Raw genomic sequence first — 58,746 nt, 5'->3', positions numbered from 1 at the left:
GCTTGCAGTTTTTTTAATCTATTGATGAACTACTTAGTTACTGTTAGTTTCATAGAACGCCCGATAGCACCACGGGTATATTAGTTAGGGTTAGATTCTTTTGCCAGTAACAGAAAATCCCTAAATAATAGCTGACCAAAGAAAGAAAGAAAGAGGCAGACCACTCCAGATTAGTAGGTGGCAGGTTTGATAAGCAAGGGAACTTATATACAAGGCTTGTCTTGGGTAGTCTCAAGATGAGTAGATCTCTGCACCCACTTGTCAGAACCTTAAAAGTTTATATAGAGGTTTTAACTGTCACATATACCATCCAGTCTCAACACCTTACTCTCTCAAGGCTCCATCCTTGGAAAAGTTCCCACTGTGGGAACAGTAAGCAGAACGTACATCTCAGGGACAGGGGAGGCGGTGAGGAGTCTCCAATCGGCCAGGTCCAGCTTGTGGGTCATCCAGCAGTCTTACCCTCTTGATTACCTCCTCCAACAGTGTTTTAATGGGATAAGACTTGGGGGCCTTGTAGGCCTTGCAATAGGTAATAATCCCCTATATCACATCTTGATCCATGATGTCTGCTTAAAGTCTAGCTATTATCTCTACATTCCAGCCTGCAGGAAGAAGGAAGGGGAGGAAAAAAGGCATGCTCCCTTAAGTGGACCTTACTGGAAGTTGTGAGCACCTCTTTCATTTACATCTCACTATGAGATGGCCATTGCACACCTAGCTGCAAGAAAGGCTATGAAACATAGTATTTATTCTGAGCAGCCATGTGTTCAACTAAAAACTAGGAGTTCTAATATTTTGTGAGAAGGTGAAAGCAGATATGGGAGCACAATTAGCCACTGTCACAATGGGTGACTAAAAGGGTATGCAAAGTTCAGTATCATCCATCAACATTTTTCCTTTTTCTTAACAAACTCTTCCCGTTGGCCATCACATGATATTTAAAAGCACATCAGTCTGACCTCTCCAAAGAATCGTGCCAATTGTGTATGAGTCACAGGAAAACCCAACTAATATACTAGGTAAAACACAATGAATTGTGTAATTTCTCCTTACAAAGTTCTTTTCAGGGACACCAGTAAGGAATGATTTACAATGGAGATTTTGCCTAAAGACTCTTAAACTCCCTAAATGTTGCTTTCTAGATACTTAAATTCTGTGTGCATTATTTGGTGTGTTGTCAGAAAATACACAGCTAATAAAAAATATTTCCTCTATGCAAGAGGTTGGAGAGCCATCACTATGACATTAGCAGCTACAAGGAACACAAGCACGTTCCTGATCTATAATTTTCCTTTCACATACAATCCATTCTTGGGTAACCACAGTAAGTGGATTTTTAAAATTTTATTTAACAATATGGTTAACCTTGATTGAAAGCATTTAAAACTGCCTCCTTGTGTGCTTTGGTGAAGCTAAAACAAATTAAGAGTATATATACTTCCAGAAATATATTACAAAACCAAATAGAAATTATGTTTCAACAAGTATTAAATGGATTACTTACAAAGCATATATTATTGTTTCCTTATATCATTGTGATAAATGAGGGCTTTGTAATTCCAAGACAATCTGCTTGTAATTGGAAGCCAGTGGTCATTAGATGGCTATTACCATAGAATTCAGACTACAGAGGTCAAGAGTTAAAGGATGATAAATATGATCTGACATACTGCTTTTCATTTCATTTTCACATAAGTCCTCCATTTTCATCCAGACATAGCCATCAGTTACCATGACGTAAATAAAACACAGTGAATCTTACAAAATTTCACCATAAAAGGACCCAGTCTAGGTGCACATAATCTTTTTATGATGTCATGCACTGTATTGTGTTCCCCAAAAAATGTACATTATGTAAGGAATGTAAAACTCAAAGGCAAAGATTGTAAGTGTTGTGTAAAGTACTTGAATCCCACACTGTCAGTGCTTAATACACTTTAAATAGCAAAAAGTGAAGTTACAAATTCTTAAGTCTTATTCTGCCATCCTATAGGATGACAATGTTAATAATTAAGATTTTGATCCCATCTCCTGCGAATAAATGCTGTAAGAGTATTTTCTTGCTTCAGCTAGGTACACATAAAACATTTTCTTAGATGCCTGCCAAGTATCCTGTTAGCTGTTTTTCCCCTGTGATTCTGATCTATTACTTCTTTTAGTTTTTCATGGGAATTTGTGGTTGTGAGTGAATCCAGTGAGCCTGTGATCGTTTAACTTGGAATATGGGTTGAAAGTAGATTTTCATTTCGTGTGGGTAGGTATATTTGGTTTTCTTAATTTATCAGCCAAGGTATGTTCTTAACCTTTTAGTAACAGAGCTGACTTGCTGTAAACTTTTTTCTAAGCCAGAAAGAGTAGATATGTGACTCCTTAAACCAGCAGTTCTCAAACTTGTATGTGCAACAGAATCACCAGGAGGGCTTATTAAAGCACAGAACACTGGGCCCCACTCGCAGATTTTCTGGTCCTAGGGCTGACTCTTTGAGACCCACTGCCTTAAATAAAAGTGGGGCATTTTAAGTGGTCCTGTAAATAATTTGCCATTTAGCTTTTATTTTACCAATTTATGCTTCCTGTAAACAAAACCTAGATTAAACTGACAGTCTGTTCTGTTGAGGTTACACAAGGTCCTTAAAAAAACCTCAATTAAAAAAAAATACCCATTTTGGAAATGTTATTAATATCTAAAGATAAGCCCTAGGTTCCAAAACTAACTTCAGCTCCCCATAGCGGTCATCATTTTGTTACATTTGGAAACGCTTGTTCTAAAATAACCATTTGTGAGGCAATGACACTCTTTTTACCCAAAGGAAACAGAAATAACAACACAGGAAGCATTGGGCAGCCTTAGGCCAATTCTTTTTGGAAAGCACATTTAATTCACTGTTGCACAACTCGAACAGAGGAGGTGGTTAAGGAAGTCAGGAAGGCACGTTAAGTAATTTTGACCAGGAATACTTAACCAAGAGAAGTATCTTGAAACCATGGATGGTCTAGGAATATGTGAGAGGTAAAGAACTGACTTCTATGTGAACTTGTCAGGAATGTTCAAAGTTTCCCATTATTGTCCACAGACCCTGAGATTCATCATAAAATGTCTCCAAAAGAGCTGGGCACAAATAACCTCTTCAGGCTGTGTTGTCTGATGCTAAAATACTATTTACATGTTCACCCTGCAAGATGCCAAAACTGACTGGTATCTGCTATCTGGTGAACACAACTACAGGCTCTCCCCACATACAAACAGTACTGGTCTTCAAAGCCTATGAGCCTCATTGTAGAAGCTCAGACAAGATTCCCACTGATTTTTTTCATCCTTTAGATACATGTCTTGCCTCCTTTGATACAGTTTCTTCATATAAACCATCTTATCTAAAGAAAATATCCAACTCCTACTCTGATGGGGTCTTTTCTCAGCAGCCAAAGGTTACAGCTAGGTTCTAAACTTCTTGGATTCATGATCGTCCCTCCCCGCTTTATCTCTCTACTACATTACCATCCCCTGCAGGAAGGAGTAATCCATGAGCGAGACAGGGCTCTGTCAGCTGCCTCATTCCTAATTCCAAGGTTTATTTTCAATGTTAACACATGGATACAGAATACATACTTCAGCTAGTTCTTACGGGTCCCTCTTCCCTAACATGTGGATGTAACTGTGTGCAAAGTGAACAAAGAAATAACTAAGTGGAGCTTAGGTGCTACATCCAGAGATGTAACTGCTAACAAAAGCTGGAGAGGGGGTTTTGAAAGAGGATGATAGAAAGAAACCTTTTCATTGAGAAAGGTGACACGGGATGACATCTGCTTTTGCCAAAGCCAGGTCTCTAAGATCTCTCAACTGCAAAAACAAACAGTACCAACATCCCACAGAATCTTGATTGCAAGTTTGATGCCACATACAGTAAATCCCAGCATCACAGAGTGCTGATACTGAAAGAGACCTTTCTAGACTGGCTGGTACAAACACATCATTTTTCAAACTAGAAAATTTAGCCCCAGGGAGAAGAAAGTGACTTGTCTTAATTAAGGTTCAAGTTTCCTTAGCTGAAACACTGAGGCCAAGGCTTAGATTTTCTGATCATGAGAAGCCCTTCCCCTTTTGGGGGTGGGGGGGTGGGAAGGGGAATGAGGGTGGTTGTTAATGTTGAATGAATGTAAACACCAATGGAGCAACTGCTTTTGCTAGAAAAAAAGAGCAGCCCATTTTCCTCCTCCTCAGGAAAGGTCCAGCATGTCCATGTGTCCATACCCATAGGCTTCCAGATGAGAAGCCCTTCCAGATCCAGCAACTGGGCAGTGACTTGCTATAAATGATGCCAAGTGGGAGTCTCCATCCAGCCCAAGTCTCTGTGTGTTTTTTTTTAAATCTCCTTCTTCCTCATCATCAAATAAAATTACAAATATAAATGCAAATGTGTCTATATACATGCTCCTTTAGATTAAGCAAGTCTCATCATAGTTTCAGGTGCCCCAACAAGAAAAGTAAAACAAAATTGCACTTGTGGCCTCTCAGATTAAAGACTGAGTTAAAATGAGGTTGCCCAGCCCACAGGAAAATAGGCCACACATGCTGATACAACTGGCCCATCATTCCAGCCTGGCACTTAGGCCCAGCAGACTCAGAGACCCCTGGGAATGATCCCTTCACAAGACACCCACGAGGTAGATAAATGCAATCAGCCCCACGGGTGGATGGAGCACATAGGAGCACGGGGGTGGACATGTGGAGGTGCCCTGGACAAGGAGCAGAGGGCCCAAAGGGTGGGGCAGACCTCTGGCTCTAACCATAGCACTCCCCCTGGGACGAAAGCATTCGGTCATGAGAGAAATCCCCACCACGTAGCAGATGTCTACAGCAGTGAGAGCGTGGACTAGGAGGTAAAGAGGTGGTGCTGGTCTAAGGGCGACACGTTTCTTCTAGAGCTGCCAATGAGGCGAATCTGAAGGGTTATGATCACAAACTAGGGAACATGGGCACCCTCCTCCAGGCCATGCGTGGTGACCCCTGGGTGGCCCTGCCATCCTTGCTCCCAGTAGACTTAAGAATTACGTAGCAAGGACTTCTCTTAATAGAGAACCATGCTGGACTGAGCTGATAGCAAAGACAGGCAGCTCTGATGGTTCAGCTCTCGCCTGATTCCTCCTCCAGCCTGAGGGAAGGGAGAGGAGACAGAGGTATAGATGATAAAGGCTGCAAAGCCCAGCAGTTCCCACCAGAGCTGCTGAGAGTCAGGCCCCAGAACCACACACACAGGGTAAATCAAGGTCCCTTTCTCTGGAAAGAGAGACCTCGGCCCTACCCTTCTCTTCAAGAGAATGGCCCGAGAAGGAAAGCTGGCTTCCCACTGAGGTAATGAAGAATACCTGCTCAGCTGCGTAGGTCACCCTCAGGTTAAGCAGGAAGACTCCCTGAAGAGGGCGTCCTGAGGACAAAGGCTGAGGAGCTCCGCTTATCCGGGACACTTCACAAATTTTAAATTACACACTCCCTCACACACAGCACACTCACACGCACACACACACAGAGACCCACATTCTTCCAACCCACCCCACTCCAAGCCCCCAATCCCGCCCCACAGATATTGTCCCTGTAAACAGGACAGCTGAGACACCCACAATCCTGGGACAGTCTGACAGTGCTCTGAGGATGACTGTCATTAAGTTCCCCGGTAGGTGATGTTGGTGAAGGTGGATGTGGCCTCTTTATACAGTGGGTTGTTGGCCTGCGGAGAGAACAGAGAAGTGTCTTACAGCGAATTCCTCAATTCTTCCCTTCCCTCAGGGTTTACATGTCATTGGAGAAGTTAACCCAAGATCCCTGCTCTGGGGTATACCATCAGTGAATAGCTTAATGCTCCTTATACTCACACAGTTGCCCTTAAGGTAGGAATGGGTAGGAAATAAGAGGAGAGATCAGGTAGAAAGGCATCCTTCCACTACTCCTAAGGGGTTAACTTCAGCCCATCACTTTTGGTGATCCCAAATTTCAAGGTAACTTTTAGCCAATATCTTCTATCCTCCCTTTCTTCTGAGCTTTCTCTTTCACCCTTCTCCCATTTTTACTTCATTCTAATGGTGCTGGAGGGCGTGGGCAAGGAAGAGAAACGTAGCAGGAGGTGGTTGGAACAGACGACAGCCTTTGCTCAAATAATTCTTAACTTGTTTTCATCCATCCCTCAAACACTACCCACAAACTGTCATGTTAGCAGGAAGAAGAGTCTCACTAGGTTTCCCAAATTATTTTCTAACAAACAGTGACAAATCCCATTAGGTCTACCAGTCCTCAGTGGTAGCCTTAAGAAGCACAACGCATTCTCATGGACTTCAGAGGGCCAGGATTTCTACACTGTTTGAATAGAAACATCTCAGTTTCTTGGGATGTTTGAGTACACAGGCCTGAGATCACCATCAAATGGGAACAAACTTTCAGCCTAACCCTGGACATTTAAGGAGTCAAAGAGCCATTTGGAAGATCCAGAAAGAAGTTAAAATGTGGAAGACGAACCAAAGGAGAATAGAGTAAACTTATGCATATAGAAAGTTCTCAATAAATGCTTTTTTGATTCGATTCAATCAGGATAAACTACAGGGATCATGTTTTTAAGAGGCTGACCCAAAAAGTAATTCTTTTCATGACCTAATTCCCTCTCACAATCAGGGAAGCTGCTTCATTTCTTTGTACTCAGTTTCTTTATCTATTAAATGGGAATAATAATGTTATCCACCACATAGGGCTGTTAATGGGATGAAATAAGTTAATATGTAAAAGGCATTTAGAACAGTTCCTGGTACATGGTAAATCCTCAGTAAATGTTAGCTATTATTATTTTTTCTGTTTGTGTTTAATGCTTTGGATTTCCTCAGTATATAATGTATTACTTTATGTCCTCAACATAGGAGTCTTAAGTTTGCCCTGTCTCTTGGAGAATAAGTTTCCTTTTCATCTCTTCCAGTGTCCAGAGCAGAGCTGGGCCCTCTCTGAGCTCAGTCAGTACTCACTGATGTGGCCTGTGGTCACTGTGTGATACAGAGAGAATCCAGAAAGCGTAAGGACAACAGGACAGTTAGGCTGTCATCCAATCTCCAGAACAGAGGATACCTGGGAAACCATGGTGCTGGCTGAACCCTAAGCATCTACTACTTCCACTTCAGATTCAAACCAACAACTGAAGGAAACACCCAGCCCAGCCCAGAGTCTTACTGTGTCCCATTTGGCTCTGGCTCTCTCTTCTTCAAATTTAGCAAACTCCTTCCGGTCATGGATGGTGATGAGGAGCTTCCAGATGAATAGAGTAGCGAGGCCAATAAACAGAATGGCCCCCATTACTGAAAGCAGGACCACCAGGATGTCAGGGCCCTTGGGACACTCTGTCAGGAGAGAGCACAGAGCAGGGCAGTTGGGAATGGAGCAGGAATCACTTGAAATGGCTACAACAAATAAGATCTTCTGGACAAAGTCATAAAGCACTAGAAAGTTCTCTGAAGGAAACAGGACTTACAAAATAAGTCAATTAATTTTTAAAAGGAGTAGGGGAGCAATCTTCAGGGCAGCAATAATGTGTCCTGAGTGTTTTAAATCAGAGGTCATTAGCTGGTCATCCACGGGCAAAATCCAGCCTACTCAGTGTGAGTTCACATAGCTGTTTATTAAAAATTTGATTTCGTTGTCAACACAGAATAATCAGGAGATTATCCCCCTAAAATTTCAGATTCTTTTTCTTCTCTTAAAAAAAAAATCAAAAGATCTAGAAACACTGAACCTGTATTTTTATAGGGTTGCAAATGGCTAGGGCTGAGGAGTAGCTGTCCCTCTTAGATGGGACATGTTCTTCAGTGTGCCAGAGCAGCCATTGTGACTTGCCATTGATTCTGTGTGACTGTGGGCTCTGGAGCCAGACTCTGGATGTAAATCCTGACTTACCACTTACTTTGCTATGTGACCTTTGGGAAATTATTTAACCTTTTCAGGTATCTGTTTCCTGTTTCTTCATCTCTAAAAGTAATAGCACTAGGGGGGAGGGTGTAGCTCAGTAGTGCTAAGCATGCACTAGGTCCTGGGTTCAATCCCCAGTGCCTCCTTTAAAATAACTAAATAAATAGATATACCTAATTACCCCCCTAAATAAATAAATAAACAAATAAAAGTTATAGCACTGACTTCAAAAATTTGTTATGAAGAATAATTAAGAAATAATTAAGCTAAATATATTTAAAGATCTCAGATCACTCAATAAATATCAGCTACTGTTATTCCTGGTGTCCCTGTCATATGCAGCTGTTTTCCTTAATTTATTTATGTAGCTCCTGTAGGCCTTTGAGTGAGTTACCGTAGTTGAAATATTTACATCCCTGAGGTCTGGGAACCTAATGACCTTTTTGGCATACTTCGAGACTAGGAGGCCTGCCAACCAAGACAATATTTTGGGGTTTCTTCCAAAAATATTTAGTCATCTAAAATCCTAAGCCTATTGAGCGCTGACTTCCTGCTCAACCCCAGTCAACAACCAACGTAAACAGAGGTACGTCACCCCTCTGGAGGCCAAGCTGAGTGTGCTCTGAAGAGTTCTGCTTCCCATAAACCACAGAGCTCTGATGAGTAGCCTCGCTCCAGTAACTTCTCAGGTGTTATGTAATTAGGTGTCGGTATGCATGAGTACTGATGGATCTGGAGAGGAGTCACACCTGCTTTCCACACTGTCTCCCACCTTCTTCTCTAAACATACACACTCGCTCATCACATCCTACCCAAAAAAACCCATCACCACAACCCAAGCAGGCTATTTCCCACCCCACCAAATTACAACCTGTCTATAATTAAAGGAATGTTTGGAGAGAGGCTATGAGGTTCCAGCGTCCAAGTTCCCAGGACTGAAGGACCCCAGTTCTTCTGGGAAAAGCAGTTATGATTTCTCTGGAAGACTGAGGTAGGGCTGACCCTTAAACCTCAGAATGGAATCTCTTCAATTCTGCATGTCAGTACGGCAGGACAGGTAGACTACCAGGAGATCTTCAGGGGGAAAATTAAATCTGTTAATAGTCTGTTCTGAAAGGGGTGGATAGCAGGGTTCCTGGAAGAAGACACAGGCTCAGGTGGTCTCTAGAAAGCCCTCCCAGCCTCAGTGATGGGGACCCAGAGCGGGTGATGACCCAAAGTCAGGAAACACTGGGTCAGATTAGCAGATTTGACAAACGAAAGTACAGGAAGTCCGGTTAAACTTGAATTTCATATAAACCATAAGTAACTTTTTAGCATAAGTATGTACCACATATTGCATTTTATCAGGCACCCCTATCTGGAAGTGATGGGGGCCCAGCTCAGGGGAGCTCATTCCCAGAGGGCTGAACACCACTCGGCCAATGTCAAACTCCTTGGCAGTGCCCTCTTTACTGCCCTGCAGTGGCTCAGCCCCTCAAAGAGAGCATCTTCAAGAGCACGAGTTAGCAAACGAGAATAATCTCTTCCTGCACTCCAGGGCCCCAGATGCTATACTCTACACAAAGCCAGAGCTCCCTGAAAATGGTTGGGGGGTAGGGGTGAGAGGAGGGGCAGAACTTGGAATTCCAGGTCAACAAGATAGGAAATGTGGGTCTGGGGTCCCATCTCCTAATGCGTCAGAAGGGGTCTACTGGCAGTAAGCCTGAAAACATATTTGTACCACCCCAGTTATCATCATCCTTGTTCCCTACAACTCCAGGCAGTAGAGTCCAGCCTCAGGTACCAAGGCAAAGGATTCTGATGAGTGATAACATCAGGAGCGCCAGCAGGGATGTTGTAGAAAAGAGATGAAGTAACGTGAAACCCCAAAGCCCTTCTGAAAGGAGAGGGGACAAAGGTACGCATAGGGTGGGTTTGGAAAAACCCCTGAAATGTGTTACAACGGGTGGATGGGAGAGCGTGAGGAAGTCACAGCCTGGTTAATCCACATCGGCTACCCCACAGATAAACATGCTGTCTCTTCCCTCTCCACCTCCCCTCTGTCAGCGTTCCCTTGAGCCACAGAATAAAACTAAGGTGATGCCCTTTCTTTACCTCCCTTCTCCCTTATAAAAGGTGGGAGCTCTGGAAAGGCTGATGAACAATATCACAGATGGGGACCCCATGCCCTCTGCTACCCAGGGGACAGCAGCACCCTGGGTTACAGAGATGTAGCCCTTTTCCCACAGGCATCCCCTTCCTTCTCCAAGAAGCCAAAATTCTCCCAAAACATATTAAGATGTATATAAGTCTGACTGTCTCCTGGGAATAATCAGTCCTATTGATCCATTCAAAAACCACAGATTAAGTAGCTTCTCTGTAAATGGCTGAGCCAAGTATGAGGATATGACAACAGGTAACACAGATACCATTCCTGTGTTCATGGAACTTATGATCTACCGAGGGAGACAGGTGATTAAAGAAGCAATCTGACAGTGTGATGAAAGCCCGGCTGAAGGGGAGCACAGCTGCCATGAGAATCAAACAGGTGCATCAAAGCCAGTGAGCGAATGGAGGCGGGAGGAGGTCTGAGAAGGCTCAGCAGAGGCATTCAAACACTGGGGTGAAAATCACAATTACCAGGGGCACTAATGAAAAAAAAAAAAAAAAAGACGCATAGGCTGTGGAAGTACAACAGGGCTCAGGAATCTGAATTTTTTTTTTAACAGGGTAACATACAAAAGTTTGAGAACCACTGCCCTAAAGAGGAACCAGCAAACAATGGCCCCATGAGCTGCTACACACGGCTGGCCACCTGGTTTTATGAATAGAGCCAGGCCCCTTCATCTGCTGCTTTCCTGCTACTGTGTCAGAGTTAAGTAGCCGCAGCAGAGACCACATGGCCCACAAAGCCTAAAATATTTAACATCTGGCCTTTTTCAGAACAAGTTGGCTGGCACCTGGTCAAAAAAATGATTTGAAGAAATTCCTACAGCTGTAAAGAACATCAAGGGACAAGCTGATTTAGCCTCAGCCTTCAGAGACTATTCCTTCACTCCTGAAAGTTGCTGTCCACCCCTCCCACCCCCACAGCTACCACACCTTAGCCCTTGTCCCACTGCAGTGTCATCACTGCTTTACACGCTCTCCCCTCCATGGCCTGTGAGTGTCACACGGGTCTTATTTACCTCGCCCACTGCCCAGTATATAATAAGCACTCAAAAATGCTGTCTAATGATTCATATCTTAATCTGTTGTTTAAGGGGAAGAAAGGAGGTAAAGGGAATAAGATGGAAGCAAACTGACCACGCTGGATGGTGACAAACCTGTGGTGGGTCTGTGTATGACAGAATGAGCTCTCCTGCTTCCAGAGGGCCTCGAAAGCAAAGGCTAACTTTTCAGTGTTAAGGGCAGCCCTGGGCTGATGCCTCAAACCCTTCACTACGTCTCATGGTGAACCTGGTAAGGTCAACACCTCCAACCATCAGGCCTTCCTCCGAAGAAGCAAGCAGGTTGCTCTTGGAAACCGTTTAACTCTTCGTGGAGCAGATGCCTCATGTGGAAAAGTGCTAGAATTTAAATTCCTTACTTCCTAACATTATCACCTCAAAAAACGTCATGCTGTATTCTGTTTCTTGACAAGATACAGACCTACCTTCTTCCTCTCCTTACCCACCTTCTTATTTTTGTCTCCTCAACTAGCAAGTCACTTTCTTGCTGGTATTTATATTTTATACAGGCCCTAACTTACCACTTGGAAGGCTTAATCTGGCTGTTCTGTTTAAGAGGAGTGATGGGTGGAAGTTACTGCCTAACACAGTTCTCCCTCTCCCTGCGGGCAGGGTCAGGACCCTCAGGGTTCACTCACCTGGCTCTTCTACCACATACAGGATGGACTTCCCACTGGAGTCTTCATAGTACTGGAATCTGACGACACAGTCATCCTCATTCTTGTAGGTGCAATTCACAGCATCCTTTCCACTGTCCTCTGGGGGAGGAGGCAGGATGGAAGAATGAAAAATGGGCCAATTCCTGGAAGATGGGGCCACCCTCTAACCCCAGTCACTGGACTTCTGAGAAAGTACGTGACAGGAAACCCTATGCCTGATGTTAGGCAAGATGCCTAGATTTGAGATGGCTGTGTCATTTGAGCCAGGCAAGTGCCTGGCAATCGCCTACAGATAACCCTCACTACTGTCCTTTGTCTCCCACAGGTCCTCTTTGGTTCTTATTCCTTCCTCTGGAAGGGACATGACATAACAGTATCACATAATCTGATTCAAAGTCTGGCTCTATCACCTCCCAGCTGTGTGATTTTGGTAAGTCATTCGACCTCATCAAATCTCCCTTTCTTCTTCTATAGAAGAAAAACCCTCACTCACAGGGATGGTCGAGAATTAAACAGCATAAAGTAAACAGTACCTGACACACAGTGGCTGTTTCCTCCCCCCTCTTTCCTTTCTCTGCTTGCTCAGTGATTCTCAGTAGTTTGTTTACTCAGCCCTTATATTTCTTCCATTTCCGCTTCTGATCCAGTGTTCCTCTCAAGAGCTCTCTCTTCTTCTTTGACTCCCATCGTGTTTTATTGGCTTCATCCCTTCTAATTCTAAAACCTGTTATTCTGACAGTGGAACTATGGGTTACCTTCCTATGCCCTACACCAGCTTTCCCAGATGAGGTAAAACTGACACACAATGAGGTTAAGCAAACGTCCCAAGGTCACACAGCAGATATGTGATGCAGCAGGAGTAGAAGGTGAGTCTCAAAGCACATCCTACAGACTTTAACTCAATAAACCTTTGGTAAACCAGTGGTATCATAGTACAGTGGAAAGAAAGAGTAAGGATTTCAGGATATAGATCTAATCTTAACCCACCACTAAGTTGCTTGGGCAAGTTACTTAACTTTCCTGAGACTCAACTTCCTCAACCTCAAAATGAAGATAACAATAGTTATAAGTTCTACTTCACTAGGTTGTTGGGAGAAGAATAAGGTAATGAAAAGATACTTTTATAACTTGTGTAAGTTATAAAATTCCATACAAATAAGCATTTATGATTGTCATGGCAGAGGGTGGGGGTACTACTTATCAACTAACTTATAATACCCATCTGGTCTAGATGATAAAGATGTCTCCCATCTCAGCAGCCTCTTCCACCTAAGCTAATCATAGCAAGCCTGCTCTTCTCCAGAGGAAAAACTGCCTCTTCAAACTCAATACCCAAATCACTACCCTCACCCCAGCCCCACTTCTGATATTAGCCAAAGGGCCCAGAGGTCTGATTCTTTCCCATAACACCTCCACCCAGAAGCTGCCTGATTGGCTGTATCTTACTGTGGCTCTCACTGAAAATGTGTTTCCTGTCTTTAAGAGCGATCACTATCTCCAAAGAGATAGCCATCTCCCTGGCACCACCCAATGCCTAGCTGGCCCAGATTACCACATCAAATGTGCTGAGAGCATAGCAAAGATCATTTCCTTTTAAGTCAAGATGAAATACAAACCAGAATAATTGCAGGCAAGAGTTTTGCTCCCCACTGTATTTCTATCTGTCTTACTCCAGGAGGGGTTTCCAGAGAGCTAAAGGGGGCTTCAGGCTAATGATTCTGGCTCTCCACAAGGGTGAAGGTTTCCCTCTAAACCAGCAAAGCTGTATGCCTGGGCATTGCTTAACAGTCTTAGTTAAGCAAACTCAGTAAATGTTCACTAGCCAACTAAGCTAAGATTATCATGGGCAACTACTTCCCTACCCTGTGCCTCAGTTTCTTCATCTGTAAAATAAGGTGCATTGTCCTCCTTTCCTTGGGGTGGTAAAGTTAGTGTTGCCTGATTTATACATAATTATAAGTTATTTGTAGGATCTTGCTGAGCCTGTGAACTCTGGGGAGCAGAAGGGGGAGGAATTGCTAAACAAATTAGTGGAGATACAGGAAGACTCTCAGGGAAGCCAGCTTTTATTAAGTGCCTACTGTACATCTGGCCTGCACAACATGCCTTGAGGTAGGAATTACTCTTCCATTTTACAGATAAGAGTTGGATAGTTTCTGGGATTAAATCAGAAAAACTTAGAACCTGGGTGTGTGCAACTCTATGACACACCGAACTTACTAAGCTCCTTCACAGACTCAATGTCATCACGACAGTAGCGGCTGCAGGTATTCTCCTCGTATAGGGCTCCCCGGTTAAACTTCTTACACTCCACGCACTCCCTACAGAAGAAAAGACACAGGGATGAAGGCAAGGAAGGAACAAATCTAAGTGTGTTGCAGTCTGGCTCTGCCTGCCATACACCCAGAAAGCCGCTGAAAACATACAAACAAAAACATCTGTGAGATGATCCTTGGGGGCTCAGATAGTCACGTCTGGCATTCAGGGGTGGGATGGCCTTACTTACTCATAGGTAGGGCCCCAGGTACCTTCATTAAACTTCTTCATGTCCCATCTAAGACTCTGCCAGGAGGGTGAACCCTATGCCACTTCTGGGAGCATTCAAGTCAGAACCAGTCATGTAATTTGGAGACCCAGTGCAAAATGAAAATGTCAGGTCCCTCATTCAAAAATTAGTAGGAATTTCAAGAGGATGACAGCAGAGCATTAAACCAAGTGTGGGGCCCTTCCGAGCACAGGATCCTGTACAAACGTGCAGGCTGCATGCCCGGAACGCCGTAAGAGAAACGACAGGGCCACAGACTTGGGCTGACAGGGGCTTCCTCTGACTCTCAGATGAGTGAAGTTTGTAGTGGTGAACTTCTCCTGTTTTACATAGTCCTTCATAACGACAGCCCCACATCTCCCAGAGTCTGACCATCAGCACTGGAACATTCCCAAGGAGTTACCTGGTTGAGCCTTCCTCTCAACTCAGAGATTCAGGATCCAGCCTAAGAGATGAGTTTCTCCAACTGCAGTCCATCTGGTACTGCTCTGTGCCCTTCACGCTTGGCTCTCCCTCCAACTTTCCCCCAAGTTTGCAGTGGAAAGAGGAAATCTAGTCATTTGCTGGAACAGACTTCTCTCTCTAAAGCTTTGGTAAGAGACAGAACCTGCATAGTCTGGTGGACCCTCTCCCTTGACCCAGACACCCAACTCTCTCCAACTCACTTCCCTGCCCACTCACTTCTTAAAGGTGCAGGCATCAGGGCAGGTGGGACACTTCTCACAGGTGTCCCCGTAGGAGCCAGGCTGGATGCAGACGCAGCTGCCACATTCGCACTTGCCCCGCCCGCTGCACAGCAGCCCGTTGCTGGACATGCAGGTGTCGGTGCGCGTGGTACAGTTGCAGTAGTAGCCGGTCCAGTCAGAGTCACACAGGCAGTCCCCACAGTTGCACTGGCCGTGGCCTGAAAATACACAGCCCAAAGGGGGAGACCAGCAGGTGAAGCCCCCACCCCAGGATGGTAGCTCGACCTGCTTTCTGGCTTTACCTCTCCTCACCCTCCTCACATTTCTAACTTTAGCCCCGACACTGAGCTGTGCACCGTCTTCTACACTGTCCTCATATCCTCATGCTTGTCAGCATTGCTGTTCCCTCTGCCTAAATGCCCTTTCCTCCTGTAACCACTACCAAACTCCTATTCACCCTTTAAAGCTCAACTCAAATGATCCTTCCCCTCTGTCACTTTTTCTGACCTCCCCAGGCTGTTCTCCACATTGACTGCCCATGTGTTCTCCTAGCACTTATATATACCTCTATTCCAACCCTATGTTCAACCCATTTGCTTGCTTAACTGTTTCTCTTTCTAGACTGTGATCTCCCTGATGGGGGAGCACATACCATATTAATTTTTCCATCAATAGTGATTAGCATAACATCTGACACAGAGCAGGTATGCAATTAATGTTTGTTTATTTTTCCATTCATTCAGCAAATATTTACTGAGCTCATACCACATGCTGGGCACTGGAGACTCAGCAATGAACAAGACAGGCAACATTCCTACCATGGAGGGATAGTCAAATAGTTTACTCCCAGTTCCGGGAAAATACACACAATATTCACCAACACGTGCCCTGCTTGCACTGTCATAGTATTGCAAAGAGCCGTCAGCCCTAGGAGCAAAGATCTATGCACTTTCCTACATAGTATAGGAATGGGAGAGAGAGACTGGGGTAAGGGGTTAGACTGCTTAAATGCAGACATTAACCCTCAACACTATATTCTCCTAATATTCATTTAACAAGGCTTTAAAACTTGGCTCCTAAACTCTGCAGAAAGGTGACTCATTCTCCAGGACTCTGAATCAGGAAGAAGTGGATGAATAATAAAAATCTGACTGTTAATCAGAGGAAAGGCAGGAGCAAGGGGGAAGTAACCTGAATTGATCTGAAAACCATGCCACTTGGTGCCAAGGTGGTGGAGGAAAGGGTGTTCCATGGCCAGGCTCATAGCAACTAGCTGGCACCCACTGCTCCCCAGTGACCCCAGTGGGTCTGACTCATGTCTCTTGGCCACTGTGGGTCCCTCCAGATGGGCATCACCCACAACAGAACGGCTGATAACCAGCACCATTCTCTAGGACCCACACTGGCATTCAAAACTCGGACACACCTTCACTGTATTGGCAAGAAATGGCTGTTTCCCAAGAAGGATGGGAGACATAGCCTTATCTGTCCCAGCTGCCAAGTGTCTCTGGAGAGTTAGAGATACAGGGCTGGCAGAGGGTGGAGAAAGAAGAAAAACTGCATTTTGAGGTTGGGTTCCCTAGAAGTATAGCTTGTGGTGAGGATTCTCGTTCAAGTGACTTACTGAGGAAGTGGAAGGGAAGGAGGGAAGCAGGACAGGGCAGGAGGCAAAAGCTGGCAGGAACGTGGTCTCAGCCTGAGACTCCCTCCAGCCTGATCCCACGGTGAGCCCCAGGGGCATGAATGACACCACAGGAATCTTGAGGTAAAGGACTTGTGAAGGCACTGTCCATCAGTCATTGGCCAAGCTCCGAGGGTGAGACAGCTCCTGTCAGCTGAAAATAATTCTCCAGAGATGGGGCATCTGTGAGCTGGGGGCAGCAGCCCTAACAGCAGATGCAGGACGGGTGGCCCAGCTGGCAGAGCAGGACCACCACAGTGTCCACTACACCCAGCTTTTGGCCAGGGCTCCCAGACAGGGAAAAGCTGACACTACAGAGGCCTGGCAGCACTCGGAGGCCTCAGTCTCCTCAGAAACCCTTCCTTGTCCCATAGTGTTTCCTTTGTGAGGCTAAACAAAGTGATCTTTGAGAAGACGATCCGCAAGCTAGCCAGGGGGCGAGGCTGGGAGTGGAAGTGGCCAGCCAGAGCCAGGAGGCTGACTCCAAAGCCCTGACAGGGTGAGCCCTTAAAAGGAAGCCAGTGTGATAATGTCACAGGATTGGCACCCCTCCAGCAAAAGGGTGGCTGAGCCGGGATTCACAGGAAAGTCAGAGGTGGAGGGTGAGAAATGAAGAAAAAGCGTAAGAAAGAAAAGGGAGGTCGGGAAGAAGGAAGCAGCAGGGGAGGGGTGGGGAGGGGAGGGGAAGGAGTTTCAGGTCAGAGGGAAGGCAGTGACTCTCCCCATGTAGCTTGACCTTCTGGGCTGATGTATCGCTCTGCTGCTCCCCTTAAGGGGCCAGCCCTTCCTTTGACGTCCCACCTCTTCCATGAAGCCACCCAGCCGTCCCCTGTCCACAGTGGGTCTCCCTCTGGTGGACTCCTGTAACATTCCCTGAGGACACCACCTTTCTGGGATCTAGCACGTTCTGCCTCGCACTGTGAATTCTCCTTAGGGAAGTTCATGGAGGGCATAACTGTCTTATTCCTGCCTCTCTATCCCAGCACAATGCTACAGCACACAGCACAGGACCAGGCACAGATGGGTGCCTGATCAATTTATGTTCGTGGATGTGGTGAGTGGAAGAGTCCCTTGAGGACAAGGATGGACTCCCTGATGTCTGAGGGGTGCTGCTACTGTGAAATCACGAAAACCATGCCGCCAGTGGGGAGGAGAGGACAGGAAAGGCCAGGTGCTGAAGCGATGGACAAGTCATAGCACTCCTGCCTCATGAGCCCCTGTTTGAGGTAAAGAACAGACCAGGCCAGCAGCTCTGGGGATGGACCATGTCGAGCTGGGCTATAAGCTCTGGCCAGGTCAGGAATCACACATGACTCCTGTTCACCCATATGGACCAAGTGCCTGTGTCCCTGAGTATCTGTCACTGGAGAATGTGATGACAGCACCACAAGGTCCACACCTGAAGCCAGTGGGTGCCCCGCACCCTGAGAGGCTGCAGCACTGCCTGGGGTTCTCCTGTGTCATATGCTGGAGCACGCTGAGGACGAGCTGTTCTTTCACTGGTGGGAGGCAGGAACCAGGGCTGCTGACCCAGGCAGCTTTGTTTTGTGGCTTCAGTGGGGCCAGAGGCCAAAGGAAACACACTCTGGCCAGGATCCCTCCCACACCACCTCACACCAGAGCAGGAACAATCAGGCTATGGAGGAGCAGTGGGCCTCCCTCCCTTCCTGGTGTCCCCTCTACCCCTGCCATCGGCCACATGCATGCCTCTCCTAGGGTAACCCTCTTCTCAATCCCAACCTGCTCCTCCTGGGTCTCTTGCATCAAACTTAATTATTCCCTTTAGTGCTTTGAATGTGATGCAAATACTATTTCCTATTAAAATGAACTGAAATTCCTGCCTCACTCACTAATTCAAACTGCTGTGTGTGTGTGTGTGTGTGTGTGTGTGTGTGTGTGTGTGTCTGTTCATATCTGATCTCTCACCCGTAATCTCTCTGATACTGTTTTTCTCCCATCTCTCTCTCAAATTGTGTTGGCATGAGCAAAGGAAACAATGCTGCAGGTAATAAATAGGAGCCATTTTTATATGACTTGGACATGCCTTAGAATGACACAGATTTACCTTTCTAATCAAGCTTTTATAAAGGCTGATGTTAGAGTGAACCTCTGGGTGGATCAGCGCAGCTGGTTTAGAACCCCAATGCAAGTGAAGCCAATCTGGGTCATGGATTTGATCACCCCAGAAGCCAATTATAATCTCCGTTTGATTGGCCACAGTACACCCATAAACCAGTCCCAACCAGTCTACAAAGATCTTCAATCTATCTCTCACAACAGGGATCAAGCCACAGTGATTATAGCCCAGCAAAAATGCATCCCCAGTGCCCAGGGACAACTCAGACTGCCTAATTGCCTCTGGGAGGGTTGCCAGTGTGATGCAGACAAAGACGACATTAACCTCAGTTGGACTTCTAGCTGAGGAAGTACCCCAGGAGTAGTCTTTGGGGCAAGGAGAAACTGGCTTGAGATGATCAGTGGGCCTCAGGAATTTACTGAATTTTGAAATGAGGACAACAGCTCAGTTATCACTACCCTGTGTGTAGAAGGACTCAAAATCATAATCCCCAGTCTGCAGGCTGGGACTCTCTGTGGCAGTGCTATCCAATAATTATCTGTGCTGTCCAACAGGGCAGCCACTAGTGGAGAGACAAAGGAACTAATTTTTTTATTGCTTATTTAATTTGATTTAAATTTAAATTTACTTTCATTTTAATTAAACTTGATTAATTTAAATAGCCACCATATTAGACAGCAGAGAGCTAGAGTACAAAGAGTAACAGTATACCAACAGTGATAACAAAATAGCACCAACATTTAATAAGAGCTCACTGTTTTCCAGGGAGCGACTTCTTTCCCTCCAGGGCTGGAGTGTATTGGCTCATCAAATGTGCTCCAATATCTTGCATATCTACTACTATTTTCCACATTTTTTGTGATAGAAAATTAATCCATGTAAAGTAATTATTACTAACTTCACTACATATTCTGACATTATGTGTTTTCCAAATCTATGTATACTAAAAATGTAATCACCATCAAAAAGTGATTTTTTTTTTTAAACCTTAAAAAGGGGTTGGTCCATATCCTTGAAAAGATTAGGAGCCAGTGACTTAAAACACGAGCAGATGAAGGAAAAGAAAAAAACCATCTTCACTTTCCAGTTTCCCCACTCCTTCCCAGGCTCTTCTAGGAGAGAAACTCCTCCCCCCAGAAGCAGAAGCTTTTTTTCCCCTTGTGCCCTTGAGCAAGGACATAGGGAGGAGAGAGGAATCAAAGAAAACCTCATTTCTGTCTTCTGCCATTGGAGTGCCATCTACTCAGTTTTGCCCCTGGGCCCTCCTGTGCCCTCCTCAAGCAAGCCCTGACCTGCATGCGTTTCCAGAGGCAGCAGCAGATGTGTGAGGATGTGTGGGTACCAGGAGGGGAGGGGTGTGCAGCTTTACTCACCTGAGCACATCTCCCCCTTGTAGCGGACACAGGAGAAGTCATCACACTCACAGTACTTGCCCGTGATCTTGCCAAAGTCACTGCTGTGGCAGACACACTGGCCACAGAGACATTCGCCCCGCTGGCTGCAGATGGGCTGGCCCTCCAGGGGGCTGCACTCGTCCTGCTGGGAGGGGCGGTAGTCCTCTTCCGAGCACTCGCACTGGGACCCCAGCCAGCCAGGCCCGCAGCGGCACACCCCACACTCAAAGGTCCCGTTGCCGTGGTTGCAGCGGTGGCTGTAAGGCTCAGCCTGGGCTTGGCAGTCACAGTCGCAATCGAAGGTGACCGTGACAGTGAGGCTGTCTTTGAAACCCACAGGCTTGATGGTGAAGGACTTCTCCTTCTCCTGGGGACAGCCACGTACCTTGGCCTCAATGCTGAAGCTCACCTGTAAGATAAGTAAGATCGAATTCAGACACCGGTGGACCCTATTAACACTCCAGCCCTGGAGGGAAAGAAGTTGCTCCCTACCCTGCCCAAGGATACCCAAACTGGGTGTCCTATCTTCCAGCAACCTGGAGTTCCTCAGCCTTCCCACTACCAAGAGCCAGGGGATAGTTGGGCAGTTGTGCCTAAAACTGACACATGTATCTGGCTAGGTGTAGACATGGTCTACAGTCATGAGACAGTTTTTTCCTTTAATGCCAAATGTGAAATAAACCAGCTCAAACAGAACAGAACCAGTGATCTTGCATACACCCTGCCCTGGCCAACTAAGCTAACAGGACTGATTACATAATATTGTTGGGATACACAAAGCACTATTTTGCATCATACAATGCGACTCAGTGGCCAACCACAGGTTCAGGATCAACCACTCAATTTCCACATGACATTTCATCACCTGTGCAATCAAACACATTTCAGGCCAATATTTCTTACATAGGGTGTGTACACATGTGCCTAGAATATAGACAGAGGGATGGATAGATAGTGATAGATATATAGACACAGATGATATAAATACAGATGATACAGGTATAGATATCCCCCTCCTTTCTCCCACCCTCTTCATCATCCTCTCTCCCCTAAAGCAGAAGCAGAGAACCAGCCACTAAGGAAGGAAAGCCATAGAGGGAGTGAAGGGGCAAAATGGACATTTGCAGTCAGTCTGAAATTCCACGAGGGGGGGTTATTTTTGCCTATTTTGTTTGCTGTCAGATCTTCAGCAGGTAGAACAATGCTTAACCCAAAGTTGGTGCTCAAAAAGTATTTATAGATGACACTGCCATTTTACACTGTGGAGCAAAGAAAGGCATTACCTTAGGGGAGCCTGGAGACCAGCTGGGGGCTGAAGGTAAGAAATATTTTCATTTGCAATCAATTGTGCAAAAACAGGGGTAACCTAAATGCAAGTTTTAAAAATCTCTGACGGAGAAATTACTGGACAGACAGAGAAGTTTTAGGCAACATAAGCCTCAGAGGAAAAGGCTGGCAGCTCCATTACATCTAACTTGTGAGGACATTTAGGAAGAAGATACAGGGGAGGAAGGGGAGGGGTGCCCAAAGACACTTCGGAGCACAGGCCACGGTCAAAGCTGCAGCTTCAGCCCCTGCCCAGCCCACCTCACCGTGTCTCCAATCTTGAGTCCAACACAAGACTTAAGGCCTGGGATGACCTCGTTGTTGAGACACGTGGCATTGAAGGATAATGACAACTGTTCAGGGAGGTCACGCACTTCCAACTCCACTTTAGAACGGATTTTCTGAGCAGAAAAGGGCAAAAGAAGGTAAGAAAACGGGCAGAGAGGAAATGAGTAGGAGCCAATCCCATCTCGAGCAAAATCTACCAGGTGGTCCTGGACTCCCCTGCAGTGCCAGATGCTGAGGTTCACCTGGAAGCTGCCGAGCACCCCAGGAGCCTCCTTCCTGCTGTATTCCTGCCCAGGACCGGCTCTCTGTCTTTCTCCACTTGTGTCTAGGCGAGTCTGGGTAAAAACGAACCCAGGTAGGCCCTCCTGCAGGCCTCATGGACGTGCAAGACGCAAGTGCTAATAATACTGGTTGCCTTGGGTCCTAGCACTTTCTACGTAGTTATTAACCAACCCCACATTCCCATGGCTCAGCTCCCTCTTTTCTCTATGGCTGGAGCGTAGCTCTTCCTCACTCTCTACCCTGCCCCTCTCCAGTTTCAGGGTCCTGCTCCCCCTCACCATCAACTCCATCCTTTCTTTCCCTTCTACCTTCTCTAGACTCTTCCCCCATTCTCCCTAAGGCTCCCTAGTGTTCCTTTCTGAGCCATTTCTCTCTCAGAAGGCTGCACTCCTCCCAGTGCTGGGTATCACCTGGCATCTGGAAGGACAAGAGGAAGGCTGTGAAAGCTGCATGGTGGACTGGCAGCCAGGACTCCCAAATCGGAGCCCTCCTGGGAAATGCCTAAGTGGACTCTTGGCAGGCTTGTTCCCAATATAAGACACTTACCCCATAAGCATCAACAATGAGCTGGAGGACATTGCTGGAATTAGTAGACAGAACCCCCACTGTGGTCCCTGGGATGAGCTCACTGTAGTTCTAGAAAGGAAGACAAAGGTGTCCAGGGACGACTGATGACGGTGCTGGTCTACAAAAGCCCTCCCCAAATCAGATGACGGTCTTGAAATGGAAACTGAGGGAAGGATGGGATATTTTACTTGTCACTTCCAGGAATAAATCTAGCAGTTTTTCAGCCCTGAGCAAAATTATAGAGAACCTCTCATACTCCTCTTCCCACTGAATTACTCCCCTCCACCAATGCAAACATCAAACACCCATCCTGCTAGGTTCAAGGTTGAAGGAGAGAGGCTGCCAAGAGGAATCATTAGCTCCCGGGTCTTTCCCAGTTGGGGACCATGGCCAAAGCTAGTGTGGGCCAGTTCCCTGACACAGGCCCACCCATCACAGGCCCTACTCCCTCTCCAGGAAGCCCCAAAGGCATAGTCACCTGGTAGAGACTGACTACATTTTCAGTCACTGCAAAGATCAAATTGATGTTTTTCTGGGATAGCTTCTCAGTCATCAGCCCGAGAGAGGGATAATCCTGTGAAAAGGGAGACTGTGGAGGTTAGTTAAAAAGTCTATTTGCATACATCTCTGGGTTCTAAGCCTTAGATGATGGCTAACTCAGGCCATGGCCCAGACAGTGGTGGTACTTAAACCTTTTCACCCCATAATCAATGTGCAAACACAACACAAACCTAGTTGTGAACTCCAGAGACAGATGAAGGAGTACAGGCTGGTAGTGCCAAAACTAAGCACTTCTTTCTTCCTATTCAAATTTGAAATGTTCATACCAAGAAGCAGCTTCTTTTCTTTTTTTTTTTTATATATATACTTTTTTTGAGTTATAGTCATTTTACAATGTTGTGTCAAATTCCAGTGTAGAGCACAATTTTTCAGTTATACATGAATGTACATATATTTATTGTCACATTCTCTTTCGCTGTGATCCACCACAAAATCCTGTATATATTTCCCCGTGCTACACCGTACAATCTTGTTTATCTATTCTACATTTTAAAATCCCAGTCCCTTCCCACCCCCCGTCTGGGCCAGGTACTGCCAGGCCCTTTTGTTTTGAAGCTTCCTCCTGTTTTGCAGCTATTGAAAAATGCCTTAGGTTGGTGCTTGCAAGCCTCTACCATGTGGTCTTAACCTTCCTTTCTCTCTCCCTCTTCCACTTACCACTGACCTGGCCCACTGTCTTTCTCCCACCTGGAGTGGCCTTCTTTTTGGTAGTCCTCCTCCTTCCTTAGGGACCCAGCTTAGATCCCACCTTCTCCAGGAGGCCTTCCTTGACCATCCCAGTTCATAATGAGCTTTTCTCCTTTGAATACCTAAAGCCCTTATTGACTGTTCTGTCCAGTTAGCATTAATCATGCATCTTGTGCTACTGGTACCACATCTCTTCAGCTAAACTGAAAGCTCCCTAAGGGTAGAACCTTTCATAGTTTCTTTCTCTCCCTCGGCCCCTGTAAGGCCCTGCATAGACTGGGTGACAATGGTTACTGACTCACCCATTGCCTGGTAGTGCTCCACTTAGATATAGCTAACACCAAGGAACTCAAGCCACAATGGGGATGCTGGTAAACTGTGAACATGTCCCTGGGACCCTAGACCTTGCAGGGAGCTCATGAGATCACCCAGCTCAGGCCCCTGCCTTTACACAGGTGTATCTTTAAGCCACCTAGATGAGGTAGTTGCCATATGTCTTCAAGGGATGAAGAGTTCACACCTCCCCCTAGACACTCAGCATTCTGCAGGTCTGTACATTTTCCTTATGGCTTACTGCAGTTTCTCCTGTTTCAATACATACTCCTTTCCTCTTTTTGAATCTTCTGTGGGCATAGAAGTCTTCTTATGCAGAGTAGTGGTTACCAGAGGGGAAAGGACGGGGGGAGGGTGAAATGGGGAAAGGGGATCAACTGTATGGTGACAGGCGGAAACTAAATTTTTGGTGGTGAGCACACTGTAGTGTATACAGAAGTAGAAATACAACATTGTACACATTAAACTTACATAATTATAAACCAGTGTTAATAAAAAAAATTTTAAAAAGTCTTCTCATGTCTCAGCTAAGCCATCCCTTAGCCTTCTTCCATTCCAGCTAAATGATTCTCAGCCCTTTAACCTTTCCTCACAGGACTGGCTCTCCATGATTTGATGATCTTTGTCTCTTTTTCCTCTGTCTTCTTCCAATAACTACAAGTAAGCATGATATTCCAAAAAGGGGCTAATCTGTGCATAGCAGACAGGATGAACTGCTTTCCAGCCAGACCTACAAAAGTCCTTTGGGTCCAATCTGTAAGCCATGCTGCTTGCTGCTGGTGGTGCTGGAGGCAGTGGAGGAAGTGGTAGTACTGACCACAGCCAGGACCATCTCTAATGGTTGTGCTGGTTGTACCCTGGATGCGGGTGTCCAGTGGGTGAGAGAGGTGAAGGCAGGCTGGAGAGAGCCCTGCACCTTGCCCAGAGGAAGGGCTGCCATTTTCATATTCACACAAAGACTCTGCCTGTGTTAGGGCAATCCTGGCTACAGTGAAAAGGGAGCGCAGGTGGTACCAAGCATCTCACCATGGTAGTGGAGGCAGAGTAATGGTTGTCACTGCCAACGTGACACTGCCCATCGTTGGGCTGGACAATGCCTGCCAGCCTTCCATCCAGCGCTATGTGGGTCTTGGCATCAGTGGTAAACACCAGCAAGTGGGATGCCTCATTCCTCCAGCCAATCTTCTCCTGTTTGAAAAAAAAAAAAAAGGCAAAATAGAGACAGCAACTTTACCCATGTCACTGGCAGAAAACAAAGACCCAAGGAGCTCCCTACCTGAAGGGCTAACAAGTTGTCTTGGAGAAGGGCCTCAGTCCCAGTCCTTGAAACACAAGCTGGAGCTTTCTAACTCGGGGTTTCTGTTCTCTTAGGAAAACAGCCTCAGAGCTTATTAGTTCAAGCAGCTGAAAGATGTCTATTTCAACTCCAAATATAACTTTTTCAATGATAATCATGTGGCCCATCTAGAAACCCACCTGTATCCACAAAGCTGGGCTGGTCTAGAAGAAATCCCATCTGAACATCTGGCCACTTTGCCGAGGTTAAGTTAACCCAGCCTTGACTCTGATACACTTCCAGAGAAGGTGGGGAGATGCTCTCCTCAGAAAACACATGGAACCACTGAGGTTCAAAAAAACACCAGCTATGGCCAAGGAGTGGATACAACATTGCTCATACTGCACGAAGCTCTGCTTAGTTCCTATCTCTTATTTCACACAAAAATCCCCACAGTTGTACCACTTCCTTCTCCACTTTGAGCTGTGCCAGTATGGTTGGGATAGATCAAAATGGGGAAGGACGTGGCACTCCATACCCTCCAAACTCACATCACAGACTGTGGCCTGCATGATGGCATCAAAGCCACCCTCCGGGGCATCTCGGTTCCGTGACACACTCTGCTTCTTCACCTCCTCATTGAAGCGGGTCCACTGGTCCGTTAGCGTCAGCACGTGTTTGTAGCCAAACATGGGCAAACAGGTGGTCTTCATACTGGGGAAGGAAAGAGGTCATCTTAGCAGACACCTCACAGAAGAGGCTGCCAGGGGAGCAGGAGGGGAAAAGAGGGAGACAAATATGGCTGGCGGTATGCCAGGCCAGTTCTGCACTACAGTTACCCAGGTAGTTTAGACTCCAAACCCGCAAATCACCTAAGGCATCACATGACCTCACCTCCAGCTTGCCAGAGGATAAGAGTGAACTGTGGAAACAGACTGCCGGGGTTCAAATGCCAGCTCCTTCACTTACTTACTAGTCCTGGGGCCCTAGGCAAGCTTCCGTATGCCTAACTTATGAAAAAATGGGGACGTGATAGCACGTATCTCATAAGAGTTGTTGTGAGGCTTGAATGAGTTCCTGCGTGGAAGGCTCTTAGGCCAGAGTAAGGCTCTGGTTGCTGCTGCTACCACCTTATACTTAAACACTCCTCTGAAGTAACGTTAACACAATAACAAAGCAAAAGTTCATCAGTAACTTACTATCTCTGAATTCTCAATAAACCGATAGATCTGTGCCAAACAAGAGCATTTCCATCCACAGCCCAATGGCTTATTTGTTTGACTGATGACCGACACCTTTACTGTGGAACCTTACACTCAGGCAGAAGTTAAAAGGGCACATCATGTAACTTTCACACCTAAAAGGTAAATTCATACCTGGTCATGCTCAGGAATCATCATTTTAAATTATAATCCATGGATTTGCCGAGTCTCCACCAATTAAATAAATAAGCCATTCAGTTTGTAAGCCAAAGTCTCAACAGAGGGACACTTAGCAACTTAGACTATATTAGAGGGTCAATAAATACTACTCCTTTAGGGTTTAATTCTTTGCATTTTAATTCTTTGCATTTTAACTCCGCAGGACTCATACTCTTGATAATGAGGAGGAAAATAATGACAATAACAATGGAATCAATCCTTCTAAAATCATAATTCCTCTAGTTCACTCATCCATAAATTTTCTCTACTTTTGATCTCATTTCCCTCCCATTCTCTCTTGTCTACTACTTATTTGTGACCAAGACCAAGAAGCTGATGAAATCTTCTTTCTAGCTCTCCAAACAGCCTTGGACTCTATTAATAGAACACTCCAGATCAATGGGTTGGCCCACTTGCCAGACATGAAGATCAAGGTAGACAGTAGAGGAGAGATACGATTTGGCCAGAAGGCAGCCAATGAAGCTACTCTAGAGCTAGAAATAGGAAGCAACACTTGGACCTGCCTGGGGCAAAGGGGAGGGGTGCGTCCCTGGCTTCTAGAGGAGAGACTTACTCGTAGCAGGGGTTTTTGAGGGCCTCTGGTGGGGAGATGAACATGTATGGTGACACAGGCTTGTCCACAAAGGCCCCGAAGCCAATCCGCAGGTTACTGGTGAGCTTACGCATCTGGGAGGCCAGTTTGGTACCCAGGTTCTGGATGCTCCACAGATCATCCTTCATGGAATAAGACAGGTCCATCAAGTAGTAGATGTCCACAGGGTAATCCTCCACCTGCCGAACTTGGATGGAGAAGTTCTTCAAATCATCTGCAACACAGAAGGACATTAATTTTTCTCCTCTGCTCCTTCTAAGATTTAAGTAAATTTGGACACAGTTGGGATGAAGTAACTTCTTGATCAAACCAAACCTGAAAGCCCTGGTCCCTACTTCTCTCCTCTTGCAATTCTATTCCTTTTCCAATCTCTTGACCCTCCTATTTTTAACTTCTTTCCTCCCTTTCTAAAAATCCACCTTCTTTAAACCCCTATTGGTCTAATCTTATGGGTCTCAAGGCTCTTCCAGCCCAAGCCACAGATGTTTTGGCAGTTACTACACTTCACATTCTATAAAAGGCAGGAACTATGTCCCACCCTTCTCTGAATCCCACAGTACCCGACACACGCCTTGCATGTAAACGGTACTTTCTCAAATACTTGATTTAATTGGAAAGTCAAAACAAATGCTTCAAAAAGCCTCTTAGCCTAATCCTTCCTCCTAAGGTCTCCTGCCCCTATTTGCTCTGCCCTCATACTTCTGCCCCAATCTCACATGGAAAAGGGGCTTACAAATTGCTCTCTCATCTTATATCTCATTTGAGAGATAACACTAAGAAGCTCAACCTCAACACAAAGCTATATGCTGGGTAATAAAATAGGCATTGGGGGGAAGGCAAAACAAAGATATTTTTTGAGTACCTACTATGTTAGAAGGGTCAAATAGCTAATCAATGGAAGAGTCAAGATTCAAATTCAGATCTTCTGACTTCAAGTCCGCAAACCTTCCATTTTCTTCCATTCTCCTGCCCACACTTTCCCTTACATCCTTCTCTTCCCACTCCACTTCCATTGTGAGCTACTTCCAAGAGCTCCCTACCTGGCCGTAGCCGGAGTGCAATCCTCTGGGGGCTGACTTGAGTAATCTGGGAGCTGTCTCCAGAGCCCTTGTCACTGAGGGGCCTGGCCTCCAGGATTGTGGCCTCACTGACAGGGAACTCGATGGACTCCAGGGCACAGTTATCCTTCAGCAGATTCTCCTTCAGGTTACAGCGGGGTGAGCCCGGAAGCAGAGCCTGCAAGACAGGAACCCAAGGGGGGGACCCTGTGATCAGAGCTATCATAGCTTTCCGCTTCCTGCAGGCTCTTCCTCCTTCCAACAGCCAGAGCTTACGCAGCACTCTGGGACTAAACCGATGTAAATGAACTCCTGAGGACCTTCCCAAGATAGTCCCCATGCCTGTTGTACAGAATGGGGAAACTGAAGCATCAGAAAGTTGGGTGATGGGTAGGAAGGAAGAGGGCCAGTACAGTATGGCGCCTGCAGGACTAGTGTTTTTCAAACTGTGAAATGCAAGCCACTTGTGGGTTCCAAAAATCGATGTAGTAGGTCTCAACCATCAATTTAATAAATAAAATGCAACAGAATAGAATAGAAAGTATCAAAGTATATAAGTAGTAAAAGTAAATACTGTTTTGTGAAACATTTATATATTGGGGCGTGGCATACAATTCGTATAATAAATATTGATATACAATGTATTCATTTCTGCAACAAATTTCTTTCCAAAACAGTGACTTTCCAAACAGTCACTGTACTAAGACACTGGTTAGGGTGTGAGATCCATGAGGGACTATGTGTGTCTCGTTGCCTCTCTAGTCCCAGCACCCAACCTGGAGACTTTCCACAAAGGTAACAACGGGGGATGGATGTGGAGAGGCACAGACTGGCTGAGATGACATCTCAGCATTGCCTCCTAAACAGCTGGTTCCTAGGGCGAGTCACCTAACTCTTCAGGCCTCCTTTCCTCACCTATAACATGAAAATAACAATAGCCCCACGTTCAGAGGGGTGTTCTGCAGGACTCTGTAAGACAGTGAGTGTAAAGCACATAGCATGGTGCCTATCATAGGGTAAGTGCTCAATAAATGTTAGTAATTATTGTGAGGTGTCTATGAACAGTTCTTAGATAAATTAATTACCAATAAACCTCACAAGCTTGGGCAAATTCCATGATGCCAAGCCACTGACCAGAGCCTAGCCCATCACTTCCAGCTTTCTCCTCAACCCTGGACAAAGGGCAGATTGAGCACCTCTCCAAAAACCCTAGCACACATCCCACAGACCTTTGGAGCTCTGTGCATGTTTGCACCAGTGTATTGAATGGGGAACACAGTGCACTGGGAAGAACACTGGAAATCAGAAAACAGGTTCCATCCGAGGTCTGCCACTAACCAGCCGTGTGACCTCAGATAAGTCATTTCACTCCATTGAGCCTCAGTTTCCTCACCTGTTCAGTAAAGGCCTTAGATGACATGGTGTTCTCAGTCCCTTCCTGCTCTGACATTCGGCTAACTTGTGGGTCCAAGTCCATGAGGGCTTCCTGCCAGGTTGGGGGACTGCCTAGAAAGCTGGAAAATCCCTCCTTGGACCTGTTTCACAACATCTAAGCCTTCAACCCCACAACCCCCCGCATTCCTACCAACCTCCTCTCACAATCACTTCCAGAAGTCAGCTGGGTAACCCATACCAGTATCCCAGAACAACTAGCGTTAACATTTATTGAGTACTTGCTTCACGTCAGGTACCATAATAAGCATTTGACATGGATCACTGCAATCCGCCTGATTACAGTTCTGTAATGCTGGAACTATTATTACCTTACAAGTAATGAACCTGAGGCTTGGAGGTTTCACAAATGGGGAGCTCAATCTTATAAGTAAGAAATCTAAGGTTTGGAGAAGTTAAGTAATTTGCCCAAAGTTACAGAGGTAGGAAGTGGCAGAAGTGAGATGCTGACTAGATTGTCTGACTGTAATTATCCTCATAGAACGACCTGCTGTATTACATTCTGCGCAGGGCGAATCAGGGCAGAGAAGCAGGAGTGTGGAAGAGACAGTCCCAGGAGGGGCCACAGCCGAGAATGGCCCAGGTAGGGAACAGGATGCAAGACGGGGAAATGAGAGGTGTGGGGAGGAGAGATAACATACCACCCCCTCAGCTGCTCAGGTGACTGGAAGCCACATTTCCAGGAGAGAAACTGGGCCATAAGGAGCCATCCAAACTCAAAAAATCACGACTCTGTAGCCTAAAACCCCTCCCGATGTTCGAAGTCCCTTCTTCTCCCACCCAGCCCTTCTCTGACAGGCAGAAGGGGTTCCCCACGTGGATGGGAACGTGAAAAACATAACAGTGCTGCAGACTGAATGTCTGTTTCCCCCCAGAACTCATACACTAAACCGTAACCACCAAGGTGATAGTATTAGGAAGCAGGGTCTTAGGAGGCGATTAGGTCATGGGATGGAGCCCTCATGAATGGGATTGTGCTTATAAAAGAGGCCCCAGAGAGCTCCCTGGCCCCTTCTGCCATGTGAGGACACACTGAGAAGATGGCCACCTATGACACTGAATTTGCTGGTACCTTGATCTTGAACTTTCTAGCCTCCAGAACCATAAGAAATAAATGCTTGTTGTTAAGCCACCCAGTCTATGGTATTTTTGTTATAGCAGCCTGAATGGACTCAAGACAAATGGTACGAAGACCCTGCTGGCCTAGGCAAAACATGGAAAGAGCTCCTGGAAGCCAGCAGCTCCCTTTCTTCTTTCTCAGCTTCCTGGGGATGAGGCAGAGCAAGAGCATTAGCAACGGGAAACGGTGCACGAGACAACCTTCCTGGTTCAAAAGATTCCAGCAGGACATCACAGCTCCTCCTAGTCTCAGAGAGATGAACATCACCTCCCCTCGCCTGGCTGTGGCCAGGATGGAATGACAGCAGGGAGAGCTCATGAGCACTTAGTGCTTTGGGGCCCTAATTCCTGCTGCTCCCGCCCACCTCTCCCAACCCTTCTCCCCCAGGAAGCAGTCTCTTTCTTGCTCAGAAAACTCCCTACTGTATCTCTGCTTCCAGCTGCCCACAAAGACCCAGGGAGAAAACCTTCCAAAAAAGGCAATGATTGGATAGACTAGTATGCCCCGAGTTGCTGATCCTTTCCAGGACTAAGACAGATGCTGAAGGAGAGAGGGAAGGGGGTTACCAGGAAACAGTGAGCACAGCAAGGCCATCCTGCATCTTCAAGTCGCACCAGCGAAGGAAGAGAATGTTTTGGAGGGGGGTTCCTGACCCCCACTTCCTAACGTGGCAGTGTTTATTACAAGAAGGTTTGAAGCGCTAAGCCTTTCTGACGGTCCTTATGGTTTGTTATGAATTTCCTTAGAAATATAAACACTACGAAACAAAAATTGCCTCCTTCCCTCCCTTTGTGGTTGCTGACATCAGGGGTCAGGAACACAAAAGGCCTGCTTCTCAGCCATACTCCCCCTGAGAGCCTCCTGTCCCAGAAGGACACCAAGGCAGTGACCTCAATACACTTGGGCAACATTCCCTTTCTTAATAACCCAGGCTGAGAAAGTAGAAAGAATGTGTCCAGGTTACTCAGAGAGAAAACTGGAAGGAGCAGGGAGGAGTGTTCAAGTTTCGGTTCCCAGTGAAACCAGATGTTACACAAAAAGGGCAAAAATAACCAGACCCAGGGGAAGGGCCCGAGCACCGAGGTGGGAGGTTCCAGGCCACGTGCTGTGTGAGCTGAACTGCCTCACTCTCCTGGGAGAGTGACACACGCTATTAGTCCCACTCTCCATTAATCCCATTTTGGAAGCTGGGAAAGTACAGCATGAATAACTGTCATTATTCCACCTTGCTCACAGGGTCAGTCAGGGGATAAAATAAAACTGTGAACAGGAAATGCTTTCAAGAAATAAAAATCTCAACATAAGTCAAGTATAACCAAATCCTTCTGATCTGATATAAACAAACAAATTCAAATAGGTGACTCTTTTCTATTGTTACCATTATAACTACTTCTATTACTGCAAACACTTTCCTTGGAGGGCAAGAAAGGATATATGCACTGGCACTTTTTCCCTCAGAGAGCTGGCAAACACCTCCAATCCAAATAAATTAACATTTTTCTCTTTTTGTTGTTGTTGTTTTGGGGTTTTTTGTTTGTTTGTTTCTTTGTTTTTCCTGTTTTGTGGGGGAGAAGATAATTACTTACTTATATATTTTAATGGAGGTACTGGGGATTGAACTCAGGACCTCATGCATGCTAAGCATGCACTCTACCACTATACCTTCCCCCCAGTATTGTTCTCTTGATTGATATCTGGTGAGGACAAGAAATAGCTTGAACATACAGAGAAAGAAACGTGAAGGGGTCAGAAGGAAGGAGAAGAGAAGGAAAGTATTTTAGTTTACGGTTATTGATATTTACACTCCACTGTTTACAGAAGGAGGAGCACTTTGAATATTACACCCTTCTGTTTTACAATAACCAGTTGGAGTAAAACTCTCCAGATGAGCATTCATCCTCCAGACTTTTTTTTTTGAAATTGAGTTATAGTCAGTTTACAATGTTGTGTCAATTTCTGGTATACAGCACTGTTTTTCAGTCATTCATGAATATACATATATTCATTTTCATATTCTTTTTCATCGTGAGCTACTACAAGACTTTGACTTTATTTCCCTGTGCTATACAGTATAAACTTGTTTATCTATCCAGATTTTTTTTAAATAGGAAGAAAGTAAAAATAGCAAAGAAGTAAGAACAAAACTATGTTAGTGACTAAAAAGGAATAGTGGGCTAAGGCTTTACCCCAAGTAGAGATGCAGAGGAGAAAATAAGAAGCAACTCCTATTGGAGTCGTCTTCTTTGCTAGACCCAAACCCATTCTTCTCCTTTTGTCCACAGATGTCAGACTGAGTGTGAGTGAGTCCACCTCCTGATAAGCACTCAGGACTATGGAAGAATTCCTAGTATTTCCCTCCACCTTAGGGTTGCCAAATTTGGTAAATATCTGGGACATACTTACACCAAAGAGTATGTGTTGTTTAATTTCAATTTAACTAGGTTGCCCTGTATTTTATCTGGCAACCTAAATTCCACCTCTACTCACCATGACCCCAATGATCAGCCCATTTGATTAGCAGTATTTGCCAAACTCAGTATCATAAAAGCCATTCTGATGCAATAGGTTCAGGGTTCATCCTGGGAGCCTTTATATCTAAACAAGCACCCTAGGTGACTCTTACCAGCAGGCAAGTTTAGAAGATTCCAACATGACGTCACTGAGGCCAAGACCACAAGTTGAATCCCTGTGTGAGACCAGCCTCTCTGCTAGATTCACAGTACAGAGACAGTACCCCATTGCAACTCGTATCAGTATCCAGCACCATGAGAACACACCCTATGCAGATGAGCCCAAAACTCTGCACTCATCCACATTGGCTATGTTTTCCTACTACCCAGCCAAGGGCTGGCTTTACACACCCAGAGCCGCTGTCCTCTAGGACCAGGGAACGCCGAGCCCAACCAGTTGTTTTTCCAGGCACTGCCAATCCTGCCTGTAACAGCCAAGGTAGGAGAGGCAGAAGTAGAGGGCTCTCCGGGGTCGGTTATTCAACAAATCACATACAAAATGGCCCAGATGGGTTCATTTTGGGTTTTTTAAGTCAACGGCCAAGATACTTTCAGCAGTTAAACTTGGTCAGTGCAAGGGAAGCCCTCAGGAAAAAAACAGCAGTCACGTTCAGGTTACAGCCCAGGATTCCCACCTCCCATTCCTCCCTGACGAATGTTGCCTCACACTGGTCTCCTCTGCCATCTCTCCTCCTCCCCTGGCCTCCTAGTTCAGAGATAGTTGTAGTCATTCACTAAACCGTTGGCCTCTCCCACTTTCCCAGGGAGCCAAGAACTCAGTGAAAGCCAGGAGGATGCTTCACCAACTTCCTGTGTCCCCCTTTCCCGCCCCAGATTCTGTTTCCACTGATTTAACCCTGAGCAATAAATCTGACTTTGTCATTCAAAAAACAAAAACAAACACACAAACAAATACTTTCCTGTTTAAATTCCATCTTCCCAGAAAATATCTTATTGGACCATTCCCTTCCCCTCATTAGTTTTCTTTGGTCCTAGATGCAGCCATTTGCTCTTTGACTACACTCCCTATTCCTAGGCTAGTCCTACCTTATGCTTCCATCCTACCCTGTACCTTCCCCCTTTCTCCTCCCCCAACCTCGGTCTCCTCCAGGGGGCAAAATTCACCATGGCTATCAATAAATATTCCATATTTGCATCTCCAAAATCTGATCACGTGACCTAAGGGCTTTGTCTGGTCAGGCCTCAGCATACCTCAGTTACATGACTTGTCCCTATTCAGATCAAGAGAGGTGACAGACACCACAAGAATCTGTTTTCTTTTTCCCCAGACTCCTCTGAACCACAGTTGTCTCCATTTCTCTTGCTTTGGGTTGAAAAGGAGGAAAGGAAGAAGGGGGAACATCCGTTGAGTGACACTCAGGCTTCTCCCCTGGCTACCCCTCTGCTCCAGGCAGCTACACACCATCCACTCCAATGAGGCACCCTCCCCATCCAACTTTCCCTTCTTCGAGGATTCGGCTGCAGAATTCCAACTCCCTTGTAAAAGAAGCTTAATAATATCATGATGGTAACCAAGGGAAGGAGGATATGGCAAATGAGAAGGGAGGAGGCCACATCACACTTGAGCAGCCAGCTCAGCCCAGAGGGGTGGAGAACCTGCGGGGGTGGAGGGGAAGGACTCACCCAACCCCCCCACCCCAACCCCATCCCCAGCCCCAGGGATTGTTTCATTTGCTAAATGAAGTCAGTGTGGCCCAGATGTTGGGCAGCTGCCTCTGGAAGCAGTTCTCGTGCTGAACTGCACAGAGGCCAAAGCAGTGTGCTGGGCTGGCCTCTGCTGTTCCGGCTGGTCCTCCGGTTGAGAGATAAACACAGCCTCCCAGCTCCCACCCCCACCCCCCCACCAGCCTGCTGGGGAGGTTGCCTTTTTAGGAAACTTAGCAGATTGGGAAGAGAAGCAGACAGAGAGAACGAGGCCTGGGTTAGAACCGTCACAGAACTGCAGAGGGCAGGGACATGCTATCGTGAGAGAGAAGGTGCCCTGGGTGGCTGACACCCAGCCAGGCCAGGAGTTTGGATAACCACCTGCCAGGGGCCAGGTCAGTGACTCAGCCTCAGACTCTGTAATCACTGGAACCTCTCCAGCCACACTCACCCCCAAGCCCCCAGCTCTCGCCAGCTCCAAATTCCCGTCCCAGCCACAAACAGAGCTGTTCCCTCAGACACACTCATTCCCTAGGGCCCCAGACACAACAAATCCTCTTCCTAGACACAGCGAACCCTTTCCTGTCACCCTCACAGCCTCACCAAACTGGCCCAGCTCCTTCCCTCATTGACACCTTCCCAGGAGAGGGGAGGAAGGAGGGAAAGAGGAGAGAGAGAGGAAAAGGTAAAGCCATGGGGGCCCAATCATCAGACAAGAAAAGGGAAGAGAAAAGATCCTCTGGCTAAACATCCCCCTACACATGTGCAAGATCCCTCTTTTGTTTGCCTTTAAAAAAGTCTGGAATGCTCATAAGCCAGCATCCCCTCTACCTATAAACCTCTCCTGACTCCCTTTTTGAGACCGAAGGTCTCACTGCCCAGGGTGGGTTCCACCCCAACAAAAAGCAAGCAAAGGGTGGTAAAGGGTGGCAATGATTACAGGGAAGCCAGGAGGCCCAACCAAACTGCCTGGGTCCAGGGCCACATGGTACACTCTGGGTGGCATTCCCAGCAACAATCCATGACAGCTCCCTTTGACATCCATCAGTGGGAAGGCTTCTCCCTAGCTTTGCTCAGAAGGGACAAGGGGCTTGTACTTAGGAGGGAGGAGATATCCCCATGGGTCCATTTCTACACAGAAGCAGCTAAGTTTGGAGAAGAAACAAAGTCAGATATCTGCTCCTTACCTCATCTGAGCACCAGGCACACATGGGACTCACAGCCAGACACTGCTGGCAGGAGCTCACACCTCGTGTGGCACAGATGTTGGGCCCTGAAACAGAGACAGAGGCATTAGCATCTGATTTGGCTTGAGCAAGTAGCTGGCCTGCCCCATCCTTCCCCAACTTTCCCCAATGTCCAGGTTTACATCTCTCAGATGCACACATACACCATCCCATAGACATTTACCAAACACAGGCTGTTTGGTAAGGAAGAAGGAGAAAGAGGGAGGTCAGGAAAAACTCATCACCGCCCTTAATTAATGAGGTGAGAGTGATGGCAAGTGATGGAGCAAAGCGGAGCTACGCACCCAAGTGTCAGATCTTAACTGATGCAAAGGCTTTAATTAACAACTGATTTGACACCTACATTGGGCAAATGAAAATCTGAGGCCCAAAGCCATGGTAATATGCCCTCTCTCCAATTATTCTAGTGATTTATTCACAGCCACCCTACAGGGAATTCAGGGCCCCAATGCACCACTAACACACAGCCTCAATATGGGGTTGGGGGGTGACTGCCATGACAGTGTCCCACTGGCCTGCCAAGGAAAAGCGAATCCTCTGAAACCTCAAGCTTCCCAATACATACATCTTGGGATCCATGTGTAGAATGCTTCAGGGAGAACTGCAGAAATATTACTGAAAGTTGACTGTTATAAGCTGGAAGAACACGGAATTTTGGAGTTGGAAGGCCAGTGTTTGAATTCTGAATGCTCTTTTTACTAGCTGTGTTTTGTCCTTGGTCAACCAAGTTTATCTCTATGAAATGATAATATCTATTTCACAGGATCTGTGCAAAGAATTCAGTGAGGTAAAGGAGATGCACAGGGTACACTACAAAATGCCACTCAAATGTAAACAGTCTTCAGACTGTCAAATGGCAGAGAAAAAGCTGGAGGGAGGAGCAAAGGAGCGAAAAAGCCCTGAGAAGCCCAGCCAGGAAGCAACTCCAAGCAGTTGCCTGGACAGAAGCCCCCATCCTCCCCACTTCCCCTAGCTTAGCCTTCCGGGCCTCAGCCAGGTAAACCTCTTCCTGCAGTGCCCCCAGGATGGCCTTTTCCGTACAGTCGGCCCTCCATACCCGTGGTTTCTGCATCTGCAGATGCAGATTCAAACAACCACAGGTTGAAAATATTCAGAAAAAAAAAAATTTCAGAAAGTTCCAAGAAGCAAAACTTGAATTTGCCACACTACTGACAACTATTTACATATCATTTACATTGGATTTGCAACTATTTATATACAATTCACATTGCATTGTAAGTAATCTAGAGATGATTTACAGAATACAGGAGGATGTGTGTAGGTTATAGGCAAATACTATTTTTATGAGGGACTTGAGCATCCTCGGATTTGGGTGGTGGGGGAAGCCTGGAATCAACCCTTTGCAGATACCAAGAGACAACTGTACAAGTTGCAGAATGAGGAAGACCCATTCCTACTGTGACCCAATTATCCTGACAATTCCTTTATCCAAGTTTTTAAAGTGGTCCCTTGCACCCAGCTGGTAAGACCAGCAAATATATTTGGGGGAAAATCATCCTCATATTAGAATGTTTTCCCAGTGTCCCTGAAACTTCTAACAGAGCTGAATGTCTCAGTCCATTTTATTATAGTGTGACTGAAGTCCCTTTCAACACTGGGAAAAAGAACATACCTAGAAAATGTGCATGTATACACACACACACACACACACACACACACACACACACACACACACACACACAAAACATTGTTAAGAAAAATTATCCAAAATGTGGAAATAAGCAAAGGGAGTACTGAGAGTCCTTTCCATGGAATGCGGGGGGTAGACTAGTAGACCCACCATGTTTAGGGATTATCTGATTTTCCAGGGGTGTGTACCTTTGTTTGACTTCTACTGTAGTATATCTCACAAATCTGTAAGAGTAGAAGTGGGCCTGTAGAAAACCAATGGGAATGGAAATGATTCTTGGCGACAACGATGCGTATATTCTAATGCAATAGCAACACAAGTGACTTCTGTCTGGTAGAAAAGGTAACCACCAAAGGTTATGGTCTGCTGCCTTGTAGCACATTATCCAGTTTTGAATCTATTAGATAACTGATTTCAGCTTTCCTGTGACTGACCAACTATAAATCTTGCTTCCTTGAATTCTCTTCTGAATTAGTCTTAACATTTTGCTGGTCCCCTCATTAAGTTGAATGAAATTTTTGACACATGTTCATTTTACAGTTGTATAGGAATAATACTTTTAACTCTCTGAAAATTATACTTGAACGGTATCCATCTCAGGGCCTCACTAGAGGACAGGGGGACCCAACAGAAAAGATACACACATAACCAGTAGGCTATGGTCCTAATTGAGTCACCCACTAACAACATGGCCTTGGATGAGTCATTTAACTCCTCTCAGCCTCAGTTTCTTCAACTCCAGTATTCCCAACGTATTATAATTATTTATGTATCTGCCTTAGCACTGTCACTCAATAGAATTTTAAGCCCCTTGAGGCTTTCCTTGCACAGCCCAGCCCAGCCCCAGGCCTTGCTCAAAGGAGATGCTCAATACATATTGGAGCAAGTTGAGAGGTACTGGATTAGAATGGTTTTGTTTTGTTTTTTAAGCTACTGAGCTCATTTCTCTACATGCATATGCATAGAATTCTAGTATAAAACATGCAAATGGATTGGAATAGTGCCTTGGACAATTTAAACATTCACTGTTCTCCCCGAAATACTGGGTTTTATGTGGAATCCTTGAAGAACCTCATGGAAGCCCCACATTTCTTCAGAGCCTGGAATCTGTCTAACTTCAAAGGCCTTTCTCAACCGTAAAACTCTACAGGGGAGCTGCCACTGCGAACCCACGAGCACCCCTGGTTCCACCCTCTGACTGACTCCGACCTTGGCAGGCGATGTGAAGACCGCGAGTTGGGAATCTGGATGCAGCCTGCAGTTGTGCACTGTCTACAATGCAAGCTCAGTCTTCCCAGAGCTGCCGGATTCAGAGTGCCTGAAGGTCCAGAACCAACAGCACGACCAGAAGGCCTCTCTCCACAAGGGCTGCCTGGCCAGCTCATGGCTCATGGCGCTCTTTTCCCAGCCAGATGTGAACATAGCCCCCCTTTCCCGCCTCATCGGGAGACCTCTGAGAGAAGCAGAGCCTGAACTATTTTAGGTATCTGCCTCCCGTTTTGAAGTTCCCATGGGAATCGGCGTCCAGGAGAGTCATTCTGGACATAAGTGCCGTGGATGTTCACTAGGGAGAGAGGGGAGAGGGATGAGATCACGGGAAGAGTCAGAAGAGAGAAGACCGTGGGAGGTGTGGGCGCTGTCAAATTATTTTTTGAAAACGTTTCCCAATCTATCCATTTATCCAACCATTCATTCTCATATTAGCATTTCCTCATGAGTCCTTGACTTGAAGCCACAAAAGAAAGCCTTGCCAGATGTGAAATAAATAACAGCAGGTCCCCTCCCAGTGAACGGGCAGTCCCTGACCCCAGAGGATGAGCTGAGCTGCTGGGACTTGTTCTTTAGGAAGTCTTGCCTGGGGAGTCATGGTTACCCGGTTCCCCTTACCTCCTTTCTTTAATGAATCACAGGTTGATTTCATGAGAACCAACGATCCCCCTGGAATCCCCCTCCTCTCCCACTGAGACCTGCCACAAAGGACAGGTTCCCGGGAATGCAGTGGCTGACAGTGACTGACTCATCAGAAGTCTTCCAGCCTGGGCCATGCTGATTCAAGGAACCGCTGCTCCGAGGCCACCCCTCCCCCAAACATGTGGAAGGCGTTTGGGCCTCTGTTTCCAGTCATTCATAAGGCCCGTGTTCCTGCTCAGCCTCAGAGGCCCAGTCTCAGCCCTGCTGGAGCAGTGGGGATATTCATCAAAACTTTGTCATTGAAATGAATTGACAACCCCTATCACCCATTTCCTCCGACCGTTTAGCCAGAGCAAGGAGACAAGGTGGACTGGCCCTGGTCCTCACAGGTTGGTTGTGAGGATGAAATTAAACTGTCAAACTCTGAGCACAACAGCTGGCAAGACAGAAAGATCTCAATAAAGGCCACTGCTGCTACAGTTGCTATCATTTTTGTTGTTGCTATTTTTATCCTGAGTCCCAAGCTGTTTACGGCAGGTGATCAAAAATCCAGTCTAGGAGGGATGGCCAAGAAGAGAAGGCCAATTCGAAAAGACAGACAAGACCAGCCAAGAAGTTTGCCTGGAAAGTCAGAAGTAGAGGGCTGTGGTTTGGCACATGAGACCAATTCACAGAACCAGAAGAGAAACAAAGGGTGGGGAAAATGGAGAAAAAAGGGGAACAAGGAAGGGAGTTGGAACCAGGGGAAGTCATAATGCGTCAATGAGAGCTATTTTGAGGATATGTTGTCCAAAGAGACAGGATGTCAGAACGCAGGAATATGCCACCCTAGTAAGGCCAGGGGACTCCAGGAGAGGACAAAGTCAGAGGGAGGGTGTTCAGTGGGAAGGGAGGGCCATTGGTACTGCAAACACTATGGGCATCTCTCTTACTGTCTGCCAGGGAGGAGTTCTGGTCTGGGTCCCCAGACCCACCACTGACCTTTGACTGGTCACTTCCCAAATAAGTCCATGGAAACACTGGGTGAGCCAGGCAGTGCCTGATATTCCACTGCACTCACCTGGCTGAGTCATCCAAGCAGAAAACACATGCTAACTGTGCTATGGATGCAACAAGTGGTTTCTCTAGAGCAAGTTGTTAAGAAAGTTTATTTTATTTTTGTTCCTTCATTATATGTAGCAGAAGCTCAGTAGCAGCAGGAAGGTGGAATTCAAGGTAACACATACCTCTGTTCTCTGAGCAGAGAGCTCTAACAAGCATTATCCAAAGCAGTAGGAAGTCCAAACTATCATATAGGATGCATCCTGGTTTCAGACACTTTCCATTTTTTTCTAAAAAGTCCATCAGAGCCAATTAAATATGGTATTTAACATCAGAAGGCATTTGTGTACAATTTGCCTCTACCAATATTAAAATGTATGATGGGTTGAACTGTGTCCTCCTAAAAAGATGTGTAGAAGTCCTAACCCCTAATACCTATGACTGTGACCTTATTTGGAAATAGGGTCTTTGTAGATGTAATCAAGATGAGGTCATTAGGGTGGGCCCTAATCCAATATGACTGATGTCCTTATAAGAGGAAAACACCACGTGAAGACAGAGGCAGAGACTGGAGTGATGCAGCTGGGATACAAGGGATGCCAAGAATTACCAGCTACCACCAGAAGCTAGGAAGACACAAGGAAAGGGTCTGTCCAGAGTCTGAGAGAGAGCATGGCCCTCCTGACACCCTGACTTCAGATTTCTAGCCTCCAGGGAGAATAAATTTCTGTTGTTTTAAGCCACCCCAGTTACAGCAACCCTAAGAAGCTAATACAAAATGGATTTGCATTTCCACAGCATATATGACATGATTTTCAGGAACACTGCCCTGAAATACTTTGATGATTGAGAAAGCCAGCCTAGAATGAAAACTTTGCAATGGTTAACCCACTTATGGGTAATAGAAAAGCGGTTACTTTCGTTTTATACTTTTCTACTAACATGTATCAATGGTGTCAGCACTCATTCATTCATTCATTCAACAAATATTCACTGAGTACCTACCTGTGTCCGGCACTCGGCTAGGCACCAGAGACACGCTGATGAACTAAACAAACCCCCTGCTCCTGTCGAGCTTCAATCAAACATGCTCCACAGAAAACCAAAACATACACTACATAAAATTACAATTTCAAACAGTGGCAAATGCATCAAGGAAGCAAAGCAGAATAAAGGAATAGAATCAGTGAGGGGAGGGTCTCTTTTAGAGAAAGTGGTCAAGAAAGACCTCTCTGAGAGACATTTCAAAATGATAGAAGGAGTGAGTCATGGGAAGATCTAGGGTCTAGGGGACAAGTATTCCAGAAAGAACCCACAGGAGCTAGGTGGACCTTAGCCTCTTAAAGAAATAGTGGGAAGAGAGAGGGAAGAGAAGAGAGATGGCTGGAAAGGCAGTCAGAGACCACAACACTGGGAAGCTGTAGCCATGGGGGGGATTGTGCCCATTCTCCCTCCAGTGGGAAGTCACTGGAGGACTCTGAGCAGAGGTGAGCAGGAAAAGATCATCCTGGTCACTGAAAGGAGGGCAGACAGTAGGGGAGCAAGACCAGAAGAGACCAGTTAAGGAAGTAATTATCATAATCCAGGCAGCAAATGGTGGGGGTGTGGATTTGGACGGCAGTGGTGTCAACAGTGTGGTCAGACCCTAGATGCACTCCAAGGACTTGCTGATGTGACGGCATGTGGGGGCACGACTGAAAGACAAGAAGGATTTCGCCCTGAGCAAGTGGCTCCCTTCAGACAAAGTTCAAGTGTGTTGACCACCGGCTATGCCCTTTCACTGACCCTTCAGCCAGTAGACCCTGTCTTTGTAAGCGAAGCCAGATCATGTCTGGTTATCACCTCCAGCTGGGCTAATTAGGTAGCCATGTGCTGAACACTGCATAAAAAGGACAGAGTCTTGTCTTCTGTAGTTATCTAAAATGAACACCCCACGCCTGGAAAACACCCTGAGGGTAGGGGTAGTAAAACAATGATTATTATAGTGTAACAGTGGATGTGGTGGGGGAAGCATGCAGACGGCTGGCAGGAGACCTCAGGTCTAAAGCCACTGTTACCGCTCTGTGACCTCAGGCATGTCCCTTCACCTCTCTGATGCTCTCCCTGAGTCCAGTGACTCTTCAATTCTCTGTCACATCCCTACTCAAGAACTTGTAATTGTTCCCTAGTATTTAACAGGTCAAACCCAGTCACATCAACCAACCACTGGCAAACCCCCAAAGCTGCTTCCTTTCCCCATGCTCCCAAACATGGGCATAATACTTCCCTCATGACTTGTTAGGATTAAATGAGATAACCTATGTGAAAGAATCATCAGCACTGGATGCTCAGTAAATTTTAGTTCCTTCCTCCTTACCTTCATGCTACTCGCCTCCTACGACAGGAATGCTCATTCCTCCCCTTGACCCCCCACCTCAGGGTCAGTTTGCCTTTACAGTTAATAGTGAAGAAATCACTGGCCAGGAGACAGGAGCCTCTGGCACTAGACCCCACCAATGCCTTGGTGTGTGACCTTAGGAAAGTCACTTCACCTCTCAGGGCCTCCCTTTTTGCTTCTCTGTGAAACAAATGGTATTGGATTAGAAGATTTTCAAGGTGCCCTCAAAGTATATATTCCAGGCAGCAAGGATCAACAAGATGACTAATACTCCAGAAAACCTAGCATCCCAGGGCCCAAGACCCCTTAAACAATGCACACGTGTCCATTTCTTCCTAATGGTCCAACTAATATTTGATTCAAATGCTGCATCTCTGGAAAATTTTATCAGCATGGGCTCCACCTCCCATCTGACTCATTCAGTATAGAAAAGAGGCAAGCCTGTACCAAGCTCTGTTTGAGGCTCAGCCCAGTAGCGCCCTGTTGGTGACCTCTCTGGCATCCAGTTGTCCAGTTCTGCTACTTTTCCTCCTTTGGCTCATATCTTAGGCATATAGACAGCAGGAAGCAGTGCTGTCACCAGCCCTTGCTGCCAGCCTGTCTTGGTAGGAAGGCAAGTTGGTCTCACCATTTTGGAGGACAAACTGGCAAAACCTATTAAAATTAGAATTTTAAATGTTCATCTCCTTTGACCCTGCAGCTTCAGTTTAAGAAATTCAGCCTATAGAAACATTTGAACAAAGGTGCATAATAACAAACAAAGATGTCCCCTGCAGCTTTATTTGTAGTAGCAGATAATTGGGAATGATCCCAATGTCTGCAAACAGGGAACTGGTTAAGAAAATCCAGGTGTATCCATGTAACATTATGTTTTCTGGCTAGAATTACAACTCTTAGGATAAATGGTAATGAAAAGTCATCAACTGACATAAAAAGATGCCCATGGTATATTATTAAGTGATAATGATCCTATTGTGGATGATCCTGCTTGAGAAACAATGATAATAAAAATTATATATAGTGACATATACATAGGAAAAAAATTCTGGAGTAACTGTCAACAGTGGTTGTCTTTAAGGACAATACTACAAGGGACTTGGCTTTCTACATTATTCTATTTCTGTACTGTTTGAACTTCTTCTTTTTTTTTTTTTTTACAAAAAGCTGAATTATTTTATAAGCTAAAAGAAAATTAAAGCTAATTTAAATGTCCTCTCTTCCACCTCAGTCTCTACATTTGCATTCATGAAAATGTAGGCTCCCCAGAACACGCCGGGCTCTCTATAAATGGAGCACCTTTAGCATCAAAACCCAGTAACCTCCTAGAATCCCAAAGCTCAGTGGGAACTCAAGAATAAACTTGGTCTGCCCACTCCACTCCCACAACCTTCAGGAATCTCCCACGAGAGAGTGTGGTCTGTACTCAACTTGTAGGAGTCCCAAAATGGAGACACCACACTCTCCTCCTGCTCTGGGGGATTGATCAAAACTGCCCCTTGCAGGTGGCGTCAGCAGAGGTTGACTCTGGAGGAGTTTATCATGTGTGTTGGCTAATGCAGGGGTCTGGAACTATCAGTGGATCTCATAGGCCCAGGTTTTCTCTATCCAATAATCCCATAAGCAAACAGATTTAGGATTGACTGTGGGGCTCTCAAAGTGGAAAATGAATGTGCCTTTTGCCAAACTTCTGGAGCTCTCTTCCAGTGCAAAGTTTTTGAAGCTTGTTTCTAATGTAGATCTCCTTTTTTTTTACCCCACAGAAATCCTTATATGGAATTCCACATTATTAATCAGTTACAGGAAAACTTCTCCAGTTGACATTGGGAGAGGCAAGACCATCTCTCCCTTTGACTCCCTCATCTCTGTGCAGCCCCTAAGACACCAAAGAGCCTGAGGCTCAAAGGTAAGATGACTTGTTTAAAGTCACCCAGCAAATTGACGAAAATGCCTACAGAGCCATGAATCGAATAATTGGTTTCCCCATTCCAGACCCACAGTTCTTTTCACCCTGAGGGGTTTTTTCCTATAAGAAAAAAAGCGGTTTTTGTACACTGAAAAAATATAACACAAGTTTAGGTAAAGGAATACACACACACAAGAATTATTATATATGCAAGGGGGAAAAATCTGAATAGAACACGCTGTCTGATTAATAGTGAACATTACAGAGAACAGACTTAGAGGGGAACCAGCCATTTACTCCCCAATGTGTGGCTTTCATATAATGAGCATCTATCACCTCATTCTCCCCTTGAACGTTTGAACGTCTTCACTAACTGAACTTAGAGATGCTGCCAGGGAGGAGGAGGAGGAGTATTTTTGTGGGAACAAGACAGAAAACCAGAAAAGAAGACTTACAATGAGTTGTCTTTTTCAGAGAGGCTGCCCAAAATTTTAAAACATAGAATAGTCCCAGGTTTACTTAGCTTCTGGCCCCAAGGATTGTGACTTACCATATTTGACCACATTTGCTTTAATGACCAAGAAAAATAAAAGTGCTGGTTGCTGCAAAATCCTTTCCAATATCCTAGATATTACTACTTAGCACTTGGGAAAGCTAATGGCTTATAAATGGCCCAAATGCATCTATCCAATTTAGAAATTTAGAAATTGAAAGCTGGATTTGAGTCTGACGGATTTAGCCCCCTGCTTTCAGGGTAAATGTCTCAACACCTGAGGAAGATGGAATAGCCTCAGATAACTTCTTAGCATTCCGATACACACAGTAACATGGATGAATCTTAGATGTTTTACGCTAAGTGCAAGATGTCAGACTTGAAAGGCTGTATATTGTATGATTTCATTTACATGATTTTCTATAAAAGGTAGAACTGTGGGGACAGGAAACAGATCAGTGGTTGCCAGTAACTGAATGTGGGGAAAGGGAATTTCTGACAAAGAAGCTCAAGTGAACTTTTTAGGGTGATGGTAATATTCTGTATCTTGATTATGCTGATGGTTACTTGACTGTACACATTTGTCAAAACTCATAGAACTGTATACCTAAGAAAGATGAATTTTACTGTACATAAGTTATACTTAAATAAACTTAACTTAAAAAAAAAGAATGTTCCTGGCTATACTATGTGCATGGTGAGAAAGGCAGGTTTCATAAATTTTTTGCTGGACAGTCTCACATTTAAATAGACACCAGCAGTTTACACAGGAGAACAGGCAGCGCCATTTCTCTGCCTCCACCTGCTTTTCCACTTGAGACCTGAGCTCCATCAGCCACAGTGACCTTCCCTCTCCAGAAGGGCCAGGGGTCCGGAGAAGGGAGAAGAAGTGATGTGAAGCAGCAGGCCAGCTCTGTAGGCAGCAGAGGGAGCTGGGTCAGGCCAAGAGGTTTATCCCTGAAGCTGCTCAGTCACTCCCCCAGTTAATTATCTGTCTGCTGATTCATGAGTTGTGGTTCCTGTGGGCATGCTTCCTGGCTTCTCCTGCCAACAAGAGCAAAAAGAGTCTTAGGGCTGGGAGGGGATGATAACCAGAGATCCTGAGTTGGATGGGGAGCTGCAGAGGAGGAACTTCTACCAGGAAATTCCAGAGTCATACCCAGACTCCTGCTCACTGTTGCCTCCTTGCCCCCTCTTATACTGTCCCCAGGAGACCTCTGCCACTCACACTCACAATTCTGAGGGGGATAAAGGACGATGCTGCCCTCCTGTGTGTTTTCTCCTGGGAGAGGAAAAAGGCAGCACTTCACAGAGGGTCCCCTGAGTTTCCAGCACCGTCAGGTAAGAGGCCTAAATGGCGCAAGAGTACAGAGGTCCAAAAGCCCAAAGAACTCATGGCCTTGGCTGTATATTAATATCCTTCAGAATGCCCAAGCGGGGCCCTTGAGGGTCGTCTATGAATGAATGAATGCAGGTATTCAAATATTGGGTGTCTTAAGTGAGGCACAAAACCTCTAGATGCCTTTTCACAGCTACCCCTAGATATTTATTTTTCCACCTATGTGCCAGCCACTGGGCAAAGAGTGTTGAACAAAATCAGCATGTTCTTCTCCTCATGAAGCCTGAAATCTAGTGAATGTCTCTTACTTTCCTATTTTCCCAGAGACAGGACTTAAGGTTTTCTCATGGATAAAGCAAATTTATGGGCCTCTCTTCTCCTTGGGCTCTTCTGTGGGTTCTTGCTGGGTGAGGGCAGCTGAAGCATGCCAAGCCATCAATGGGGAATGGGTTGAAATAAGGAGGAATCCCCTGCCACACAGGTGTGGGAAGAGGGACCCACTGGTCTCATTCTGGGAACCTGGATTGCGTTCATGCATGAAGCAGTAACAGTCTTACTTTCAACACACTGTGGATACCATGGCTAGGAAGAATAATGTAGTAGCTGCCATTTATTGAAAACTTATTTTGTGCCTTTACCTCATTTAATTGGCATATTACAGAAGTGTCATTTTCTCCACTTTATAGATAAGGAAACAGAGGACCCAAGAGATTAAGTAACTTGCCCAAGGTAAGACAGCCAATAAGAGGCAAAATCAAGAACTAAACGCACATCTGACCGGCTTTAAACCATAGCCGTCCCTTTCCCCAGCCAACAAGCTCTCCTCCTTATGTCTCCCCAGGCTCTCAGGATTCCCACAGGGGGCTTCAGTTGGCGAGTTTCCAGGATATAAATTCAGGAGGAGAAATCAGCACCTCAGCTCAGAGCTAATCAGTTTAGACGGTGATAGCAAACACAACTTGTCGCTCAGTAGGACTCAGGTTAGAATAAAGACCTATAGCCCTGCTTCACTCATGCTGCTTAACAAGGGGAAAGTGGGGACACTGTTTCACCAAGGTTTCCATCAAGTTCAGTTAAGTAAAATGAGTTTTGGCTGAACTTGGAAAATTCCTTAAACCAACTGAATAAATGAAGCATTGCTTTAATGAAAAGAACACTGATTTCTATTGCAGGATAGTATCGTTGAGTTTTAACATTTTGTGTGAAATATATACATGTGCAAGTGACCCCCCCCAAAAAGACCTATATGTGGGGAAGACACAAAACCCAATGTTTCCTGAGTGAAGCTAAAAGATCACCTTTGTACATAAATTGCTAAACTGAAGTCTACCCTCAAATAATCTCTCTTCTCCTCATACCAGACTCTCCTACGCTGGGGCGGCCTCTCTGTGCGAACCCCACCCCATCTGTCTGTGTCCCTTAGACCCGTGTGTCCCAGCACAGCTCTCCTAGTCTCATCCCACCATCTGCTTCCCAGGATCTGATGATACCTGCAACCCAGCCCCCAACACTGGGGCGAGGATTTGAATATAATCGGAACTGCTTTTCCTTGGGGGCTTATCACTCTGGAGGTCTTCTCTAGGGTCTATGCTCCTGATTGACCCTAAGGTGCCTCTCAGAGGAGTCTGGCGCGAGCTCAGCACAACCCATCACCGCTTCTGAAATCACCCTAATCACAACGATGAAGCTGTGAACAGATCCCCTAGAGGATATTTAATATAAAGTTAGGTATGTCAATGCAGCAGAATCCTGCACAGATCATTATAACCGTGCACACCAGATCAACAAAAGGTATAGTAGAAGTGAGCGGCAGAGGGAGGGACACCAAAGTAACAAATACATTCTTCATCTTCACTAATTGAATCAAGCACCACGCTAGACTCTATCTTATGTTGCCTTACTTACCTCTAAAACAATAAGAAAATATAATGATTAGACTCAGAAATCATTCTGAAATTCAGGAAGTTGTAGATATGAAAAGAACACAAAAAGTGTTTTAAGTTCATGGAAACAGGCTTCTCTGTAGGAGACAGATGAGTTGCCTCTGTATTTCTCCATTACCCCCATCAACAGCAGGCAGCCTCTGAACCAAGGATATAACCTCTTCCAGGGCAAAATGCTGGAGAGTCCTAATTCTGTGCCATGGTCATCAGGCAGCTCACTGCAGGCTAAAGATATCAGATAACCTAGCTGAGCATCTATCACATGAGAAGCTTCAGCAGTAATAACTTAAACAGTCCCCTATATATTATCAATAACTCCTTCATCAAATTATGGGTCATAAAATGTGGTAATGACTCCAAACTCAAGTCATATACATTAAATACACACAGCTTTTTGTACATCAAACATACCTCAATAAAGTGTTTTTTAAAGATATTGTTGCCCTGTCCTGTACACTCTGTTAAACACACACGAGTCTTGAAGTTATCGAGTATTTCTGAACAACTATCTTCGAAATGCCCTTACCAATAAATCTTACTTTTTAAAAACTATCTTCTGCAAGATCTAAATTGTCTTACAATTAGTACTACTCTTTTCATTAGAAGTACATATATGCACACTTGTGCATCCTCTGCAGAGGAACGCCGCAGCGGACCAGGAGCCAGACTTCACCCTGGGAAGGTCACCCGGGCTCCGGAAAGACCACAGGCAGCACCCCTGGGCTGTGCTCTGCTCTGCCCCTCCCAGCATCAATGAGGCCGAATGCCAACTGTCTCGGCAGCTGATAGTGTGTGCAGCAGCAGGAGAGACAAAACCAGGGAGTCAAGCCCGCTCCAGGGACCCCTGGCGTAGCTGCTTGCACACACTGGAGATTTTTCGGATGCTGAGTCTGTCCCAGAAGCGAAGGCACCGCTGCCTCCCGATGACACTGTGAGAGGCAGGGCCCTCATCCTCCGAATCGCTCCCGCAGGGAGCCACCAAATAAAAAACAAACACAAAAACTTTAAAGTGTAACACAAGGAGAAAGAGGAATGTGGAGTAACTGGCAAACCGGCGCGGACACACTCGCATCCGAGAAGCTACAACCACAAGCCCCTGCCAACGCGCGGGAACAGCCCCGGGAAAGCCCCGCGCGCCTGGGCGACCGGAGCCAGTCTGCCTTCGCGCGGCCGGGACCACCTGCGACGCGCGTAGCCCGGGCTGGACTCGGGGCTCAGAGGTGCGCCCACCGCACCGCGCAAGTCGGGACCGCCGCGAGCAGGCGCCTAACCCGGTAAGGGCTTCGGCGTCCCGGAGGACGGTCCCGAGGTAGCCTCTCACCCTTGCCACAGCGGGGCCGGGAGGTCTCCGGCTCGGGGTTCCGACGGCCCAAGCCTGGCCCCGCGCACTCCGAGCGCAGCCGCGCAGGACCCGCCCGCCAGTTTCCCCGCTCCAAATCTGCACACTAGGCTGCGGCAGGATGCGCGGCGCGGGTCACCCAAGAGCTGCGACCCGCCGCGCGGGAGCCTCACTCACCTCCGACGCCGACGCCCGCCAGCGCCCCCAGCACCAGGACGGCGGCCCAGAGCGGCCCTGCTCGCATCTCGTCCGCCCGGCGCCGCGCTCCGCCTCTGCCGCACCCGCCCGCCGCACAGCGCGCAGCGGCGCCCGCGGCGGCTTTTCCCGCAGCGGGAGGGGAGGGGACGCGGTGGGTGGGACGCAACGGGGCGGGCCGTGGACTTGCGCTTCCTCCCCTCGGGCCTTTTCTGGACCCTCCGCCGCAGAGGGGAAGTGGGAAACCGCCGCTGCTTTCCCGCCGCTTAGCTTCAGCCCGCGACGGTCAGCCTGCAGGTAGGCGAGGCGAGACTGGGACCGGAGCGGGGTCCAGGGTGCATCCTCCGCAGACATCCTGGTGCCAGGGTCCGCGCTGGGCACTTGGTATGCTTAGAAAAGCCAGGATCCTGTGGCCCCTCTCCTGACCCAGGTCATCTCCTCGGAGACAACCGCGCGGCTTTCTCTTTCACCTGAATTCCTTGGGCACTTTCCCTCTGTGCCTTGAATTTCGTTTCATTCACACGTTCATTCATTGAGTTCACAAAACTGTGGAGTACCTACTCTGTGGCAGACTCCCGTTTGGTCCTTTATTACTCACTATTTATTTTCTCGGGTTGGTCTGGTTTTCCAGTAGACTCTAAGCCTCTTGAGGATAAGACCACATCTCAAGCTTGTGTGAGCATTTGATGTCCATAAAGGGCCTCTCTCTACAGATCCTTGCTAGAGAGTATCTAATGAACGTTTCAAGACACAGTCAATAAAATACTGCCTCCAAACTCAAACTCGCAGGCTTTGAAGCTTTAATCGTATTCTCCTCAAAGGCTTCCTGCCTCCCCCTCAATCCTACCTCTGGGTGTCTGGGGTTTCCCCAAACTAGAAACCCCAGGAGGCTCAGAAGGGCAAAATGCTAGGACTGTGAGCAGGAGGCCACCAGTGGCAGGGACTGGTGCAGGCTACCAATGCAATGGGCAGCTCTACTGCTAATTTTAAAAAATCAAGGCCTGAGGCATCAGGCAGGATTGGGAGGACTCTCCAGCTCTTGGGCTCCCCTAAACGCTTTCTGGCTACCCCTGGGCTTCCCTTAGCCCTGGCCTGAGATACACAGGGTGCCTGAAAACTGACCCTGACTCAGCTCTCCAGCCTCATCTCCCAACATAACCCAAGAAGCTAGTTAGCATTCCCACACTCTCCATACCTTTCTGTCTGACTAGTCTTACTTCCTTTTCCTACCTGGAAAATTCCACTTATGTTTCAAAACATCTCAGATGTCTTCTCTTCCATGTAATCTTGTCGTCCTCAGAGGTCCCAAACACTAGGATACTCCAAAAGACTAGCGCACCTCAGCAGAAGTGTCACTAGCAATTTGCAAGGGCTGGGGGCGGGGAGCCAACCCACAAAGAGTAGCTGGGCTTCCTGACCTGAGCTCCACAGACCTCTCCTAGCTGCTGGAGGGCCTCTAGGTCAGAAGCCATTTCAACAGTGTTGCCATTGCCTTGGTGCAAAATCCAGATCACTCAGCCTGGTTACATCTCTGTCTAACTATTTATTTGCTTAAATCCCATATATATAACCAGTCTCCCATTCACCTAGGTGTCATCTCAGCCTAGCTCTGCAGGCACCAACCACTTGGGGTGGGCACTGACCCAGCAAATATGCCATCTAAGTTTCCAGCCCTGTTAGCCTGAAGAACTTTCTTTAGCAAATCTGTAATGAAGGTCCACTGGCAACAAATATGCTCAACTTTTATTTGTTTCATCCTCATTTTTAATGATATTTCTTATGTATAAATTTCTAGGATAGCAGGGTTTTTTTTCTTTCAGTACTTTAAAGCCATTGTTGGAGGAGGGTATAGCTCAGTGGTAGAGTGCATGCCTAGCATGCATGAGGTCCTGGGTTCAATCCCCTACATCTCCATTAAAATAAATAAATAAATTACCCCTCCCCAAAAAAGATGTTATCCCACTGCTTTCTGGTCTTCACTGTTTCTGATGAGAAGTCAGCCATCATTTACATTCTTGTTCCCCTATCTTTTCACTCTGGCTTTTTTTTTCTATTTAGTCATTTGCACTCACAGAAAAGTTTCAAAATGCTTGAGAGAGTTCCCATTTTATTCTTTTGTTTTTACAGTTTCATGCATGTAAGTAAAAACATACATGCACATATAATAAAAGTATAAAACCATGCATGGGATTGATACACATCAACTCGAGGCTGATAGTACCTCTGGGAAGTAGATGGGGGAAAACAAGTAAGATGAAGCTTTAGCTATTGTATATGTAAATATTTTCAATTTTCACTTCTTAAAACACATGACTCACGAGTCTAGCCACCTCTGGGTTGCTCAGTTGGCGGCCCCAGATGGAGATCTCTCTCCCCAGCGTGTAACAATCATCCTGAATGGTCATGAGCAAAGGTTCCAAGGAAATTGGTAGGATGCTTGGCAGGGAGTCATCAGGTCTTATGAGTACAAACTTCCTGAGAATCCGTTCATTGTTGATACTGATTTTCAAGTCTCTTGATGGCTGGACACATGGACGTCTGAGTCTGGGCATAATGCTTCTCATATGTTTTAAGAACTTTTGAAGAGTTGGAACGATGGGCAGGGGTGCTCCTTTAGTTTTTCATTTTCCTTCCTTTTCTCTTGGCATTGTTTCATAGTGTTAGATTCCACTTGGATTCTGAAAACAGTAACTTACCATTAAAAGTGGCTCTCCTTGTTGAATCCAGGCCTGGTGGAGCATTCCAGTGAAGCCGGAAGGAGACAGGGGTTGGGCCCCCTGTCTCCACATCCCTCCTGGGGTGAGCTTCCCACATCAGGTGCGGGCCATGGAGACTGCTGCCCCCTTTATTCTTAATTCAGTTTCCCCTAATGTTAACATTTTGTATCACTGTATCATAATTCTTGAACACAGAAAATTAACATTGATATGATACTATTAACTAACCTAGATACAATATTTGAATTTTGCCAATATTCCACTAATGTCCTTTTTCTGGTCCAGGATCCCATGTTCTATTGTCATCATGTCCTCTTATCTGTGTCTTCAGTCTATGACATTTCCTCAGTCTTTCTTTTTCTTTCATCACCTTGACACTTTTGTGGCAATTATTAGGCCAGTTTTTGTGTAATGTGTCCCTCAGTTTGGGTTTGTCTCATGTTTGCTCATGATTGTATTGAGGAATTCTAATTTTAGTATATGTGCTACAAAAGCCAACACTATTGATGCATTCTAGACAAAAGTTTTGTGCCCTGTCATCACATCATATTGAGGGTACCTGATGACAATTATCTTATCACTTACAATGTTAACTTTGATCACATGATTAAGCGGTGTCTGCCAGGTTTCTTCACTATAAAATATTTTTCTCTTTGTAATTAATAAATATTTTATGGGAAGATACTTCAAGTCTATGCTAATATCCTGTTTGTTTTCATACTTTACCCACTAATTTTAGCATCCATCAATGGTTCTTGATTGCAATTAGTTAGTGTGATGTTTGGTTAATAGTGACTTTCTATTTCCTTTTTTCCTTCTACACCTATTAATTGGTATTCCACAGTAAGGAAGACCTGCCCCTTGTCTCTCATTTTAAAGATGCAATTATTTATTTATATCAGTATGAATTCTTGGATATTAATTTTATTCTATGAGTTATAATCCAATACTATCATTGTTTATTTTGTTGCTCAAATTGTCTCAAAGTTGTCTCTAGCGGCTTTTCTTTTTTTTTTTTTTTTTTTGTCTCTAACTGCTTTTAAGTTTGGTTTTTTAGCTGCACGACCATAAATTGAATAGGTGTTGTTTTCCTCATATTTTTGCTGCTTGGCGTTGGTGAGACTCTTGGATATATAAGTGGTTTATTTTTCACCAAACATAGAAACTCCTTAGCCATTATTTCTTCCAATATTTTTTCTGCCCATTCTCACTCTCCTTAACCTTCTGAAACTCCAATTACATACATTTTAGATATTATCTAAAATAAATTATCCCACAGGCCACTGAGGCTCCAGGGTTTTTTTTTAATTTTTTTTTTTTTTTCAGTTAAATAGTCTAGTGATCTCTTTAAGTTTCCCAGTTCTTTCTTTTGCAGTCTCCAGTATGCTGCTAAGCCTAGCCAGGACATTTTCCAGACATTGGGTTTTAAGTTCTAAAATTTTCCTTTGCTTCCCTTTCATGGGTTCAGTTTCTCTGCAGAGGTTTCCCATATCTTCAGTCATATGTCTGTGTTTTCCTTTAAATCCTTAAAGATGTCTACAACCACTATTTTAAAATTCTAGTCTGCTAATCCTGATTCATCTCAGGAACTGTTTCTCTTAATTGCTTTTTTAAAAATGGTGGGTCTCAATTTCCTGCTTATTCACATGTGTAGCAATTTTAGATTATATACTAAACATTGTAAATGATTCATTTCGGAGTTTATGTTGCCTTCCCTTGAAGAGTTTTGAGTTTTGTTCTCTTAGGCAATTAAATTACTGGCAGGTTATCTTGACAGGTTTTATTCTTTTTCAGGGCTGGTCATTTTTAAGTTTATCCTTAGTCCTAGGGTGTTTTTTTGTTTTGTTTTGTTTTTTGTTTTTTAGTGTAGAACATGGTCCTTACTCCTAAGGTGTGGACTTTCTATATCACCCAAGTATGCAAGTTGCTTAATGAGATCTTTTCATTCTGACTGGGCTAAAACTGCAACATCTCTAGTGCAATCTCTAGTGTTCCGTTCAGCTCTTAGCTGCTCTCTGCTAAGCCTGATAAAGCCCCATCGAGTACACATGCAGCTCATCCCTTATCCAAAGACCACGGGGGTCACCCATGCAGACTTCTAGGGGCACCTCTCTGTTCAGTTCCTTCCTCTCTAAAAGCCTTTCCCACAAATTACAACTTCCTCAACAGCACTGAACTGTAATCTGTGCCCTTCAGCTCAGTGAGACCATCGTGCCCTTCTTAGACTTCACCTTCTTGCACTACAATCCAGAAAGTTCCCCAGGCAGAAAGCTCGTAAGATATAGGGCTCATCTCCTGTGTTTCCCTTCCTTCAAGGATTATAATTCTGCTTTGCCAAGTTCAGTGTCTAAAGCAGTTTCTCAAATATTTTATCTCAGTATATTGTTGTTTACTGTGGGAGAGCAAGTCCCATACCAGTCACTTTGTCACAGTCAGAAACAGAAGTTCTGTGATTACTGATTTATCCAACTCCACCCCTTGCACCATCACTTCTCTGTGGTGGACAGGGGATCCCTGAGTGCAGGGGGCAGTAGCTTATTATCTTTATATTCCGCAGTAGGCCCTTGGTAAATAAAAGAATTTCTTCCTATTGTTACCTTCTCAGCAGCCCTTGATGGTTAATTTTAATAAATATAAATCAAGCAAAGATGTTGCGGGATCTGAGTATCTATTCTACGATTTGCCCAAGTAGCATACTCCCCACCTGACAGGACCCAGGAGGGGTATCCAGTGCATGACAGACAGAAGAGCTTCCCGAAGATCCATTTAAGATGCAGGAGTCACATTATCTGGTGGGGAGGGTATAGCTCAAGTGGCAGAGTGTGGGCTTAGCATGCACAAGGTCCTGGGTTCAATCCCCAGTACCTCTTTTAAAAATTAGTAAGTAAAATAAATTACCTCCCCACCAAAAAAGAGTAAAATAGAGTCACATTATCTGGCTCCTTGATTGACATTTGCCAGGCTGACACCAAAATAGGGATCCTTTCCCTGTGTTCTCATCAATAGTCTGCCCCTTTGGGGAAGCCCCACTCTTACCCAGTTCCTCACTGTCACCACTGTAAGTTGAAGGAATCACGTTCATGGCTATTTCCTGGACCTCTTGCCTTCAAGGTCATGCTTAGCTCCCCTTTGTACTATGAGTCAGAAGGCCCCTGGATTCAGGTCCCTGTCCCACCTCTTACTAGTTAGATGATCTTGAAAGAGTCTCCAAACCCTCTCTATGTTCATTTTCCTTATCTGTAAAACAAAAATAGCTATCTGTTCCCTGCTCTTTTCCCCACTCTCTAACCCACTCTGCTTCCTCCCAACACACACACACATTTATGAAGTTCTAGAAACCAGGGATGTGAAAGCTTTTGAAATCAGAAAAGCACAGAGGAATATGTTCTTATCATTGATATTATTTGTGAAGAGATTGTAGATCTATCCATGCAAATCTGTCCCTCTAGTTAAAGAGACTAAGTGGAGAGAAATTACATTGGCCCAGCATCTTCTCTTCCTACCCATTTGGCAGAGGCTCTTCTGTCCATTGAGAGGGAGATGGTCTAGCAGTTCCTTTGGCTTGAAGGAGATGGGCTTTTCAGAGTCCACACGGACTAAAGATGATATCATTTGGAATGTCTGGGCTCTGAGGAGATACCCGAGAAAACATCCCTAGAGTTTTATCAAGGTTATGGAGGGATGAGCTCAACCTTGGCATTTAACATTTATTTCTAATTAGGCACCTGCTGTGTGCCAGGTGCTTCTTAACGTACTGAGGATGCGATGGTGAAGAACACCAGCTCTGCACTCCCAGAGCTTGAGCCCATTTGGGCCTGAGACATTCAGGTTCTATCTTGGGATACATCTTCACGTGAGCCAGACCTTTCTCTGCCGAGAAGAAAAGTGAGAGTCTAAGGTCTTTCCATCCCAGCTCAGCAAACAAAGTACTGCCTGGCCAAGCCTGGATTCAAGCTCTGTGCCCACAGAAGGCATCACATAACTGCTCACACCCCACCTCAGATCAGTCCAGACACCTTCCCCATCCAACCCCCAAGTCAGGGTGATGCATCATTCTGAAAAACAGAGCTGCTGCTTGGCTTCAGGTCTCAAATTCCTGTTCTGGTTTCTCTCTAAATTCCTAGTCACCCTCCTTGGGGCCCTGCTTCAGTGACTCCAAACTTGTAGCTGGGCTTCAGACACCTATTTTAGACTTCTCTGGTCCTCCTTATTCACCTTCCTGAGAGACAGAGTAAGGTAAGAATTGCCTGCACAATAGTCAGGTGGCCAGGATTTGAATCCTAGTCCCACCATTCGTCAGCTCAACGACCCTGGGCAAGTTGCTTAATTGCACTAAGCCTCAGTTTCCCCATCTGTAAGATGAGGTTCAATGGAAAGAATTAATGTAAGCCATTTAACACAGTGACCGGCATATAATAAGTATTCAACAAATGTGAGCTATTTTTTTTCTCCTTAGATCAACTCATCTATACTGGATTCCCAGTCTATCCCCATATTCTGCCTGCAAGTCAAGATACCTACTACTCAGTGTTGCTGCCTATCACTCGAGCCCCCTGGGCTAGTTGAGGCTAGCTGAATTGAGGCAGTAGGATGTTATAGGCTATGGGCAGGGTCAAACTGACCATTCTCTGATCTAGCTTGTAGGTCTTGTCCCAACCCATGGCTCATCCTTGGCATAATTAGTCCTGCTGGGACAAGTCCCAGATTGTCCCAAGCTCATGGACCCTGCTTCTTGCTAACACTTAAAGCATCCGGGCAGTTTTGAACCCAGGGACAGAGTTTCTTCACCCGAAGTCTTTGGAGGAGTTTCAAGGGATCTGAGACCGCCCCCCCTCCAATATGCAAAAGTTTCTGTGATGTATATTTTCTACAGAAATAGTGCTTCATTTTCACTAGCTTCATAAATTGGTCCGTGATTCCACATGTTAAGAAGTATTGCTTCTGGGGACTCCTAGAGTCTAGAACCCCGTGAGGTTGGTAGGCCTTATTTTCTGGGCCACTGAGGACTCAGAGAGGCCCTCACTGTAGCCAGCATCAACAGTATCCACAGTTCCCTGCCACCACACCAGCTTCTCTGTAGAAACAGGGCCCAGTCAATGGGCCCCCCCAAATCTGCCTGAATCCATTCCCCAATCCCTCAACTCAGTTCTACCCAACAAAGAGGGTTATCTGCACGGGTCTCCTCCAGCTGGAGAGTGGCCTCCCTTCCTCCCCAACCCCCACTTCCCCTCACAGTGACAA

At 45.8% G+C, this 58,746-nt stretch overlaps 1 protein-coding gene across 2 annotated transcripts; it reads right to left on the bottom strand.

The window, feature by feature from the left end:
- Positions 1–2,838: 2,838 nt before the first annotated feature.
- On the bottom strand, positions 2,839–50,928 carry ITGB3 (integrin subunit beta 3). Of its 2 annotated transcripts, none has more exons than XM_074343429.1 (15): positions 50,771–50,928; positions 36,537–36,622; positions 28,585–28,780; positions 27,506–27,758; positions 26,062–26,224; positions 25,261–25,422; positions 23,132–23,227; positions 22,633–22,722; positions 21,783–21,917; positions 20,170–20,599; positions 15,034–15,256; positions 14,028–14,128; positions 11,787–11,906; positions 7,205–7,371; positions 2,839–5,726 (listed from the first exon to the last, which is right to left on the bottom strand). In XM_074343429.1, the coding sequence occupies exons 1-15, from the start codon at positions 50,835–50,837 to the stop codon at positions 5,661–5,663; spliced, it is 2,355 nt and encodes a 784-aa protein (XP_074199530.1). In that variant the 5' UTR covers positions 50,838–50,928; the 3' UTR covers positions 2,839–5,660. The 2 variants fall into 2 exon arrangements, with proteins under 2 accessions (XP_074199530.1, XP_074199531.1); XM_074343430.1 differs by lacking the exon at positions 50,771–50,928 and adding an exon at positions 50,576–50,696.
- Positions 50,929–58,746: the final 7,818 nt, after the last annotated feature.

The sequence above is a fragment of the Camelus bactrianus genome, chromosome 16 (assembly GCF_048773025.1).
Source record: "Camelus bactrianus isolate YW-2024 breed Bactrian camel chromosome 16, ASM4877302v1, whole genome shotgun sequence".
NCBI lineage: Eukaryota > Metazoa > Chordata > Mammalia > Artiodactyla > Camelidae > Camelus > Camelus bactrianus.
This window is presented reverse-complemented; position numbering and strand designations above follow the sequence as displayed.

What these genes read in the sequence shown, in the direction of transcription:
- ITGB3 (XM_074343429.1), bottom strand. Translation starts at nt 50,837, where the DNA reads ATGCGAGCAGGGCCGCTCTGGGCCGCCGTCCTGGTGCTGGGGGCGCTG. An exon ending in ATGTAGTCAGTCTCTACCAG is followed by an intron (nt 22,723 to 23,131) that starts GTGACTATGCCT and finishes CTTCCTTTCTAG; the next exon opens with AACTACAGTGAGCTCATCCC. An exon ending in GTATGTGGTAGAAGAGCCAG is followed by an intron (nt 7,372 to 11,786) that starts GTGAGTGAACCC and finishes CTCTCCTGACAG; the next exon opens with AGTGTCCCAAGGGCCCTGAC.